Source organism: Setaria viridis, chromosome 2, assembly GCF_005286985.2.
Source record: "Setaria viridis chromosome 2, Setaria_viridis_v4.0, whole genome shotgun sequence".
NCBI lineage: Eukaryota > Viridiplantae > Streptophyta > Magnoliopsida > Poales > Poaceae > Setaria > Setaria viridis.
In genome coordinates this window covers 4,310,826-4,375,343 of record NC_048264.2, presented here as the reverse complement: position 1 = coordinate 4,375,343, position 64,518 = coordinate 4,310,826, and the positions used below count along the sequence as shown (strand labels likewise).

Genomic DNA, 64,518 nt, shown 5'->3' with positions numbered 1-64,518 from the left:
TTGAACTGAGCTAAAGAGTGAGCAAAATGCTGGAATGGCGTTGGGCGGGGGCTCACATGGAGGACGGCGAGTAGGATGACTTGGGCAGCTTCCCGCGCTCCACCTGCAGCCACGACTGCGGGTTGAAGCCGTAGCCATGGATGTGCTGCTCGTCGCACGGCGACTCCGAGAGGAAGCTGCTCCTCATAGAGCACAGGAGGGAGAAGACCTCCCAAATCTCCACACTCTCAGATTTTCACACAAACCACAGATAAAAATCGCGAGGTAAATGGCATAACCACACCAACCGCGAAGCTCGCGGGGGGGAAGCCAAGGACCTACGAATCAGAATCCACACTGATCCCAGCTAATTGGGGAAGAAGGTGACTGGAAAAAAGATTGGAATTTGATTCCTTTAGCAGCTCCACCCGACCACCAACCGATCCCGACCACGGGAGCCGGAACAAATCCGGCGAGAACGGGCCAAAACGGCCCGGCGAAATCGCGCCGGGGACGGCCCCGTCAGACCGAATCTTGACCGGGGAAAAGAAATGCTGCCCCGGGTGCGCCCGCCGGACCGAATTCGACGGATCAGATCAAGAACGGGGCAATGGCTGGCTGGAACAAGGAGCGGGGAGCGTGGGACCCGCGGCTAGTGGGCTGCGGGCGAGCTCGGGTTCGGATCCCTGCGGGAGCAGCTTCGCGGAGAGAATGGAGAGGGAGGGGAGACGAAGAGGGAGGAGGAAGAGGAGGGGAGGAGAGGAAAGGAGAATTTTTATTTTTATATTTTTTTTCCTAGTGGATGTGGAGAGGAATAAATAAAGTATAGGGTATTGGGCTTTAGCCTGGTAGAGAAATATTTTAATTTTTGTAGGGTGTTTCTTTTCTGGGGAAAAATTAAAAAAAAAGATGTGTGCGCCCTGCACATGAATCTATGCAGAGAATGTGGGGGTGCAAGACCAATCCTCCCTGGCAGTAGCTTGTGATGAGAAAGAAGAAGGCACATCCCTATCGAATTTCCAACAGGGAATGTGTATCGAAATATCTTTATGCCAGGATGTGGATATTTTGCAAAAGGGATTGCAATTTGTTCAAGAAAACTAACACCATATTTCTACACTACATATACATCACGGATGTTTAATCCCGTGTAGGACGAACGAGTTCGAAGAGACTCTTGTAAGAATTTCAAATTTACGGTTTTATGGATATTCCATGCAAGGTTTGTCCAATTTTTGTGCTTTTTTTTAATTTTTGGACTATTTGTAAAGTTTGGTGTTTGTTGGATCCAAAAATAGTATATTTCATTTAATTCTCTTCCTCTAATGATTCATTGCACGCGTTGGCAAGTTGGTTAATCCCAACTACTGCTAGTGTAGAGAGGAAACTGCAATAATAACCACCTGTAAACCGTACTCCCCCAGCCATACCGTTCATGCAATCATATGTTTTTTTTTATGTCCGCTGACACCTACTATAGATAGCATGCATGTTGCTATTGTTGGTTACAAAACATAGCGTGTTGTTTACTTGTCCTAATCACAACCAAATAAAAAAAGAATCTGTTGCATTGATAGTGAAAGGGGCGCTTAACCAACCCACCTTACATAACGATATTGTGCGTACCTAAGAGACAAACTATACGTCCGATGCAATTTGCGGAGCACTCTTGTTTTCTTTCGCAAAACTGCTAAAATTTTTCAAGCTGCCATAACCCCAAAAAAAAAATGCTCACAAAGTAGCTTCAATTTTGGGGGAAAATTTACCACTATTCGGAGAATAACAGTACTAGCTCTGAGAACGCAGAGCTTTTGAATTTCATGTGAAACAAAATCAATTTTCGTTTATGCATAGCTACGTGCTGGCAACAAGCACCCAAATGATGGAGCGTTCTTTTCGTCATCTACTCATGCATGAATTTTTAGTTGAGGCGGGTGGGCGACCAAGCAGATTGGATTCATGGGGTCACGAGGATCAGCACGCGCGAGTGTGTAGTGGCAGTTTTCTCAAGGCGAGAGCAGGGATTTGGTTGGTTGGGAAACAAAGACAAAGTGCAACTAACTAACAAAAGTCCCAAGATCAATGAAGACACGGCTAGAGGCTTGAGCATTGGGCAAAGGTTGTTGAGCGCCATAATGCCTTTTCACGTACCGTTGCGTGCGGCCGGTTTTGAAAAGAACTGGCGTGCGAATGAAACGAATTCAAATAGCCGGATAGGAGCATGCTCCGGAGCAAAAAGACCTCAGCTCAGCAATTGCATATTTGGAACAAGGTAGGGCACATTGTATGGATATCTTTTTATATCTTGTTTCTTGAACTTTCGGAAATAAAATTTTAAGAACAAGCCCCCAACGGCACAGCATGGGCTGTCACGTACTCACGTGGCCTACTTCTTTAGCCATGATCGTGAGAGTATAGCTGGGGAGATTCAAAAATTTTTAATTCATTGCTAAAACTTAAAGGTAAAGATGTGTTTGGATCTACGGAATAATTTTTTTTTCAGGTCACATCGGATGTTTGAATATCAATTAGAAGGACTAAACGTGAACTAATTATAAAACAAATTGCATAAGCCGTGGCCAATTCGCGAGACAAATCTATTAAGCCTAATTAATTCATGATTAGCACATATTTACTGTAGCATCACGTGGTCAAATCATGGACTAATTAGGCTTGATAGATTCGTCTTGCGAATTAGCCTTCATTTATGCAATTAGTTTTATAATTAATCTATATTTAATACTTCTAATTAGTATCTAAATATTCGATATAATAGGGACTAAACGACATGCTCTAAGTTTGAACAACCAAGGAAAAAAAACAGGAAGAATCCGTAAGCATGTGTTTGATCAAGCAGAGGAGAGGAGGAAAGCGGGGGGGAAAAAGCACGGTCAGAAAAGCGTAAAGGAACAGGGGTGTGAGCGGTGTGTGATTCTGCACCATGGGCCCTGGTACGTGGTAGTGTTCCTGTGTCAAGAACTCAAGATCATTCGCCCAGGATAGTCAAGGGGAGGAAGCAAGTACTCGAGAGGACTGGAGCAGAGGGAGTCCTTTTTTTTGCTGCTCGAGGCCATGGTTGTTCCATGGATGCCGGCGAGAGGCCGACCATCGTCGGACCCAGGTGACACGGAGGCTGTAGAAAAATGAGGTTCGCCTCGCGATTGCGTCGCACGCGCACGACGGGTGCTCCTAGCGTACTGTACGTCTGTAGGAGTACGTGCCAGCGTCGTCGAAACATACGTCTTTTTTTTTCCAGTCGAAATAAAGTCGGAACACTAACTACGAGGCATTTGTCAGGAACATGGGCTTCGTAGTTAGCTGGGCTGCATGACTTTTTGAAGATTTCGGAACTAAACACGTTTAGTAATCTTCTGGATCCACGTTTAGTACTTCTACACTAAACACGACTGCATGCGAATGGAAATGGATTATTAGAGGTGATAATCGGTGCAAGCAGTATTTTCAGCCACGTACAACTTAGGCATCTCCAACAAATTCGTTTGTCACGGTAAGAAAATCCGACGCGGACCAGATCGCAAAAGTTTCTTTACTCACAACATCTCTGCCAGAATACTTGCTATTTTGTTGTTACTAAAAAAATTAAATACAGAGTTAGGCCTGTTTGTTTGAGGTTTCCAGCAGCTTTTCACCCTAAGAAGCCAAAAACTCGACCAGTTTCTAAGTTGAGCTTTCCTAAAGCCAAAAAGCTACAGAAATTATAATTACATGGGAAGCTCAGAAGCAATGAAATGTGAGCTTTCTGCAGCTTTCTACATCAAGGTTGCGAAAATTACCCACCTGCTATCGTTTATGTTGCGAACCAGTCATTTTTCTTTCCTCAGCTCCATCTCCATCTCGTCCTGCCCCGTCCCACCTCGTGGCCACCCCGGCGCCGCCTCCTGCTCCAGTGCCTCAGCCTCTCCTCCGAGCCGCCGCCGCCGCTGCAGCCCCCTTCGCTTCGCTCACCGTCCCCTCCGGCGTCTCCCCTGGCCTCGCCTCCGCCCACCGCTGAGGAGCCCAGATCCGACGGGCTCGAGAAGCCGCCGCAAGGGAGCTCCTCCACTCCAAATCTTCCCCGCCGGCGCAGCACCCCTCCTTCCCGCCAAATCTCGCTTGCCGTCAAATCCGACCGGTATCCAAGGTGAAGAAAAGCCTAGCATGTGGACCTCACAAACACACATTTCATCCTACCATTCCAAAAGCTAGGTTGCCAAACGGTGTTAGCTTTTCCAAAGCTAGCTTTCAAAAAACCACCCTTCTAAAAAGCAAAAGTCGAAAGTTAGCTTTCTAACAAGTTTGGAAAGTTAAAGCTCAAACGAACAGAAACTTAATGGTGAAGGAAGTAGGCCTATCTACTATCACCACCACACAAACTTATCAGTCGAAAGTTAACTTTCTAAAAAGTTTGAAAAGTTAAAGCTCAAATGAACAGAACCTTAATAGTAAAGGAAATAGGTCTATATATTATCACCACCACATAAACTTACGGCGACATATTTTTTTCCATGCAACGTTATGATGCCGCCTTCATCGGTTTCGGCTCCAACTTTGACAAAATTTAGCAAAAGCTTGTTCGATGGGGTAGTCGATTCTCGATTGACAACCAAAAGTGCTTTAACTTTTTTTTTCCGGCGAGGTAAGAGGAGAAACGTGCTTTCGGATTTCGAGCCTTCTTTTCCTGTCTGGTTCTGCACCAATGGGCCATATGGGCCTTCTTTCGTCCCGTCCGAGCAACTTCCTAGGCTAAAATTTGGGAAGTTAGTAATAAAATTATGATTCAAATAGAGTTGCTATTTAGCGTTTCATCCCACCAACTTGCCAAACTTGCCTCGCTAAAATGTAGGTTCCACATACAGTAATGGTCAGAATGGATAGTGCAAAATAAAAATGCTATTATAGTGCGAAATGGAGAGACGGTTGGAGTGGATGGGAGTGTATATTGTTAGAGAGAAAACTTGTGATTTAAAGAGTGGGAAATGGATTGTCTGTTAGAACGAGCTAATATGGAGAATTATTTTAGCAACTTGGCTATATAGAAACATAGAGAGAAAAACGGATAGTCGGTTGGGACGGACCCGAACGAACTTTTCTTTAAAAAAGAAAGAAAAACAAAAGACTGACCGGCCGGGCCCCCGAACGCCGCGCGCGTGCTTGACGGGCCTCTCTTCGGTTGTTTTTGTTTTTGTGCGCTCTTGCTCTCTTCGTTTGTTTTTGTGCGCGCGCGCGGCCGCGCTTGACTGGACCCGGTCCACGAGCTCGTCGCGCGAACCGCTCTCCAGCCTGGCGCATCCCCCGCTCGCCGCCACCCGGGCCCCACCGCGCAATCCCCGCAACTAACCTCGAAGCCAGGGCATCCGCCGCGTGGGCCCAAGGGAACGCCACGACGCCACCCGTCAGGCTGTCACGAGAGGCCACGCAGCAACGCAGCGCAACAAGTCCCACGCGTCCGATCACACCCGCAGCTCGACCCGCTCCGCGCCCCGACCTTCGCTGACATGTGGGGCCAACTGTCCCGGACCCACCGGTCATTGTTGGTGAACCACAGGACCTCGTGGTATAAGATGACCCCATTCGCCTTCCCAACGGACCCAAGGCCCAACTCGGCTTCGTGTTCTTCCCCAACCCACCACTAGGGAGCGCCGTCCTCGCCTCCGGCTCTCCGCCTCTCCCCTCGCATACTCTCCTCCTCGCAGCGCCACCCGCGAAACCCTAGCCCCGTCTCCACCCAGAGGGAGGGAGAGTGAGAGAGAGGCCTTCGTCGTCGTCGGCTGCGGAGCCAGGATGTCGTCGGCGTTCGGGTACCAGAAGGGCGGCGACCTCGAGGCGGGGACCTCGGGCGCCCCGGGGCCGCGGGCGCTGTACCCGGGCATGCAGGAGAGCCCCGAGATGCGCTGGGCGCTCATCCGCAAGATCTACGTCATCCTCTCGCTCCAGCTGCTCCTCACCGCCGCCGTCGCCGCGGTCGTCGTCAAGGTCCGCGCCATACCGCACTTCTTCACCACCACTCACGCCGGGCTCGGTCTCTACATCTTCCTTATCATCCTCCCCTTCATCGGTGAGCCCACCCTCTCCCCCCATTCCCTCTCAACTTTTTCTCTCTCCGTTTTTCTTTTGGGTTCTCTTCCTCGGAGGATTTTTTCGATCGGATATTCGGATTGGTGGGGAAAGTAGGGTTTCCAAGGGTGTTCCCGTGAGCCTGCCGAATGCGTTCCGCAAAATGTGCGGTGCGTATGGGTTGCGGTTGCGATGAGATGAGGAATACGCGTGAGATTGAAATATCTGAGTCGCAACGTTGTGTGTGGTGAGGTTTCTCGCACTGCTGATTATTTTTCCTCATTTTTGGGGATTTTTTGATCGGGTTGTTGCGAGAGGGTTCCGCTCACAACTGATTTTTCCCTTAATTTTGGGGTTTTTTTGATCGGGGTACTTGCCATAGATTAATTGTTTCTTTGGTTTCTGTTTGTTAATATATTCTGCTCACTTGCTCAGACGCGTTACCTTCTAAGTTGCATTTTGAATCGGATGCCAAATTCCTAGGGGACTAGATGCTTATCGTAGCAGTGAAGTGTTGCCAGTTTTTAAATAATTAGATATAGTTTCAAGGGCTTCTGTGAAATCACGGGACTTTGCGTCCTCTCGTGCGTGCACGTATGGATGCCCTCGCGTGGCCGCAAGGGTAATTTGGTGGGTGTGTGGGTGGGTGAGCTGACAAGCATTAGCCATGCTGTGCTTTGCAGAAAGGTCACTTAAAAACCAAGTTAATCATGTGTTACCAGGAATTGGGATTGGATTTGATGTAATAATACTTCTGAAGATTACATGTTGCTGAAAATGGTTTTTCGTTTTGCTGTGCAGTGCTGTGCCCGCTTTACTACTACCACGAGAGGCACCCGGTCAACCTGATTCTGCTTGGCCTCTTCACCCTTGCTATCAGCTTCGCTGTGGGCATGACATGCGCCTTCACCAGTGGTAACTTTCTCACCCTCATTTGTCCAACTGCTCTTACTATCAGCTCCCACCATTGCTTTTGTGTGCCTACCTGCATAATTTAGCAATATCTTTTCCTCTACCAGTATTTGAATTAGCAATTTCACCTGTCAGCGTAAATACAACATGGTTGTGGAATGGTATTTACGCTGACAGTAAAGGGGCGTACCCAGTGCGAAAGCACCCACACAAGGTGGGGACGCTTTCGCACTGGGTACGCCCCTTTACTTGTCAGCATATATACCATTCCACAACCATGTTGTTTTTTTGTTTTTGTTTGTATTATTTTTTGGTGAGGTTACAGAGAAGTTTCAAGGAACTTGTCCTGGAAGCCCATGTGAGGCATTTGCCCACTCTTTGTATAGAGCCTAGTTTTAGGTTTGGTGGCATATATGATGTGCTTATCTGAGTCCAATGCTTTATGCCTGTCACATATCCGCGTAAACATTTCTGGCAATGACACAACTACTTTTGAATTGCCTACAGCTAGTTTTAGCTTGGTTATGCACAGCAACTGGCGCATAGTATGCAATAACAGAGCTGGTTTTGGCAAGAACTTTACTTTGTTAGTGTATTACAGAAATTTCAAGGAACATGTGCTGGCAACCCATGTGATGAGGCATTTGCCCAGTCCTTGTGCATATGGCCAAGTCGTAGGTGTTAGTGGCTTTATGATATGCTTGTCTGAGTCAGAAGCAATTGAAATATGACCCTCATGTGGACTTTTTCAATTTTGTTCTTGTAAAGCATTTAGATTGACGCATCTGTTTCTTTTTCTCCCTATTGTTTCTTTTTTCTTACCCAATGTGAAGTTGACCTTTGACCAGGTTGTGCATTTTTTAAACTTGCAATACATTAATAATCGTTACTCTTCAAGTTTTCCTTAAAACATTGGTTGAAACATGGAACTCGAGAAGTTATTTACTATTTGTTTCTGGTTCTTTTTTCTTTCCTTTTAATTGTTGCATGGTTTTACGATATAGTAATAGTTTCAATAAGGCAGTTATTTGTCAATGAAAATAAGCTACCGCTTAGTCACAGTTTCTGTGAGATTACAGTTTGCAAATCAATACATGTCACATAGATTTTTATAGAGTAATGAATTGTTATAGGCTGTGCACTGAGAGTTGCTTCATATAAAAGCTACTTTTGGTCATCTTCAGCTGGGTTAAGCTCATTTGATTCAAGTGATGCTTATGCATATAAAAGCTACTTTCGGTAACACCCAACTTTATGATCTGTCTATGGTGTGCACTGGCAACAACAGTTGGTGCATGATGTGGTTGATTGGCTTTTGGTCTTGTGCATCTCTGATTTTTGTGGCCAATAATTAGGATGTTGAATTATGTACTTGCCTTTTCTGTTTCTGAATTTAACATGTATTCCCTCCGTCCCAAATTACTATTCGTTTTAGCTTTTCTAGATATATAGTTCTTGATATGCACCTAGATATATATTATGTCTAGATACGTAGCAAAAGTTATGTATATGTATCTAGAAAAAGCCAAAACGTATAGTAATTTGGGACAGAGGGAGTATGTATTATTAGGTATTGAAACTACATAAGAGTTATTTTGGTGAAGATGAAGATATGCACAAAGAATGTCAAATTGAAGTAAACTTTTAGTTCTTTTATTTACTTTGTAATTTAGGAAATGCTTGTAATATATCTCTGTTCTGCTGTTGGTTCTGGTTATGTCCTTTTCCCTTTGAGATGCACCTGTCATGTTATCAAATATAAGTCCTCCTGAGTCAATTCATAATTAGTCTTTTAACCCTTTCTGTGCTCTGCTCCTAGTTCTGATCTATGGATTGCTAATATAATCTGATGTGTGAACAGGCAAGGTCATTCTGGAGTCTGCAATTCTGACAACAGTGGTTGTCCTTAGCCTAACTGCTTACACTTTCTGGGCTGTGAGGAGGGGCAAAGACTTCAGCTTCCTGGGTCCTTTCCTGTTCGCCTCCCTCATAGTGCTGCTTGTGTTCGCATTCATCCAGGTGAGAGATCTGTCCTTGCAGCATCATTGCATTCTCTGTCATGTGATACAGTGATAGTACGTACCTGGGATCTTCTCCATCTGACAATCGACGCTGACGGTGACCTTGCTGTTGCCTAATGCAGATCCTGTTCCCACTGGGCAAGCTCTCTCAGATGATCTACGGCGGGCTGGCCTCACTCATCTTCAGCGGGTACATCGTCTACGACACGGACAACATCATCAAGCGCTTCACGTACGACCAGTACGTCTGGGCCGCCGTCTCCCTCTACCTGGACGTCATCAACCTCTTCCTGTCCCTGATGACCCTCTTCAGGGCAGCCGACTAGGCGCGCCGCTCTCTTGTCCTACCTCGTACCTACGCTTCGGGTCTGTCCCGTGTGAATACCGTACGTTGGTACCTGAATGCTCACCGGTTAACCTCCTTTGCCCAGAATTCCGGTCCCTAGAATTGTATAGCTGCGTTGCCGGACTACTAGTATGGTCGTGTTCGTCGCCGAGTCGTGTCGGTATCATGCTATCATCTGCGTAGAGATCACAGATACATTGTAATGGTCGAATCTGTGCGTGGAGACGTGGTGATGGATTTGGGTTGCTTATGACATGGTGGTTGGTTTAACATTGGAGGAGTTTGGATGGATGTCTGCTTTATGTCTTCGCTTGCTGTTTCTTTTTTAAATCATTTCTCTATCGAACATGACGTATGCATCTTTTTTCACGGCAGACACGAGCGTTCGGCCGCGTGCCCCCGTACGTGATCGATGCTTGTTCGATCGAGAGCAGCCCTCGATCGATGCTTGTTCTTAGTTCCTACGTACATTTCGGTGACCGTGATGCCACTCGTGTCGACACGACAGTGCTGGTGCCCATGGTGCTCCTCCGAAAACGGCACCCCGTCAGCATCGTCCTCCTCGCCCTCTTCACCGTTTCCATGAGCCTCGCCGTCGGCTTGGGCTGCCTCTCCAGGAAAGGTGACAGCCCTCTAGACACAAGAAAAACCTCAGCCTTCCTACACGTTACACTACTAGACCTGAAATTTGCAAAATTCCTAGTACATTGCTGTGCATTCTAAAAATCTTCCAAGGTTCCCATTTCTCCATCGACTGAGAAATCTTCACCGCGAAACAGCTATCGCATTGTTTTACAACATAGTAGATAAGCTGCACGGTTCAGACTGACTGAACGTCACAATCTACATACTGCACAACATGCAACAATTCAACCATAGGAAGAATAATACTACATGCCATCATTTTATGATTGAAGTCTGTGACGTCAATCATTCGGGTGTGGAAGACCATACCAAGCAGCCTCCAGAATATCACGAGAAGACAGTGTGCGATAGAGGACAGAGCAAAAGGAATAAACAGTAACTCTACTATAGCCAGGACAATTATTGAAGAACGCAGCATGGTCCAGCTGTTCAGGCAGCAGAAGAGATGAATAATTGAGGAGTCTCCCGAAACCTTTGCTCGGGCTATAAAAGGAGAAGCAGGGTGAAGCATTCAGCACACCAACATCAGATCTGCAAAAGCCACAACTAGCAAAGAACACCACCACCAGTAGAAGACCTCCACTCACACTCCACTACTCCATGAAGATCACCACCACCTCAGAAGTGCTCTCAGGATCGAAATATCCATCATTAGTAGTAGCATCCCACTACCGTTGTATTACTCCACCACCTTTCTAATATTAGAATAAAGGGAAGCTGTTGAAGCTCATCCCGCGGTTTGTTAGGTAATCCCTAAGGCTTGTGCTAAGTGCTTGGGGTTTCCCGAAAGGGAAAACCGTACGTAAGTTTGTCCTGTGGAAATGGATTAAGCTATCCTGTAATATCCCTGCCTTCCTTTAAGCTCGTTCATATGGGGCAATGTCTCTACTCTAGGGACCCTAGAGAAGAAATCTCTGCGTGTGTCATTCTCGTGTTAGCCCTAGTAGCGGTGTTTGAGAAGAACCATGTGTGCGCAGAGAAGTGTTCCCTTCGGGTGGAACTGCCTGGGGAGACGGTAGAGCCTCAGTCCTGTGTGCGCGTGGTTGGGGATGGTGGCCTGGTTCTAAAGCAAGCTAGCAATGCATGCGGTGAGTATCGAGCAGGAGTAACACAAAGTATAGTAGCACGACCGGCTGAATTTTTTGGTCTCGCTAACATGCAAAGATCCTCCGAATCAATATAATTAAGCTATATACCTAATCATGCACCTACGCATATCGTGAAAGCGACCCATAATTGTTGAATAGTTACTCAATAGTGATGAATAGTTACGCAATAGTGAGCGAATAGTTCCACCAATAAGTACTCATCCTGAGGTGCTCCACCCACTCGCGGTGAGTGCTCGAGCACTGTTCATACACGTATTTTGAATAGTGAGCTGAATTTGAATAGTGCATCGCAATTTGAATAGTAACCAATGATTTTGAATAGTGCAGTGATAGTAACTCGAAATTCAAATTCTAAAATTAGAAATTCCGAAGTTCACGTGTCATTTTCTAAGTACTGACCGCGAGCTTCGGAATTTCTAATTTTAGAATTTGAATTTCGAGTTACTATTCACTATACTATTCAAAAACGCTGGTTACTATCCAAATTATGAGGCACTATTTAAATTCAGCTCACTATTCAAAATATGGGTATGAACAGTGCTCGAGCACTCACCTCGAGTGGGTGGAGCACCTCAGGATGAGTACTTATTGGTGGAACTATTCAGCACTATTGAGTGACTATTCAATAATCATGGGTCGCTTTCATGATATGCGCGGGTGCGTGATTAAGTATATAGCTTAATTATATTGATTCGCAAGATCTTTGCAGGTTGGCGAGACCAAAAATTCAACCGGTCCTGCTGCTATGCTTTGTATCACTCCTACTCAGTACTCAACACATGCATAGCTAGCTCGCTTCAGAACCAGACCAGCCCGATCTTCACCCTCACAATCCCCAGCCACGCGCACACACGACTCAGGCTCTACCGTCTCCCCAGGCAGTTCCACCCAAAGAGAACGCTTTTCTGCGCACACAGGGTTCTCCTCAAACGCTGCTACCAAGGCTAACACGAGAACGACGCACGTAGAGGTTCTCCTCTAGGGTCCCTAGCGTAGAGACATTGCCCCGTACGAACGAACTTAAAGGAAGGCAGGGATATTACCAGGACAGCTTAATCCATTTCCACGGAACAAGCTTACATACAGCTGTCCCTTTCAGGAAATCCCAAGAACTTAGCACAAACCTTAGGGATTACCTTACAAACCGTCGGATGAGCTTCAACGGCTTCCCTTCATTCTAATATTACAGAGGTGGTGGAGTAATACAACAGTAGTGGGGTGTTACTACTGATGGTGGATATTCCTCAGAGCACTTCTGAGGTGGTGGTGGTCTTCATGGAGTAGTGGAGTGTGAGTGGAGGTCTTCTGCTGCTGGTGGTGTTCTTCGCTGGTTGTGGCTTTTGCTGATCTGATGCTGTTGTGTTGATTGATGCTAAATGCTTCACCCAACGCTAAATGCTTCACCCAACTTCTTTTATAGCCTGAGAAGAGGCTTCGGGAAACTCCTCAATTGTTCATCTCTTCTGCTGCTTGGACAGCTGGACGGTGCTACTTTCTTCAATAATTGTCCTGGCTACAATAGAGTTACTGTTTATTCTTTTTGCTCTATCCTCTATCGCGCATTGTCTTCTCGTGATATTCTGGAGACTACTTAGTATGGTCTTCCACACCCGAATGATTGACGTCACAGACTTCAATCACAAAATCATGGCATGTAATATTATTCAGTCCAACAACTTGTAAAATGCTTAATCTAGTACAATAACTTATCAGGTAAGTGTAGATTCGTCCAACAACTTGTTAAATGATCAATTTAGTGCAATAACTTAGCAAATTGATGCACCTACAGTCCAAACATTACAACGAGGATGTAATAAGCAAAGTAGATGGACATGTGAATTTTATTCCAATCAATAATTCTTATTTTTTCTATCAATAAAAGTCGTTGATCATGATCTGTCTGTTGCTTCTTAACTGTGTACATAACTTATTTGTCCATGAGTTAAAATTCAATAAATTTTAGAACGCTATTGGTATTATTGAAATAATAAAGTCCACAAGAAAGCATGTGACCTTAGGTTTCTTCCGCATTTCTTTTCATGTATTCAACAAACGTAGAGAAGCATGTATATTTCTAGTTTCGCTCAGTTTTACTTTCTAAACAAGTACATGCGCCAAACTTCTAAAAGGTATTGTTAGTATGCATTAATATATTAATTTTTTAGCTGAACAAAAAATTGCATATAATCAAAATGTAAAATATGAAATTAAATATTTCTAATTAAAATTAATTCATTGTATAAAAAATAATTAATACAAAGACATAATATTAATTTCGTAAACACCAAAAAGGTTCTAGTCCCGGCTAAATACATCACCCTTACAACACGAATATCAATGATCAAATAATGTTCAATAACTTAATCTTACGTAAATATTCTCTAGCCCAACATTAGCAAATATATTGCTTGTTACAGCATTTTGTACTACGGATGCACCAATTACCAATTTAATGCATTAATTTGAACATTTTACAAGTTCTTGAACCAATCCACATCCACATGCAAATTATTGTACTAGATGGAGCCTTTTATAAGTTCAATATCGAAAAACCAATCTGCACCCACATGTCTATTGTACTAGGTTGAGCATTTTACAAATTGTTGGATCCGCACCTACTTGATAAGTTGTATGGTGAACGCAATTTACTCTAGGTATCTTTTACAACACAGCGTTTGAGCCATGCTTGATGAGACACTCAGGGCCTGCTCGAAACATGAAAGCAAACTAAACTGTCAAGTCATGGCTAACATCAGGGGGGATAACATGCAATGCATTAGCGAGACCAGGGTTACATTCTCAAGTGATCCAATTTGGTTTTGCATCCTGCAAAACAATGTTCCGGATCAAGAAACAGAGCAACGCTGGCAAATGGCAACCCAGATGGAGGGCTAACTCCAGGCACTTTTCTCCCATAGTTTCATGGTTCTTCAGAGAATCACCCAACATTCGGAACTTAGCAGCTGATCCAAAGAAAAGATTTCAGACATGAACCAATCCGCAGTGTCCACTCACCTTATGTGATGGCACAGTGAATCCTGTGTACGTGCATCAAGCGGAAAGGGAATTAACCTAGAAAGGTATCACAATACCCAAGTGTTAAAAGTTGAAACAACCAAAAGACGTACCAATCGTGCGTACTCATCAAGTAACAACAGGATCGCCTAGTAAGCAACTCGCCAACTTGTCAGACCACTGAAAGCGTGCCCATCCTTAAGCAAACGACTGCCTGAATGTATTGAAGGAAAACAATTCATAAGGCAATGAAGAGCTGTTTGCTACAAAATTTATAAAAAGGGCGGCCAGCAAAATGTATGCACCATGTTTGTCGACATCGAACAGCCTCTTGACGAACAGCCCTTTTCTTATCATCGAGAGCCTTGATTGCTGCTTGTAGAACCTGCATAAATGTGTCATTCTGATATGAGCTTTTTCCCCAGACAACCTGGTTTCTCATGCAACAACAGTCAGCTATATTAATTAGGACACCCTCAATCCCTTAACTTCCAGCTGAATTCTGCCCTAAACCTAACATGAACTTATCATGAGATATATCGCATCTCATTTATCCCTTGCAAGGAAAGTGAACAGTGGAAGCATAAAGCCTGATCATCATCTCAATTAGAGTCTATGAGTGATAACATGGTATGGTTTCAAGATTTGGGCAACCTTATAGTTACTCTATGGCCATATTACATATATTTTACCAATAAAAGAAATAGATAAATAGAAAACTAACCTTTCGCCGCATAGGGAAAACTTTTGAGTGAGGAAAAGTAGAAAAGGCTACTAAACATTGTAAAGCTGTCTCCCGAACAACCTAAGGGAAAAGGTTATGGAACATATTAGTTCACAAACATAACAGAAGGACAATTAGGACAAATGGATAAATACAATACTAACCATCATATGAGGATAGGAAACAAGTTGGGTAAGAACACTGATGGTGATGTGGACATTGTCCAGAATGCACTCTTTGCCTGGTTAGGAAAAAACGAAGTTAACAAACTTGATCAAATACGTTGCAATAGATCAGTATCAAAATAAACGCTGACTGGATTTGAATCTGCAGAAGAAAATAACAAAACGGGGAACTTGAAGGACTGCATAAAAAGAACACACGGCAATTATGCATCTGGATGGCATAACTTATTGTGTTAATACCTACAAACTAAGAAACATGGTACAAATGTAGAGATAAAGCAATATAAATGATCTCACCCTTTTCATCCATCAACATTCCAGACAGGACAAGTAACAAATTGTACACTAAATCCTTGTCCTGGATATCCACACTTAATTTAGCTAAGCTATCAACCATCACGAGTAAAATCTGCAAGATGGGAATAAAAGAATTGGCCAATTAGTAAGCTTTGACCCAATAAAGACTGATTACATGGGTATGAGCATCATATTCAAAAAGTTGTAACCTGATGTGCTTCAGTTATAACTGCTGGTACTGGAGCATTGGAAATGATATGCCCAAAAGCTCGGTACAGTGCCAATCTACAATAATCGGCAATTTTTTTCTATCATTTAAGAGATTTTAGAATTGGACAAGGACAAAACGATCCACAGGCAGTTGCTAAATCATAAACTTGAACATAAAAATAAGGCCCACCAAGCAATATCAACCAACATTAATTAAACATACATTTCTTTTAGCATATTATCTCATGACGAGACATAGCTCATAAGGATAAGCACAAATTTTCAAATCATGCAAACAGATGATTTAGGTTATAAAGTTACATTACTAAAAATAACAAGTCACCATTTCATGATATGCATGGCATAATGAATTCCTTCGCTTCTCAGGGCATTCAATCCATTTCAGGTTGTCACCACCAATTTTGTTATTAAACTAACACATCGATCAGCATTAGAAATGGTGCCAGTGCACTTCTTTCACTAACATTCTAACAGCAAGAAAGAATAAAAAACCCCTTTGGCATTTTACATAGTAAACTGGAACAAACCACAACTGTATGCATGCAAGCTCGTCATCTTTCCTGGAACAAAAAAGCTTATGGTTTTCCAACTGAAATGGCAGAATATAAATATTGACATGTCCTCAAACTTACATGAATATCAGGAAGAAGAAAACATAATATATAGGCAATTATGCACTGGAGCAGGATAATGTTTGAGAAGTGTGCGACTGGAAAATCATATAGTGATGGTACAAGGATTTACAGGAATAAAATAATAGTGATGGCGATACTTACTTTGTTGTCATTGACGTTGCTTCCTTGATTTTAGAGAGGAAGATCGGCATCATGATTGAGAAGAAACGCTGCTTATACAATGGCTTTATTCTTGCATGAAATTTTTTATTTAGGCAGACTTCTGAATCACTCATCATTACATGGAATGCACCAGCTGCGGATGTTGCAATAGAAGTATTTGATGAATCATTGACATAAGATTCTTCCTCGTGGGATCGAATAGTAGCCAAAGTCTCATCTGAGCATAGACACTTAAGCAGAAACATCGAAATGTCCTTCACCTTCTCATCTCCTCTCATAAGTAATCCTTTGCCAATCCAGGCTAAGCCAGACAAGATATCAATCTTAGAAAGTACATTTCCAGACGACACGTCTAAGAAATTAGCATCATTTGAGGTGTCAACAGAAGAGTGGGATATCTTTGAGTGGTTGCTGGCTAATACAGTTGAGAAACACCTCTCAAGAATACCATCAAGTATTTTATCCAGTTGATTCTCGTGTGAGAACTCTGGATTGTGTAGATACTTATTGAAAACAGAAGCTAATGCATAAGCAGCTGGCAGTTTCCCATTCAGTAGAAAGACTGTAAAGAGGTTGATCATCACTACCATATCAGGTGCAGGTGTTTGAGGCCGAAGGCCAACTATAACCGATGAAAGCATGCCAACCAGAGCTGTTTCTTGAACAGTGTGTGAAGGAACTAACTCATCTGCAGACAAAAGATGATATGTCATTGATTTCAACGGCAGTGGGATCACTGATGATACCATGCTATATGCTTTCTGAACAATCCGTGTTTGTTGCTCCTCTGTACAGACTCCAACTAAAAGCTTCATTCCTGCCATTAGTGAGTCAAGGAGGCCCTGAAAGATATGGAAAGAGATTATTTTGCAATTGTTACATGTAAATACTTTATTTACACAAGATGTATCATCAAAGCAACAGGTACTATTAAGCAACTTATAATTAACATATTTGCTAGATTTGATAGAGCTCACCTGTGAAGCAATTCTATCTAACATAGTTAAGTCCTTAATCTCATCCAAAAGATGCATCGCAAAGCTCAATGCAAGTTCATTGATACCACCAGAAGTAAACAACCTGCCATAAATGAGATTATTACTGAGGGAGAATGGCTCACTAACCCAACATATATCATGCAAAAAAACAACAACCTCCAGTCATATTTATATGACATTTCAGACAGCTTGGCAGAAATTAAGGTAAACAGGTGCTTTTTTTTTCTCGAACAACGCAGGAGAGCTGCGTGTCATTTCATTAAGAAGAAGAAAGAGCAAAGGGTCCGGCCATAGACGGGCCCAAATACAACCTCAAAACCCCCTTTGATCCTAGTAACTAGCTAGCTAATCAAAGGTGCATGCATGCAGCGGTTAACAAAGGGGCTTCGGAAATGATCCATGCAACCTTTTTTCTTTTTTTTTCCTCAAACATGCAGGATACCTGTGTATCTTTGTATTAAAAGGAGAAACAAGGATCTTACAGAAAGTACAAAAAACCCAACCCTAGGAAGAACATACTTTTTCTTAATTAACATGGCACCAGGCACACCATGAGGAAAAAAAACACAAACACGACCACTAACACTAAACTAACTCAGCCACATTGCCCTCAAGATCTTAGCACCAGATAGACACTACAGATGAGCACCCTCAGAAATGTGTCGAAGAACCATCAGAAAACCTCAGTTTGGCACCATTAAAAGCATCAAGTGTTGTTGCATTCAGGCAAGACATCAAGTGTTGTTGCACTATCTCCAAAAGCCCCAGCATCATGTAAACATGACTGCAGGAGCAATTAGGCTCATCCATGTTTGAGAAACCTATCACAGAATATAATAGCCTGTCGCACCTATTTAATAGTCACGTTTCTGGAGCATTTTTTTATCTACATTCACAGAATACGATAGCCCAGGCAGGAGTTTTTAGATCTCAGATTTCTCTTAACATAGAATTACACAATAAAAACAAAGTTGTCGTACCAAGGAAGGACCTGACCGGAGTAGCACTCAAATAAATGGGCTACATGTTCAGTGCATTCCATTCCTCCATTAGTCTGCACCATCAATAAAACTTTTTTCAGTTGCTTACAAGTTATAAGAATGAAAGTTACATGAAGTAAGAAGCCAGCAGGGGAAGCAAACCTCAGACCTTAGAAATATTGGTGACAACAGCTCCTTCAAGTGATCTAGCAACCCTTAACATATAGTTGAACCCAGCAGTTCCAATTTCATAACTTGCTTCAAGTCTTAGGCTGAGAGGCATTGGGCCATCATAAGATTCAACCAAAGAAACAATCTTGTCAACAACTGTTCGGCAGTAAATCACTTCCTTTTGAGAAGCATGGAACTCCCCAATAGATGAACCAATGCTAGTCAAGGCTTTTAATGACAATCTCCATAAATCAACATTTTCAAATTTGCTTATAATTACTGAAGTAAGCATAGCCAGAATATCCTCATAAGCATTTGCTGTTAAAGGTGAGCACTGTTCCGGGAATGTTGCTAGTGTTAACAAGCCCTTCACTGCAAACCATTTATAAGTAACTGAATTAGAATAGAGAACTTAATTATCAGTGGCAAAAGTACAACATTGACACAAAATAGGTAAACTGGAAAAGCGCAGAAAGTTGGACACCCTGAGTATTTAGTGTTTGTGAATTTGCAAGTTTGGCAATATTAAGTATATGCATGGATAAACATAGTTTTGAGAAATGTGATGATGCCAAACAGGAGCACATTTCACAAAATGTGGCCTGTGGTAAATTTATAATTAAGGCATAACCATACCAGCACATGAGACATATTCTTGTCTGAACATTGACTGCATAGATTCCGAATCAATAGTTAAAAATGATCCAAGGAAATGGATTAGCCGATCCAACTTTTTCTCTAAGATAAGCCACCAGGACTCCTTCGCTAATTTAATAGAAGAACAATCAGCATATGATACAAAAGCCACTTCTCTACAGGATGTAAGCATTTGAACAGATAAATAGAGCGCCCCATAGTTGTCAGCTGCAGAAGATGATCCATTGCAAGTATTCAACTGCCGAGATTCATAGTCAGTTGATGTTCCCAAAATATCTACCAACTGTGTAAAATGCTCTTGAAGGACTCTGGCACACAAATATGTAGATGATTCAGAAAGAATAGAAATGACACTTCCGAGTGCATGCAGTTGGGCCAGATCTTCCAATGAACTCAATATGGACTTTTCTTCACTTGATATAGAATGGATCTTATTCACAATATCCTCGTCCAACAAGATCAAATTGATGAAAAGATCTTTATCTGAAGAATCAATACACATAATAGCAGTCTTCAAACATTTCAAAGCCTCTAAGACCATTTGATTCTTATTCTTCTCTGCATCCTTTGGAGATCCTGATGTTAATAAAAATTCCTCTGGAGAAGAGCTAAAAATCACTTCTTTCAACTTAAACCACACAGCCGATGCATGTCTAACCATTCTATCAGTTCCATAGAAGCGAATGCAATTGTCCAGATATTTTAAAGATTCAATCTGTAAAGAAAATTAGAGTTAAGTTTTGAGCAGAACCTTCACAATGGTAAATGGCTGAAGGAGCAATGCAGTAAGTTAAGCTGCTTACCTTTGCTAAGGGAAGAGAGGAAGAAAGCTTATCGAGAAGCAAAGGGATGGCAAATGGCTCAAAATAGGGGGTGGAACAAAAGGCATGCTGCAAGGATTTAAACATATTGTTAGCCAAGAAAATGCTAATCATTCCTCACCTACAAAGATGACAGGCAGAGATCTAGTACGAGAAAGATTTTAGTAGTGCTAAGATATATCCTTTGATAAAAAAATGGAAATCTTCCTGAAATCATAAATCAGGTAAAATATTATATTCATACCATTAATGCTCTGGAAAGGTCATCCCTTGTAGCATTTAAATCATCGCCCACTCCCTGCATACATACATGACACATATAGTCATGATCCTACTTTGGAAAATGGAAGGTCAAGAACTAATGAACAACAGAATAATAGAGCAAATAAAATGGTTTGAACATCAAATAGGTCCATTAACATACATGTGTGAAGTAGACAGGAAAATACTTGCTTAAAATCTCAAAAAACTCGCTTGCAAATTGCGCTGCCAAACCAGATGGATCTGGAAATAGCTTCATGACAACTTCCACTACATGAAAAGAAAGCTTCAAGCATTCTGGGTCCTTCTCTTCATCAATTGCTTCACAGATCCAGTACAGCTGTTCACCATCCTACACGTATCAATTAAATTTGTGACTATATTAAACACATCTCTACATAAATCTAAAGAATGGGAAACATAAACATAAAAACAAACTAACAGTGAAATAGAAACTAAATATCCATGTCAGAGTCTCAGATGTAATGATACCCTGTCTTCTCCCAGAAAAATTAGCACTTCCGAAAAAAAAGGTTTATAGTTACTTGCCTAGTTGCCTTTTTTCCCATTCCCATGGTACACTTCACAAGTACCCCTATTAACTATACCGTCTCAGCTTACTTTGCTACCTTGTTTCTTAATCCCAGTAGGTGTTGTCAAATTTAAACCAAAACAGAACTATATTACATTTAAGAACTATAATCATACTGATATATTGATATGAATGATTTAGTAAAAAAACCCAGCATTGGGAACAAATAAGGGGTACATGTGCTTGCTATTGAAAATGCAAATATAAAGAGATAGTCATAACATTGAAAAAAAACAATTTGCTCTGTTTCTTCTAAACTAGCCATTACGAACTAAAAAAAAGACACCAGATCTTGTGGAACTAAAAAACAAAGAGACCATATCACTAACTCATGTAGTTCTATAACATTGTGACAAAAAATTAAAGGAAAATTTTCACTCCTAAAACATCTAACAGAAGAGAACAGAGATTGTAGCATAGAGAGAGCAATACTAGCTAGAAAGCTGTCGGACAGATAGAATTGATAAATATATATATTTTCCAGTAATGATAGCAACTATGTTTTGACATTATGATAGTGACTCTGTCGTTCAGATATTGAGTAATCACCACACCATTGTTTTGACGACTTCCGGGTACCGATCCAGTATGCAGCTCAGAATTTGGAAGCACAGCTGGAGCCAAACATAAAGATGGAAAAGATATCAGTATATCAGATTAAGATCTAAACTTATATAAGCATCTTTGTACTGATGAATCAAATCAACCTTGCGGTCAGCAGCTGCAAGTGATTGCACTTGAACATTCTGTAAGAAAGACTCAACGATTCTTTTGACATCGGCAATTACGATACAACCAACACCTTGCTTTCTGTGCAATAGTGCCAGGCAACCAACAAGTGCTCCCCGTATTGCTTGCCAATCTGACTGATATGCAAAAAGGAAAAAAAATGAAGTTACAACAATACTCAGCAGCCATCTGAGTAAACTGCATCCCACTGAGATGCAAAACCTTGCTTGTGTAGAAAAGAGATTTATTGTCAGTGTAACCATTGACACTTGACAACACGCAAGAGAAACCACAATTTTCAAAACCATAATTTTGACAGTTTTGCTATACGTAACTCGTACCTTAGAAACTAAATAAAGTGTCAGGTTTAGGCAGTGATGACATTTCTAGCCATTGCAGTTTTTTTTCCTAAAAGGCTTGGTAAACATTTCTAGCATGGCCTAACTTGCTCGGGAGAAAAAAAAAAGCTTTGTTGTTGAAGGTAAGCATCCCAGATAAAGAAAAATAATTTTGTCTACTTAAAAGAAGGCCTCTTGCCATCATCTATATTAAAAAACATTTCACTTTCCATATTCTCCTTGTTTGCAGCTGTTGGATTTCACCTCTAGCTACCCCACCTTGCTTGGGACAAAGAGGCTTGATTGTTATTGTTATATTACAAAAGAATGCCTTGGTCTGATAAGAACTTGGATAAGTCTAAAGCCATTAGCTTCCCCAGTTTGGTTTCCTTATCACCCAGGTATTGATCTCGCTCCATGTTTGCAATAAGAAAGTTACATAAACAGAAGGTAATATTTACTAAATAAAATCAGGTAAGAATAACAATACGTGAAACTATTTTCAAGCAATTGTGATCATACATAAAGTGTACTTCAGAACCATGATTCAGAGTTCTTTCTTTTCACCCCTTTAATACTTAAAGCTCTAGGACAGTATTTTAAGAGGAAACAATAATGATCCACATAATCAAAGTATCAAAACTTACCAATCTTGATATAAAAAACTCTGACAAAGTTGTGATGGTATTGACGTCTAACCATTTAACCGAAATTCGAGACAATATCTCCCCGAGGAGCAGTATTCCTGTAGAATAAAAACTTACAAGTAAATAACTAGCAAACAATATGCATCTGCCACTAGAAGGTTATTGATATTAAGTTCAAATCTATCAGGAACAGATGCCCCAAGAAAGAGAATTTGGCAGGTTGTGTTGAACAGAATATAAAATAATGAAGTTTACATTTTTTTTTCAAAACTGCAATCTATTAATCCAATAAAGTGGCGCACACTTGTTGTTGCCATTTTCAGTTTCTTCTGGCAATCAGAGCGTAAGCATACATGCCCCTGCGTGTTTTGTGTTGTTTAAATAGATTGAATTTGTTCAGATAGATTAAGTGCAGCAATTTGAAAAAAAAGGAACATGATTTGACTTATTTATCTTCTTTAAAAATTAACAGGAGTGACTCTAGCACCTTAAATCTAGGCAATTAAGCATAGACAATACCTCCTACGGTCCCACCAAACTCATACAGAAGGTTAATCGTTTGATTGTTTCTCGAGAAAGCATGATTAAATATATTATGGAAGATAACCACAACAGAGAAAAGAGATAAAAGATAACCACAACAGAGGAAAGAGATAAAAGGACCTCTTGATCTCACAATGTGGTCTGTTGTCGTCAAATACATCTCCATCTTGGACACCTGAACAAATCATCAACGAGAAAAACCATGAAGTCAACCTCCTTTCCCCAGTCATGGTGGATCACACTACGAAATGATACTATCTTGGAGATTGAGGCATACCAAATCGAAGAGGGTCAGCTTGTCCTTGTTCACCAGGGCCGCAAGCGCATCCACACTGGCAGACTGTTATGAAAACATTAGGGTCCACACAAAATCAGTTACTAGTCTAACAAAAGGTGCCATGGTCTCATTGCATTACTGTTCCAGCATTAGCTTCCACATGAAAGTAGCATGAAAATTGACACTAGACAAACAAAAGGCATATTTTTTTCCAGATGAATATTCAACTCACGCACATATCATAACAAACTGCAGCAGGATTACACAGAATTTCAGACTGAAAATTTTTTCTATCAAGCTGCTCACATAGTCCGAAAGTTTCGTCCAGTAGCCAAAATAACCTCGCATTACAGCTAACGCAACCGAATTTCTGAGAACAATAAGCTAACTGAACCAAAGCTTCAAGCTCAGAGAATCCAATTGTGCAGAGAAGGGAAGTGCAGGGGAGAGGAGGGGTGAGACCGTACGTGTTGCGCGGCGGGCCGGGAGACGTCGACGTAGGCCTCTACGTGGGGAACCCACTCTCCGGGAAGGACCCTCGCCATCGCCGCCGCCAGGTACGATATAGCAGCGCGGGGGCTTAGCTCCCGTACCAGGGTTTATCTAGGGTTCTGCAGCTCTGGTGCCGCGTGAACAGGGAGGGCCTTGGAGGACCAGAGGGGAGGAGGTTTTCTTCGAGAGAGCGCCTAGGCGGGGGAGGTTCGTCGGCGGCGGCGGAGGCGACTGGAGGAGGGAGGGGGAGGTGCGGGCGCGAGTGGGGCGGACCGGCGGAGCGGAGGCGGAGGCTGGTGGGTTTTTCCCCCCGACACGGTCGGCACGTGCGTATGCCGTTCAAAGAGAATTCCGTTACTACCCCTGCAATGTCGAAAATGAAGTTTGTTCTCCTCCTATTGGAGTATCCCTAATAGGAGACTGTTGAATGAATGGAAAATTTCTGTTGCAATTATCGGCTAAATGTGAAAAGAACGATGAAGAGTCTAGACTATTGTCTATCGTTTAGCATTTTCGCTTCCATATTCTTTTATCTGTTTTCCTTACCATTCTCATGTTAATTGTACTCCAAAACATGGGAAAACTTCAATAAACTTGTGTCTTCCATATATTTTGTTTCCACTCTCATCCCTATATACACTAATAGAAATATGAGCATTCGTCCTTAACGTTAAGTACCGGACGGTTTTTCGTCCGGTACTAACACGCGAAATTAGTACCGAGTAGAAATTTTCGATCCTCGGAGACCTTTTACAGTACCAGGCAATAACACAAACCGGTACTAATGCTGAGCAATAAAACCAGTATCTCGTGATATTTAGTACCGGGCGGTGTTATTGCCCGGTAATGAAGGCCTCTTTACGGGTTACTTCAAAAGGAAAGCATATCTAACTCCATCGCAAATGCTTTCTTTATTTTTTTGGACGCAAAGCCGTTTAGTGCCGGCAAGGGGGTTCTAAGTCAGCCAGAGGTCAAAACGTTTATTTTGAAAGATTTACGAAGGTTATTTCAGCTTTTTAAATACCATCATATCCAAATATTCTTCTACGATTTTCTTCTCCAATAAAGTTAGTTAACTTGGGGTATTTGGGAAAAGGAGGCTAAATTTTAACCCCCGTCACATCGAATGTTTGGACACTAATTAGAAGTATTAAACTTAGACTAATTATAAAACTAATTATACAACCCCTAGGCTAAATCGCGAGACGAATCTATTAAGCCTAATTAGTCCATGATTTGACAATGTGGTGCTACAGTAACCATTCACTAATGATGGATTAATTAGGCTTAATAGATTCGTCTCTCGATTTAGCCTAGGGATTCTGCAATTAGTTTTATAATTAGCTTATGTTTAGTCCTTCTAATTAGTATCCGAACATTCGATGTGACAGGGCTAAAGTTTAGCACCCTCCTCCCAAGCACCCCTTACCTGCTATTAACAATGAATCAATCAAATCATGATACATGACGTATTACACCAAGTCACCAAGGGATCCGGCCGTTCTTCCAAAGGTAAATTACATGAACAACACACGAGCACCGGTAGAAACACCATCCAACAATTTACAGAGAACTAAGTGGTTGTCTCTTGGGCTGAATTCCACAGCTTTAGGCCAGTCAGGAGGTATACACTGGTGATCCACATCTTCACGATCACGCATACGAGCTTGGCTGAAAGCAATGTGTCTCGTACTTGGAGCTCTACGAAGCAACAGCCTAGCAAAGCCTATCTCGTTGTCCCTTCCCCTGAAATTGTACATCTCTACTTCCTTCAAGCTGCTGTGCTCAAAGCCGGAATCATCCCACACGACACCATTACGAGATTCAAGAAATGGTAAATAGCGCACCTGAAATAATGGAAAAAGGGTTAAACATGCATGCATGCACATATATGAGCTAATAATTCATTTCATTCCCTCCAAATGACAAGTAATATGTATACTAGTATTCTGATGAAACAAGATAATAATACAGAAAATGCATGGAAAAAAATCGAGAATGCGTAGGAGAGCATGAAGAAACTAACAGTCTTACATTAGTTTGTAGGGTCGCCAAACAAGGCGCGGCAGCTACAAACATGGCCATCCAAAGAAGATCATCCGAAGGCTTCGTATCGATGCTTAAAGTTAGGGCCCTGAGCTTAGAGAAAATGGCAGGCGTTCCCGGCCTGACGACCAACTGCGCGCAACAAGATTCAAACTGGTTAGTTAGCGGTGAAACAACACAGCACATGAACTTAATAACCACACCAAGATTCCAAGATAATGTTCTTCGATGAGACACCTTGGGGACTTGGTACCGCAGGTGAAGGCTCCTAACACGAGGAAACCGAGCAGAGATGTTCCGTAGGTTTTTCGCATGACGTTCATCAGGACGGCCACCGTAAACAACAAACTGCAGAGACACATGCTCAAGGCACGGCGAGGACCGACGCGTGGACGCCGGGAGGACCTCGCCGGCGCCCCAGAACTCGAGCCTCCGCAGAGCCGGCGCCTCGATCACCAGCGCGCCGGACGGAGGAGGGGGCCAGAGCCACACCAGCTCCTCGAGCCTCGGATGCCGCACGACCCTGATGTCGACCATGTCGATCAGGTACAGGCTCCTCAGGTTCTTGCAGCTCCTGAGGACAGCCGTCGTGTCCTCCAGGCTCATGTGCATCGCGACGAGGACGAGCTTCGTGAGAGCGGAGAATCCTTGGAAGCTTTCGCTGACGGAGAGCCGGCAGTTGTTCAGGCGTAAACTGGCCAGCGGCGATGCCGATGATGAGCGTGTAATGTCACCATCGTCGGAGAACGGCCATGAAGGGAACTCGTACTTCGTCAGCCTTGTATCTCCGACGACCGCCACGTCGATGCCCTTCACGCCCTGCTCGGACGCAGCGGCTATGGCGCCGTCGACGGCGCCGGCGCACTCGGCGCTGCCTGAGAACACGACGGAAAGTCCTCTCAGAGCTTCGTTGTCGTCGGCGGCGCTTCTCTTCTTGATAATCTCCGAGAACCATCGCAGGGAGGGAACGAAGTGGTTGACCTTGTTCGCCTTGAGATACTCCTCCCGCATCGGCCCGAGGCGGACCCAGGAGGCGTCGTCGGGCAGGGAGACCTCGCTGAGGCGGAGGGATCGCAGGGACTTCCACAGGTGCCTCCATCGCCGGGAGAGGAGGCTCGTGCTCACCGCCGTCTTGGCGTCCAGCCCATGGAGGATGGCGACCAGGATCTCGTCCGGTAGGGCGCTGATCCAGTCGCGGCCGCCGTGATCTCGCTTATTGGAGCGCTGCCGTTTATGAGATCTCCCCGCCTCATGAACGTGGCTAGGCGGCGCTGCGGATTTGCGCGTCGACCTCGCCATCGCGACCCAACAAGATCGGGTAGGTTCGCTTGCGCTTATAAGCCGGCTTAAAAGTTGAAACAGCTGATTTGTTGTGAGAGGAAAATACTATTTGGTGGCTGATAAGCCGACTGAATAAGCTGAAGCGTTGATCTATTCACCGGGACGACGCAACAAGATTCACAACTTTTTTATTTGAGAAACCACTAGAGAGACCTGAGATTTTGCGGGGTGGGCCGTGCCGACAAAGAGCCCACTTTCTTCATGCCCAAAATCCAGTGTCTAGGCCCGCCCATTAACTCTCAATCATGGTATGGCCCATAAAGCAATTCGTAGCCCATGACATTATGCCACGGGCCAGCCCACTCGAAGCCACAGGCGACAGGATATCTGACGGGTCTTTAACGTCACCGGGCCCGCATGTAAGTGAGCAGTTAATTCCTGGCGGTCGATTCCGATCCTCACCGCTGGAGGCCTCGGGGTTGTGACAATCTTCTCCTCGCCGTTTTTCTTCCTGAAACGCAAATCTCCGGCCACCTCTGTCCCGTCGTCTTCCGCGCCGCCGCCCCAATCTCCGGCCACCTCGCCTGCGGAAGGTTCGATCCCCTCCGCAATCTTCTCTCCTTTCCCCTTCCGCTTCCAATTTTGAGATTTCTTTATTGCTATCGTCAGATATCTCCAGGCCTCTAGGGTACGCGCTTGCCACCGCCGTCGCGCCGGCCCTGCCTCCTCCGGCCCATCCTCCTCGCCGCGGATGCAGAACACCAAGACGATGTCGACGTGGAATTCCGGGAGTGAGCAAGGCATGGGTGTCTTCCACATCTGCGGGTACAGCCAGCACATCAACACAGCAGCCGGCGAGAAAAAGAAAATCCTCGTATCCAGCACGTTCCGGGCTGGCGGCCACCACTGGGCCATTTTCTTCCGCCCTGATGGATTCAGCGACAAATCCGTAGCTGGAATCGTGATCGCGTCCAAACACGTCAAGTTGAGGGCGTCCTACGAGCTGCGGTTGGTCGACCAGAGCACTGGGCTGTTGGTCTCGGTGCACAAGGAAGCACCGAGGGAGTTCCAAAGAGACAAAGATTTTCATAGCGCGATTAGTTTCTTTCGGGCAAAACGCAGCATCTTCGAATCGCCTACTTGCCTTCGGGATGATTGCCTCACAATGGAATGCACCGTCACTGTCATCAAGGAGCCATGGAGGACAGGAACCAAAACTATTCCCAAAATTCAGGTGCCGCAGTCTGATATGGCAGGGCATTATGCCAAGCTGTTGGAAGAGAAGGTGGGGGTGGATGTTACTTTCAGTGTAGGAGGAGAGGAATTCGCAGCGCACAAGGTTGTCCTCGCCACGCGCTCACCTGTCTTCAAAGCACAGCTCTATGGGCCTTTGAGGGAGGCAGGAGCAGTGCCCATAACCATCGAGGATATGCAGCCTGATGTTTTCAGGGAGCTGCTTCATTTCATCTACACCGACTCTTTGCCCCCTTTGGATTATCTTAAGGCAGATGCTCGTACCGATATGATCCGCCACCTGCTTGTGGCTGCGGACCGGTATGGCATGGAGAGGCTAACTCTGATGTGTCAAAGTATTCTTTGTGAGAATCTCTGTGTGCAGACCGTGGCAACCACATTTGCTTTAGCTGATCAGCATCAATGTGACATGCTTAAGGATGCTTGCTTGGAATTTATCACCTGTTCAATTGCTAGGGATGCTGTGCAGAGAACCCAAGGTTACAGGAATCTGAAAAGAACTTGCCCACCTGATGTAATTGAAGTGTTCGAGAAGGCATGTAGGTTTCGTAAAGCATGAGCACATCATCATCTTAAGTTGACTTCTTTGGTAGCTTGACAGCTTTTTTGCTTGATCAGCTCATCCTAAGTTGAATATATTTGGACAAACAACTTACTGTCGAGTGAATGTATGCGTGGACTATAAGTCTATAATTCATAGTAAGTTGTATTACTAGCATGCTAGTTTTTGCTCGTCCTAAGGTGCCAGTGGTCAGTATGGTGCAATTGGTCCTAAGGTACTACTGATGGAGGAGAACTGAATTCGTCTGAGTACCATCCAAGAAATGCAACCTTATCTTCAAGGCCCTGCTAATTACAAAACCGATCTATTTCTTGCTTTGATATGAAGTCAAATGATTTGGAACATACTTGTGGCTGCAGACCGATATGCCTTGGATTGACAAAAGCTGGTGTGCCAAATCATACTTCGTGAGGATCTGGATGTGCAAATTGGGGCGTGTATGTTGGCTTTAGCCTATCAACCTCATTGCAATATGCTTAAGGATGTTTGCGTTGAGTTTATTTCATCTTTAATAATGGATGATTTAGTGGCATCCCAAGGGTTTGCACTGAGAGAAAAACCTAAGATATCTACTTACTTTATGTGAACAGCACTCTAGTTTCCACCAAGGTCAGCTCTGAAGGTAAAAGTGGTTAGTTTTGCCTGAGTTAGTGTACTCGTGATTTCGTGAACAGCTTGCTGAATCTATCTGCTCAATGGCTGAAGACATGAATTGGCTCCTATTCTACAAGCTTGTGTTTGTGTTCCCATTAAATTACATATATCGTGTCATTTACAAAAAAAAAAAACCTAACCAGCTGAGCTCACATGGTTAGTGCACTAACATGATAAACGCACCATTCCAATATCCATGGTGAAGGCCAACTGTGATGGCAACCCTAGTCATGCTACATGCAAGGTGAAGGCCAAAACATATTTTAAAAAAAGAAACTTGTTTTTTTATATATATTTTTAGAATACCATCACATCCAAACATCATTAGACGATTTTCCAAGTACATAAAGGTGGGAACACTATAATAATATCACTAATAAACTTAGTTCTCATTTGCAATAAAGTCATATACTACATGCCACATTGCATCTGGAGGTGTAGCACAATGGAATCAGATGTGCCCTTCAAATTACATGAATGACACGTGCACACTAGAAGAAACACCACCATCCACTGATTTAGAGAGAACTAACTAATAGTCTCTAGGGCTGAATTCTTCAGCTCTAGGCCAGTTCAGGGGGGTATGAACTGGCGATCCACAGCTTCACGCAGAGGAGCTTGGCTGAAAGCAATGTGTCTCATGTTTGGAGCTCTATGAAGCAGTAGTCTAGCAAAGCCTATCTCATTGTCTCTTCCCTTGAAATTATACATCTCCACTTCCTTCAAACTGCTGTGCTCAAAATTGGAATCATCCCACACGGCACCAGTATGAGATTCAAAACATGATAAATAGCGCACCTGGGATGGAAAATGTCAAAACATGTACACGGGTCAACTCATTCCTTCCAAGAAAAATGCGCGAAAAAAGTAGTTTGTAGCGTCACCAGGCGTTCTCAGTCTGACAAACTGCAAAAATTCAAACTGGTTAGCAGTGGAACAACACATTAGAGCATACCAAGACAATGTCACCCGGCTCACCTTGGGGACTTGATACAATGATACCGCAGGTGTGCAAGCTCTTAACATGAGGAAATCAAGTAGAGATGATCTGTAACTTTGCAGCATGACAGTCAGGCTGGTTACCATAAACACATTGCAGAGAAACATGTTGAAGACATGGCAAGGACTGAAACGTAGATGTTGGGAGAAGAACTTCTCCACAGTAATCCAGCGTTCGCAAAGCCGGCGTATCAATCTTGAATGTGCCACATGGAGAAGTCCAAAGCCATACTAAGCTTCTGTTTGGTTCAATTTGCTTATTTTTAAGCAAGTGTCACATCAATGTTTAGATACTAGTTAGGAGTATTAAACGTAGACTATTTACAAAATCCATTACATAAGTGGAGGCTAAACGGCGAGACGAATCTATTAAGCCTAATTAGTCCATGATTTGACAATGTGTTGCTACAGTAAACATTTGCTAATGATGGATTAATTAGGCTTAATAGGTTCGTCTCGCTGTTTAGCCTCCACTTATGTAATGGGTTTTGTAAATAGCCTACGTTTAATACTTCTAATTAGTATCTAAATATTGATGTGACACTTGCTTAAAAATAAGCAAAGGAACCAAACGCCCTATAATTCCTCAAGCTTTGGAAGCTGCAGAACTATAGTATCATTAATGTCAATCAGTTGTAAACTTTGCAGGTTTGTGCAGTTCCTGAGGAGAAGAACCTGTGTATCCTTCAGACTCATGTCCATCGCGACTAGAACGAACTTCGTGAGAGAAGAGAATCCTCTGAAGCTGATGGGGGACAGAAAGCTTGCAATGATCCAGGCATAAAGTGACCAGTGATGAACATCTATCACTAGAGAACAACCATGAAGGGAACTCGTACTCTGTATGTCCGACAATTGCCACGTCAATGTCCATAACACTCCGCTCAGCTGCAGAAGCTATGGCACAGTTGACAACATCAGTGCACTCCGCACTGCCCGAGAACACTAGAGACAGTTTTTCTCAAAGTTGTTTCCCCTCTCTTATAATCTCTGTGAACGATCGCAGAGATTGAACAAAGTGGTTGACCTTGTTTGGTGTCCAACTTGTGAAGGATGGTGACCAGAATCTCATTAGGCAAACTACTAATCCAATCGCAATGATCTTGCTCCTTGGAAAACTGCAATTTATAGGATGGCTGTCCCATCAAAACCAAGAATTTATATAAAATATTATCATGTATAAGATTTTCTTCCTAGATAAAAATGCAGTGTGGACGCGTTCACCTTTAGGAATTATTCTAGATAAGCGCTTAGCTCAGTAAGCATGACAAATATCATAGAAACACAAACAACAGGCGGTGAACACTCTTAGGCTGCTATTTGTGTGATGAAGTTGTAGATCCAAAATGAATTATAGAAGAAAAAGGAGGCACACTGATCAGTCTCCGTTAAGCATTGCAGTGGCCTTTCAAAAGTTCCAATCTACATATAGTTTTGGATAAAGCTGTTACTTTGAAGCATCTTTTTTCCCCCCAGTTTGTGACTGCAAAAATTCCACTAGGGTTGGCAAAAATCCACATCAGAAGGGTTTGTTCCATAGAGCGTATAAGTGAAGATGCTATTGATTCAGAGGAAAAGAAGCTACCTTGTCCATGACGACGTCCAAATCGGCTCCTGATTTTTCCGTGGATCTATGCGTCTCAAGTTCTCAACAGAGATCCATTGGTTTCACCTTCCGTCGGGTCGGAGTAAGAAAGGGTCGGATCCGGTGACGTATTGGGAATTTAGGGAGTCCGAATCCAAACCTGCCTAGATCCCCTGGCCACCGGGTACCGGCATTGAGTTTATGTCCTCTTCAATTATGGATGATTCAGGGGTTGTTTGATACGAGATGCTAAATTTTAGCAGGGTCACATCAGATGTTCGGATGCTAATTAGGAGGACTAAACACGAGCTAATTACAAAACTAATTGCACAGATGGAGTCTACTTCGCGAGACGAATCTATTAAGGCTAATTAATTCATCATTAGCAAATGGTTACTGTAGCACCACATTGTTAAATCATGGACTAATTAGGCTTAATAGATTCATCTTCCGAATTAGACTCCATCTGTGCAATTAGTTTTGTAATTAGACTATGTTTACTATTTCTAATTATTATCAACATCCGATGTGACAGGTGCTAAAGTTTAGCGAGGTGCATCCAAACGGCCCCTTAGTGGCATGCCTTGAGGGATTTAGTTGTTCACTTTATATGAACAGCACTCTAGCTTCCCCCCCAAGGTCAGCCCTGAAGGTAATAGTGGTTAGTCTTGCCTTTGAGTTAAGTGTATTCGTGAACAGCTTGCTGAATCTCTCTGTTCAGTTCAGTGGCTGAAGACATGATTTGGCTCGGTGTTCCCACTAAAATTACATGTAATGTGTCATTTACAGAAGTTTTCTTTTTAGTTCCCATTAACTCTTTGCAAGAAAACAGTATCAACTACAAGTACAGCATGTGATTGAGGAATATATATCACAGAGAAGAGCATGCAGGAAACACTTCATTAGTTTGAAGCATGAAGGAAAAAAATTTCACTCGGTAGTTTGTCAGTTTGAAGCATCTTTCTTTGTTTCATCTGTGACGGCAAAAATTTTCGCTAGAACTGGCAAATGTTCCTGACTATGGATTTCTAGTAATAAACCACACAAAAATGGTTCATTTTCAGGGAAGATCCCCATAGTCATTCAAAGGAAAAGAGGCTATTCAGAACCAGAGGTAGGCCATACAGAACAGAGCATATGGAGACACCTGTCGGGCAATCCGAGCAAAACCTGTTTCCTTGATATAAACTCTGACAGTTCAGCCCCACTCGACCCCGACGAAATCGAACTATCTAAGTGGGAGGCATAAAAAACCTTCAACCTTTCGTCCCCAAATCCGCAGGGTGCGTTGCCTCCTCCTTTGATCTCTCAAAAAGCCTCAACCTTTTCCGGGTTTCTTGATTGATCTTTGTCTTCCTCGCCGCGATCTTGATTTGGTTGCTCACGGGAACGCAGGCGGCGTAGGATGGCCGCCGCCGCCGCCGGATCACTGCGGCAAGGCGTCTCCGTCCGCGTCGGTGGCGGGGACCGCGAGGAGGCGGTGCCGGACTGGGCGTCGCTGCTCGTCGACCTGACACAGCTCATCGCGGCGCGGGTGCTCGCCACGGGGGAATTCGTGGACTACATCCGCTTCCGCGCGGTCTGCTCCCGCTGGCGCGCCGCCGCCGCCTCCCCGCGCGGCCGCTCCCTGCTGGACCCGCGCTTCCACCCGCGCCGCTGGATGCTCTTCCCGGAGGGCTTCGGCCGGTTCCCGGGCCACCGCGCGGACGGCGGCCACGCCCGCTTCTTCGACTTCTCCACCCACGGCGCCGGCGCCTTCGTCCGCGTCCCCCTCCTGGAGCTCAAGAACCACCGCGTCCTCGACTCCCCCGACGGCCTCCTCCTCCTGCAGCGCGACGGGGACACCGCCGCCCGCCTCCTCCACCCCTTCACCCACGACGTCGCCGACTTCCCGGACATCGACTGCCTCCCCCACCAGCTGCACGAACTGGAGTTCGAGCTCACCGTCGACCCCGTGTATAATTTCACGAGCTGGCTGCAAAATACCGCGCGATACTTGTATCAAGCCCGCAAGCTTTGTGCTGCCGTCAATGTCACGGCCACGGGGGCCGTCACGGTGATGCTAGCGCTTCATAGCATCGGGCGTGTGGCATTCGCCTTGTCTGGTGATAATAGTTGGACTATCAGCAGCTGGAAGATGAACCAACTGGACAGGGCCCTGTCGTACAAGGTGAATTGGGAAGATGGGCTAACACATGTCTTGTTGATTGATCCACCGTCACCGGTGGTACAGTGCGAGGGTGAGGAATCGTCCGTGCCAGAGCTGCATCCTCCAAAGACAATTGCGACATGTTCAAGCGATGAAATCCACCAGCCTTCTTTGGTTGAATTGGATTCAGAGATCATGCTTGTCGGCTACAATGACAGCTCCTTTTCGCGCATAGTGGTTCTTAAGCTTGCTGATCTTGTGTTGGGTAGGACTGTGCCTGTGACGAGCATCGGTGATCATTGTCCTCTTTGTTGGTGCCCGAAGCCTGTGCGTCTCATCCTGTTGGCTGCCTTCCATCGGTGAGAATTCTGTTGTGCGCTTCCATGCCGGAGAGGACTATCTTGCGCAATACCATCTCAGCAGTGGCACTTGGTCAGTAGCCAGCGATGGGCACCTCATGCTGAGCCCCCCGCAACGTCCATGTGGCCTCATACATCACGGGCGTAGTGCTGGCTGCACAGCTGCAGCGCTGCTGCTGCTGCAGCCCGCGTTCATCACAGCGAGTGGCTGACGCGCTGGGCTGGGCTGCTGCTGTACAGCCAGCACTACCGAACAGGCTGGATCTTTACCTATTGCTATCGGCAATTCTGGTGAGCATCTTCATTTCTTTTGACATATTATCTTTGTTCTCGTTTAGGCATAGTATACTGCCTGTTGAGGAACCAGTGCAACTCGTGTAATTGTAACTAGAAACAAAGAAATCCATAGGGCAAGCAAATCCTAGTAATAAGGTAGCTAACGGGGGCAACACGAATCACCTCCCCAGTCCCCAGGTAGGAAGACAGATGAGATGACTAGGTCAGGAGCAGGAAGCAATGGAATTGGTAAGACTTACCTCCTCCCCGTGGGAATCGAATCGGTCGGAGAGAAAAGAGGCCCAGCGCAGCGCAGGAGCAGCACGGGCGATCTGATCCGATCCGATAAGTCGCTAGGCCGAGGGGAGCTAAAGGAATCTAGCTGCGCTGCGCGTGAGCAGAGGGAGGGAGGAAGGCGTCATGGAATTTCAGTTACCGGCGGGCGGGGCGGTGGAGTGGAAGCCGACGGGAGGAGGCGAGAAGCTTCGACGGGGACGGGAGAGAAGGAAGACGCCATTAATTAATTAATTAATCATCAATCTATTCGCATCACGCACGATGTGTTGTATTCGTCTGGATCCCACGCTCGTTGGGCTTGTTTTGTCTTGTTGAAATGGGCCTAAAACGAAATGGGCCACCTGGATAGATAAATGGGCTCTTGAGGTGAGGAGGACTGGAGGCTGAGTTACCTTGCCCTCGAGTCTACTAGTTATAAACGCATCTCAAAAGAAAAAAAAACACCTGAGTTTAGTGCTGGGCCTTTTCTCCTCCAGTTTGCTGGCCCAAAACTTCACTATCTCAGCCTTATATAGGCCCATATCGCTCCACTGAGAGGAGAGAGGGTCGTCTTCCCCGAGGAGGCAGGTAGAGCGGCCTCCCTGCCTTGGCTTACTACAAGGTCCTCACCTGTCGCGACCGAATGCGCGGCTCGAGACCGAATGCGTGGCGCGAAAATTGCTCTTCAGTCAGACGCGAGACCGAATGCGTTGCGCGAAAATTGCTCTTCAGTTAGACAGGTGTGACACCCGGCCCAATTTGGTTGGCCTAGTGTGGTCCATGAGCGCAGGTGCGCATGTTTAGTATCACCTTGCTAGTTGAGCAAGGGTGGAGTCAACTTATAAACCTTTGTCAACCAGGCATAGCACCTTCGAGTTAACCCTTTTACACGAAGCGAGGATGAAAGTGTAAGTAGGGTGCTATGTGTACGCGTGCCCGCCCCTCGGAAGGGCTGGACGGTGCGGCTTTGGAGGACGGGGTGTTACAAGTGGTATCAGAGCCGTGTCGACTATAGGACATTAGCCTAGTTAGAAAATGATCGAATTTAAGGATTATAATACTTTAGTAGCCATGTTTTCTCTATTCTTGCTATCTTCTTGCTACTCCCCACCCATTGATGATTTATCTCATCCTTGTTGCTTAAAATTCTATTACTTCTACCTTACCTTGCTCTAAAATCTTAGGTTTGTTTAGAGACTCGTTTTATACTATCATTAGATGGCTATAGAGAGGAAGATATCCCGCAAGAGTGTTTTCGAACCAATCTCACATGCTCATCAGCCTTAGGAGCATGAAACAATGGAACAAACTGAAGAGCTTGTGCAGCTAGATGAACCCAGGAGGAAGGATGAGATCCTAAAAACAAAGCTAAGAGCTAAGAGGAGTTAAGAACCTACCAAAGGAGTTCACAGGAGCTTGGATGAATAAGAGTGTCCAGCCAATCTTCTGTCTTGCAAGATTGTTCGCTATGACTCTCCTAAACCTAGGACCAGTGTGCCCTTTGATCCGTAAGACAACTTAGGAGGTCTTCTTATCAGCGGTGAAACGTTAGAATCGAATCATTTGATCAGTCTTGCTCAGTGTGCTTGTTATGCTTGTCATTGTGTTAACTTGTTTGAGTTGGTTCTTTGTAATGATTGTGATGTGTTGTGGAGTGATGACCACAATGACATCAATTTTAGTAATAGAGTTGTTAGATGGGGTTTTATCTTGTCTCAATCGAACTAAATCAAGCACAAACTTTTATCTATCCATCCATCTATCTATCATCCAAACCTAGAGCTGCTCAAAAATCTGTTCTCATCACCGTTCGACACAGCTGCATTGTTTGACTTAAATCTGGATTTACAGAACTCTGATTGACATGAATCCCATCAGGTTAGCGCCAGAATTTCATAGGTTAACTTCTGGAAAGGTTTTGTGGTTTTTGGATCCACAGACAGAAAGGAACTTGTTAGTGGAATAATCAGAGTTTGTCGTAATCTGGATTAATATCACCCTACCTACTTGATTCATCTATATCTACAAACATCTGAGTCTCATTTCTTTTCTCCTTCTTTTTCATCAGATGGTGAATACCAGGTCTGGATCTGGAGTTGATCAACTAGCACAACCTCGTCAGCGAAGGAGCAATTCTAACCCTAATCCTCAGCAGAACAAAGCGCCATCGGGAGGGATGGAGCAGATCCTTGCCGCCCACACTCAGCTGTTGCAGAACCTGGCCAACTCGGTGACTAGTTTGCAAGCTCAAGTGAACCAGACACCACCAGTGCCACTTGTGCATCCTAGGGACAAGCACAAGGAGTCCATGAGCCATCGACCTCCTACCTACTCTCACTCAATGGATCCATTACAAGCTGATGATTGGCTCAGGAATGTAGAGAAGAAGCTCGAGATCACACAGTGTAATGACAGGGAGAAGGTTCTGTATGCTTCAGGAAGATTGGAAGGACCCGCTGCAGATTGGTGGGATTCCTACATAGGTGCCCATGAAGACTCATCTACCATCACTTGGCAGGAGTTCGAGACCAACTTCAGCGCACACCACATTCCTGCTAGTGTGATTAAGCTTAAGAAGCAGGAGTTTCTCAGTCTCAAATAGGAAGGGATGTCTGTGAATGAGTATCGAGATAAGTTCATCCAGCTATCCTACTATGCACCAGAAAAGGTCGCTACTGATGAGAAGAAGCAAGATCATTTTCTGGAAGGTTTAGATGGACATATTCAGTTTCAGCTAGTGGCTCACACTTTCCCTAACTTTCAGCAACTGGTGGATAAGGCACTTCTGGTGGAGGGTAAGCATCGCGAGCTCCAAGAGAAGAAGAGAAAGTTCAACTCCCAAATACAATCCAGCAGCAATAGTCATCCTCATCTTATTCAACAACCTTGGCCACAAGATTGTCTGGTTGATCAATATAGAAACTCTGGGCAGTATCCTCTTGAACCACCCGAGTTTCAGGAGCCCCATCCTAATTTCCAAACCTCAGGACCAGCAACCCCAGTGACTTCCCAAATGATATCAGGTGACCCAAGAACTCCAACTAAGAAGACTTGTTTCTGTTGTAAGAAAGAAGGTCATTTGATTGGACAATGCCCAAAGAAACTCCTACAACTACTTGGTAAGAATAACCAAAAGAAAGCTCAAGTGCAAACTCTCTTAAGCAATGACAATCAGGTCCTATTTCAGGAAATTGGCTACAGTCAAACTACGAGAAAGGCAATGTGAACCATATAACTATTGATAGTGCTCAAAGTGCTACAGATGTGGTGCTTGGAACATTCCTAGTTAACTCTACTCCAACAGTAGCTCTCATTGATTCCGGTGCATCACATGCTTTTGTTAGTAAACAGTATGTTGCAAATAAAGGGTTAGTCATAGTCCCTTTGAGACAACCCATGCTAGTGGATTCCCCTGGGAAATTCATGAAAGCGAAGCACATATGCCCAAGAGCCAACATAAATATAATGGGGTAGATTTTCTAGCCGATCTTGTAGTGTTGGAAACAACCAACATCAATGTCACCCTAGGAATTGGGTGGCTGAGCACTTTTGATGGAAATGTTCAATGTGCTCAAGGGAAAAAAATCGAGTATGTGTCTACACCACCATCAGCAACACATTGTGTGATTAATCAGGTGAAGGTTACTCCCTTCGAAGAAATTAGAGTGTTGTGTGAGTTTCTAGATGTGTTCCCAGATGAGTTACCAGGCATGCCACCAGATCGAGAAGTGGAGTTTGTTATTAATCTTATCCCTGGTACTGCACCTATTTCCCAACGTCAATACAGAATGTCTGTTGAGCAATTAAGAGAATTAAAGCAACAGATAGAGGAATTATTGGCAAAACAGTTTATTCGTCCTAGTTCGTCACCATGGGGAGCCCCGGTTATCTTTGTGCCCAAGAAGGATGGCACGAAGAGGATGTGTGTGGACTACAGGTCACTTAACGAGGTAACCATAAAAACAAGTACCCATTGCCCCGCATCGAAGATCTATTTGATCACATGAGAGGAGCTAAGGTATTCTCCACGGTTGACTTGCGATCGGGTTATCATCAACTGAAGATCAGGCCATCGGACATGCCCAAGACTGCCTTCACTACCAGATACGGACTGTATGAGTATACAGTTATGTCGTTGGGCTGACAAATGCTCCAGCCTATTTCATGTATCTGATGAACAAGGTGTTTATGGAGTACCTGGATAAGTTTGTGTTGGTATTTATTGATGATATCTTGATCTACTCCAAGAATGAGGAAGAACATGAGGAACATCTGAGGTTAGTGCTTCAGAAGTTGAGGGAACATCAACTATACGCCAAGTTCAGTAAGTGTGATTTCTGGTTAAAGGAGGTTTCTTTCCTTGGTCATATCATCGCCAATGGTGGAATTGCAGTGGATCCAAGCAAAGTTAGGGATGTTTTGAAGTGGAATCCACCGCAGATAGTCATAGAGGTCAGGAGTTTCCTCAGACTTGCAGGATACTACCGCAGGTTCATTGAGGGGTTCTCTAAAATAGCAAAACCTCTTACTTCACTATTAGAGAAAGGAAGGGAATTCAAATGGACTAAAGCCTATCGAGTCAGCTTTGAAGAGTTGAAGAAGAGATTGACTACAGCCCCAGTGCTAGTAATGCCTGACCTACAGAAGAACTTTGATATCTATTGTGATGTCTCTTGACAAGGCCTAGGCTGTGTTCTCATGCAGGAGGGACATGTTATAGCCTATGCATCCCGACAGTTGAGGAAACATGAGCAGAATTATCCTACTCATGATTTGGAGTTAGCAGCAGTTGTACATGCCTTGAAGATTTGGAGGCATTATGTCCTTGGAACTAAATGTCGAGTCTACACCGATCACAAGAGTCTGAAATACATCTTCACCCAGAAGGACCTTAATCTGAGACAACATCGTTGGTTGGAGCTGATCAAGGACTACGATATGGAAATTCACTACCATCCGGGGAAAGCAAATTTGGTTGCAGATGCCTTGAGTCGGAAGGGTCATGCTAATCTGGCCTTAGCATTTCAGTTGCCTGAAGAGTTGATGAGGGAATTTGAGAAGCTTAACTTGAGTATAGTTGCTCATACCAAAGAAGTAACTATGGAAGTGGAGTCGACTCTAGAACAAGAGATACAAAAAGGATAGCTTGAGGATGCAAAAATCAAGGATATTAAGAAGTTGGTGAAGGAAGGAAAAGCCTCGGATTTCACTGAGGATGCTCAGGGAACTTTATGGATTGGGGGGAGGATTTGTGTACCAGATGTGGGAAATCTTCGGGAGACGATCCTGAAAGAAGCTCATGATTCAACTTATTCCATTCAACCCGGGAGTACCAAGATGTATCAGGTTTGAAGCAGAGATATTGGTGGCCTGGAATGAAGAGAGATGTAGCTGCCCATGTAGCACTTTGCGACACATGCCAAAGGGTCAAAGCTGAACACCAGAGGCCAGCTGGATTGCTTCAGCCGTTAAAGGTGCCTGAATGGAAATGGGAGGAAATTAGTATGGATTTTATAGTCGGATTGCCCCGTACCCAAGATGGTTATGATTCAATTTGGGTGATCGTGGACAGATTGATGAAGGTAGCACATTTCATACCTGTGAAGACTACTCATTCAGGGGCAAGATTGGCCGAGTTGTATATGTCAAGAATTGTGTGTTTGCACGGTGTGCCTAAGAAGATAGTGTCCGACAGAGGTACTCAGTTCACATCTCGCTTCTGGTAGAAGTTACATGAATCTCTAGGTACAAAGTTAAATTTTAGCTCAGCTTATCATCCTCAGACAGATGGACAGACTGAGAGAACACATCAGATATTGGAATATATGTTGAGAGCATGTGCACTAAAGCATGGAGGTAGTTGGGATAAGAGTTTGCCCTACGCAAAGTTTCCCTATAATAACAGCTATCAAGCCAGTCTCAGGATGTCGCCGTTTGAAGCTTTGTATGATAGAAAGTGCAGAACACCCCTTTACTGGAGTGAGACGGGAGAGAGTTAGCTATTTGGACCAGAAATTATATAGGAAGCAAAAAGACAAGTCCAGATCATCCGAGAGAACTTGAGTACTGCACAATCTGGACAGAAGAGTTATGCTGATACTAGGAGAAGGGAATTGACCTTGAGGCAGGCGACTATGTGTATCTGAAAGTATCGCCCATCAGGGGCATGCGTAGATTCAAGATTAAAGGGAAGTTATCACCTTGCTTCATCGGACCTTTCAAGATTCTTAAAAAAGTGGGACATGTAGCTTATCGATTGGAGTTACCTAATCAGCTCTTAGATGTGCATAATGTGTTTCATGTCTTACAGCTAAAGAAGTGTCTTAGAGTTCCGGAAGAACAGTTGCCTATGGAGGATTTGGATGTTCAGGATGACCTCATCTACACAGAGTATCCCATCAAGATCTTGGACACCTTAACATGGGTTACTACGAATAGGTTGATTAAGATGTGCAAGGTACAGTGGAGTCACCATTCAGAGGATGAGGCAACTTGGGAAAAAGAGGATGAATTGAAAAAGGAATTTCCCTAGCTTTTTGCAGATCCATCCGAATCTCGAGGACGAGATTCATTTTAAGGGGGTAGGTTTGTAACACCCTAATTTTCAGCATTTTCAATTTAATAAAAATTAATTAGAATCTCTTTAGAAGTTGTTTGAGTTCATATAAGGCCTTAAGGTTTCTCTGTGAATTTATTAGGCATTAAAATATTTTTCTTCAATTAACTTAATGCAACATACGTTTAAGTGTGTTGCATTGCATGCTGGTTGCATTTCTTATTCTTTGAGTGTGAAAAAGGTTTAAAAATGCATTTAGGCGATGTTTAGTTTCCTCTGAGAATTTTCCAGATTTTTCTGGGATTTATTCTCATTTTCTTTCAGCTTAATCCAATTTTTGGAGGTTTCTATAAATCCTTTTCAAGGCTCCAAGTCTTTTAGTTGGGTTCCGTGTGTCCCAAATCATCTCCAAGAATTATCCTAAATTTTTTTGAAGATTTTGGAGTATTTTTCACGATTTAATTATGATTTTCAGGATTTTCTGGAATTATTTTTAGATCCGAAATTAATTCGAAGAAAGGAAATAAATCCCGACCTGCACCTGACCTATATATATACATCACCGTGTTCCTCTCGACACGAGGATTCCAGATCTGAAATCCTTTTCGCGAGTTTCCTTTCTGAGCTCCGTAGATCTGAAGTCAAAGTCCGGTTGCCCATGAAACTCTGGCGAGCGAATCCGGCGAATCCGTCCGTCTTCGGCTGAGGGTGAGGCACCATTGCGTTCATCTCATCGTCCTTGTTCTGTTTTGCCGGTCAATCGTGAGGTTCGGCGTCGATTTTGGCGAATCCATCATTCTTCTTTTTTTCCCTGTACGTTCGTTCCCGTCCGTTCCATCACCCAGACAGCCATGGCCGGCCACCTGCGCCCTGGCCGATGCATCCCCGGCCGCTCTGGGCTGCACCGCGAGCAAGCCTTGGCGCGCCCTGGGCACTGTTCCGCCACCAGTGGCCTGCCCGCGTTGCATCGCGACCAGCATGCGCACTGCCCGCCCGTGCCGCATTTCGCCTGCAGTGCGTCATCGCCGTCCTGCCCCGCGGGTGCCGCCGCCGGCAGCCACCGGCCGCCGCCGCTCGCCGGCGGCCGGTCGTGCCCACCGAATTGCCTGGTCGAGTAAAATATGGCATAGCAGATGCAACCGAGGAAGAAGGAGGTTTTGCGATTTAGCCCTCAGGAAAAAATATTTTCTGAAAGGAAGATTTGTGTCTTGTGGTTTTGCAAAAAGGCCCCTGGAAAAGTTAGATTTTCAAGTTTCAGTCCAGTCCCTGAGATTTTGCAAATCTAACCCTGTAAATTCTGTTATTTGCAAGCACTATTGCCTGAGTCTTGCAAATCTTCCTTTCTACCCCCTGTCGTCTATGGTTAATTGCGTCTAGGTCCCTGCCACCTTGTTTATCTCATAACTTCTTCGTTCTAACTCCGTTTTGAGTGATTCTTTCACTCACACGTTCATCTTAACGAGTAGATTAGTTTGGTATTACTTTTGAGTACTGTTTTTTATGATTGGTGTACTGTTTTTAATTAAATGCATTTGTTTGCTTGTATGTGCTCGTGTGACGCGTATAGAAGAAGCGTAGTTCGAGGAATGCAAAGAAGAGGAAGACGGAAGACTCTGAGCAGCAGCAAGGCTTTGAGGAAGGCAAGTATCCTTGGTCATTCCTGTTTATACCTAAATGACACGCATTGATTCACAATATTTATTTATCGCGAGCATTAATATGATGGGTTCCTATTAAGGACGATGCCTAGTTTCGTGTGATCATACCTTGGAGTCAGGTTGTTTAAATAATCTTGAGGGCAGATGATGCTTAGTTTGCTCAACTGGGTTGGTAAATAAACAACATGGTGAATTTATTTATTTACTCTATGTTCCTTTATGTTGATTTAATTACAATACCATATATGTTAATCGGAACGTGGAGCGACCATCCAGGAAAACAGTGCAACCACGAGAACTAAATGGCTCTGGTCTTGGCTAACTAATTAGAGGACTCTAGTGCTGGACTGGTGATAAGGGGGGCATGACTCGCGGAACCTCGTGCACTAGAACTCACTAGGGAAATCTTTGTAAAGGCCTCGTAGCGTTCCTATGCAATCACACCTCGGAAGTATGATATTGTGCCTACTTTTGCACAGTATGGTTGGGTCTAAAGTTCACCTGAACTTTTACACGACTTGTGGGTGAAGATGTACAACCTCTGCAGAGTGTAAAACTGTTATAACAGTCGTGCTCACGGTCAAGAGCGGCCTGGACCCTCACATGGTTAATTTACTTGAAGATGAAACAACCTGTGTTATTTATCATGTTCATGCTTATGGTATATCATTGCTCTATATTAATTGTGGGATGGTATAAACTTACATTTGATAGTGATTATGTCTTGAATAAAAACTTGACCAACTAAAAGTGCTAATCGCAGTTAACCTTGTCAGCCTTCCACCTTATAAAGCCTTGCATGTCATATATCTTCTCTCTTGCTGAGTACGGCATGTGCTCACGCTTGTGTTTTATATATTGCATCTACAACGTCCGGATTGCTGCTCAGACCTGGAGAACTTTGAAGATTACTTAAGTTTTTGGAGGAGTTCTAGGCGAGTCCACCAGTCAGCTGCATGTGGAGTTGTTGGAGATCCGCTGCCTATAATAGAGATTTCTATCTCAATTCTGGTTACATAATTTATGTAATTCTCTCTTTACACTATAACACTGTATTTGATATTTACTGAAGTCACCGTATGTGTGAAACTTGATCCTGGTACACATATGATTGTCATCTGGTTTTGCCTTTAAAACCGGGTGTGACAGAAGTGGTATCAGCGCATATGACACATAGTGCGTGTGAGCTCTGGATGGGATACACGACATGGCATATGGCGCCGGCACTGGACGTACGGTCGTGCGCTAAGAGGGAACGTTCCTGGACATTTGCCCATGTGTGGGTGAGTTGGACCGACCCTCGCGGTTGCGCGTACGGGTCAGTGTGCGGGCATATGGTGCATGACTTGTGTGGGCTCTGGATGGGACACACGGCATGGCATATGGCGCCGGCATTGGACGTACGGTACCGATGAGGACATCGGGTTCTTTGAGGAGGGGTGAATGTGACACCCGGCCCAATTTGGTTGGCCCAGTGTGGCCCATGAGTGCAGGTGCGCATGTTTAGTACCACCTTGCTAGTTGAGCAAGGGTGGAGTCAACTTATAAACCTTTGTCAACCAGCCATAGCACCTTCGGGTTAACCCTTTTACACGAAGCGAGAACGAAAGTGTAAGTAGGGTGCTATGTGTATGCGTGCCCGCCCCTCAGAAGGGCTGGACGGTGCGACTTTGGAGGACGGGGTGTTACAACGGGATGGAGGACGGCTGGAGCATTTCATGGAAGCATGCTGCCGACATGCAGAGACAGCGAACTGGGCAAGGTCGCCCTATAAATACCTCTTGCTGCTACAGTCACACTGTCGTGGGTGTAGCAGTGTCATGGCATGGTCCAAGTGGATCCGAGCAGCTGTAATGGACACTGCTCGGATCCACTTGGACCATGCCACGACAACGAGGAGTGAACAAGCGACAGTGTGATGGTACCGCTATATATCTACTAGCAAGCAAGTCTCGACGTACTCCTACAATATACGACCATGATGTACTAGTGGCAAGTCCACTACTGTAACTCTACAGAATACACCGCGATGAATAAATTGTTCACTCGGTCCAGTTCTATATCAAGCGTTGCCTTCATTTTACGTGGGTGCAGGAGAGAGCAGAAAAACTTTGAGCAGAAAAACTGTTTATTCGTTCTTCATGGATTCTGATCTTCTTTGCCTGTAGGAACAAAGGACTGATGTTTTGCTTCAAGACAGAACCCAAATGGAGGGCACTGCGGAGGTGGAGAAATGGGGTAAGTCTAGCTTTTGATTTGTTTAATTTGTATTGTAAGCAACTGTAGTGTCATTTGTTTACTAGGCTTCTTTTTGCTGATAAATTGGTGATATTAGCTTAGCGTGGTTGGCAGGGGCACAAAAGCTCTGAGCAGCACTGCATTAATCCTTAGACAGATGCAATATTGAAATATGTTGGTACGTGTTGCTATTGGAACCATATAATAACAAATTCAACTTGGTTCAGTTTAGCCATGTTCTGCTTGCTGGCTGCTGCTGTTTCTGTTTGCCCAGAATAACAGGATGGAGTAGCATTTCACAGTGCAATACATCTCATGGTAGTCAACTGAACCTGGAGTTGGTTCTGGATAATGTAGCTTCACAGAAGGCTATAACCTGTCCTCAATTGTATGGCTATAAAACTGAATCTTCCCAAGTAGTCGCTGATACAACATCCTCCTATTGCAAATATTCAAATACGAGAAATATGGCATCGCTATACATCTGGAAGGAAATAAAAGTACAGAATTGGTACAATAAGTGTTGACAAAAGCAACCGCATTTTGCTGCCATTACATGTCCCGTTGCATCACATATTATTTTCTGTAATTTACAGCTATTGCTGATGTTTTTAACCCCATTTGCTAGGCCTGAGGACTCTTTTCCTGCGAAGATCATACAGACAACTTAATTTGCATCAAGCAGAAGGAAGCAGGATTTCGAGCCTTTGTGTGCGTCTCTATGGTGAATCTACTCTCGTTTGCATCTTCATCTCCCGGTGGCTGCTACACAGCACAGCAATGTCGCGTTAACTGTATCCGTGAGGCTTGAGATATTTCACCATCTGCTTGATTTCCCTAGATTTCTCGTCGTTCCCTCCTGTCCTTCAAGCAAATGCTTTTGTCGTGCTGTGACTCCCTTGGTGACGATGATTGTGAAAGTGTGAATGATGATGAGTCATTGACGTTGCAGCTTTTCCTGATGCTGAAAACTTGTCTAGTTCTCCTGCCTGTTTCAATTGGAGCTCCTATCTATCCTGTGGAAGATAGATTGAGCTCCCATTCTAGCACGCTGTAGCACAGCCCACCAAAAGACTATTTAGTTGCAAAAATATTGGATAAAAAATGTTGTCAATATTTTTTAAATAAGTTGGACCAACATTTTTCAAAAAAATTGGATCAACATTTCTTGGAAAAAAGTTGAACCAACATTTAAAAAAAAAGTTGAATTAAACATTTCTTTAAAAAAAAGTTGAATCCAACATTTTTTTGAAAAAAAATTGCACCAACATTTTTCAGGAAAAGTTGATTCAACATTTTTTCAGCCTTCTTCTTTAGCTCATGCGGCCGGTAAGCCTGCGCGGGGGGCCACGGCGGCGTGGTGGCGGCGGGCCCATGCAAGGGGCGGCGGCGCAAGGCAGGGGAGTAAGGCTAGGGTTTAGATCTGATGCAAACCTCACGGCCCTCATTTGTTGTACGAATCTCAAACATGGGCAGCGGCAGCGGCGTAAAGGTAGGAAAGGGAGGAGGAGTGAGCTTAGGGTTTGGGTCTGATACAGATCTGACGATCCTTGTTCGTTGCACGAATCTTCAAAGGTAACTTCGATAAATTTTTCCGGAAGATGGACAGGATTCCTGTTTGAATACGCGCCTGGATTGTCAAGTTTGGTGAAAATTCCTCAGATGTCCAGATGGGCCCTCTTGTGCCGAGATCCGGACCTGGGGGTCCATCGTTTTGATGGGCCCGGCCTGCCAAGCACACAAACGCACGCGTCCAGCGCCCCAGCCCAAGCCCGCGAAACCAGACACCCATCAAGCCTGCCGGCCTTCCCGAATCCGATCCAGATCCTCCTCCACGGCTCCACCCGCCGCCGCCGCCGCAGCGCCGCCCCTCCTCGGCCTCGCCGCAGCGGCTGTCCTGCCCCACCTCTTCATTCGCCGGTAAGTATTCCTAGCTTGGCGCTGGGATGGATTGATCCCCTCGTTACGTGTACTTTTTTTTTTTTGCTCGCAGCACTCGTGCGATACTAGAGCGCATAGGGTTCCATGCTAGTCAGATGGGCGCGTGTGGTTTGTTGCTGCTGATTGGTGCCCCGCCGTGCCGGTCTGATCCCTCCTGGTTGCCCCATTTTATGCGATCTCCGCTGATAGGCGCCATGTTGATTCCAAGCCGCTGTCGGTTTGATTTCTGGTGTAATGGAGTGTCCATGTAGCAAGCAAATTGCTGATTCAACTGATCATCCACGCTGGTTGCAGCATCGTATAGCAGCTTCAGATCAGTGTCTGTATCTGTAGGAGGAGTAAGCTGTTGGCTGCAAAGAAACGATATTTGGTCTGTTTATTTCTATCTATCTTTGCTAAAGGGGAGTATTTGATGCTAATGTTGGTAGCTCTTTTAGAAACAAATAATTTCTCCTTCCTTATCTAGGTGCTGAATATGATTGGTATCGGCAGGAATGGCTTCTGTCAGCCCAAAGTCTAAACCACCAAATTTATTCCATGATATTCATTTTAGCAACATCAAAAAATATTTTGACATATGTGCATGTGCATCTTTTGAATAGAAATATCACAGAAAAATGCAATGTTGTGGACTTTCAAGCCACCAAGTAAACATAGCGACCTTGCAGTAGTTGTATTTCTCATTTATGCACACAGGTTTTGCAGTATATCACGTCAATTACAATGGCATATCTGGTGGGGTTGGAAGCAACACTGTGTGTTTAAGTTATAACCTGTCCTAGTTACCAGGATGTTGCTGCCTCTTGCTATGTCGATCCGTGCATAGGAAGTAATCTGTTAGTTTTTCAATGATGTTTAGCGGCCTGCATATGTAAAGAAGAAGATCTTTTGAAGTGACAGAAGTTTGGATTGCAGGAATGGGCCTGTGGACGTTGCTGGAGGGTTTTTTGCTTCTCGCAAATGCGTTGGCAATACTGAACGAAGATCGTTTTCTTGCTCCCAGGGGATGGAGCATGTCTGAGGTGTCAGGAAATGGGCAAACAAAGTCGTTGAAGGGCCAGATCGTGGGTCTTATCTACGCTACGCAATTTCTGAGGATGCCCTTGATAGCCCTTAATGTTCTTATCATTGTTGTGAAGTTGGTGTCAGGCTGAGCCTCAATGTCTGGTTTTGGCTGTTGGGCTGGATCGATATTAGTTCCAGTGTTATGTATTTATGTAAAAGTTAATTACGCTCAAAGTTGCTGGAAATATGTTCATGTTGACTCTAATGTGGATTTCTGTTATTGTTCTGGTAAAACTAATTCTGGTCAGAAAATAGTTTTGTCAACACTTATACTGTCAAAGTGTGTGTTGTGTGCCAGTATGATCAATTTGTTTGAAATGTGTCTTATGCACTATGTGAGGTTATCTTTCCTTTGTTCCTCATATTTGTTGCTTGACCGAGTTTTATGGTTGCCTCTCGCTTTTAATTTATTTAATTTCTATTGTAAGAAACCTATTTAATTTCTATTGTAAGAAACCTATTTAATTTCTATTGTAAGAAACCGTAATGTCATTTCTTTGCAAAGCTGCTGTATTGCTGATAAATTGGTGATATTAGCTTAGCTTAGCTTGTCAGAGGCAGAAAAGCTCCCTTTTTTATTTGAACAGTGATTCGATCCCAAGATGTTTCGTTGTTCCCTTCTGTCATTCAGGCAAATGCTTTTGTCGAACTGTTGCTCTCTTGATGAAGATGATGATCACTGCGATTGTTGTCTGATTGTCTGATTTGTCTGATTGTCTGATTATGCCTTCCGCGATTGTTTTTTCTCAACACACAGGAAGTCTGGAACATGTGTTTTACATTCATGGTCTTTGCGAAACTGATGACTACCAGCATCCTTCTGGAGAATTTGTTGTCGCTTTAGGGGAAAAAACCCACATCAGTGGCATTAACTGATTGATCGAAAGCTCTGGTGCATTAGGTTAGGTTCCAGCAACCAGCAATCTAACAGACTAGTGTGTGCTGTATCACAAGTGGCAGAATTACTTGAACTTTCTCCTTGTTTGTTTGTCTTTAGACAGGAGCACAACCATAGGAAGGCATCAACTGACTAAAAGTGATAGCTTTTTATTTAGAGTAGTATTTATGTACAGTTTTAGTCCTTATATTACTCTAAATGGATGTTTCATGTTAATATGCACACAATATACATTGATAGTCCTTATTTTTCACATCTGAATGTTCCCTGTTCAAAATATTCAGAACAAACAATACTATGCAGAAAAAAGGTGACTGAGATTTTTAGCATGGTCCTGTGTATTCCTATTGGGACTCATATTTGTTAAATTTTTTGTTTGATTATTCAGCATGAATAGAATACTGAATGATGTACTCTATGGATCGTTGGGTGTCATTTGTGTTACCGGCTCCCGGCTCGCCGCAATTGGAAAAGCTTTATCCTGCATCATTTGTCTTCACGTGAAATTGACAAGGGCGCATGCATTCTCCTGTGAAGCTGCTCACACTTATCATGATAGCAGACTAGCCTGCATTTTCCTGAAAGCTTGCAAGTAGGGTGGTGTTGCCGTGCCTTTTTATTTTGATCCAAATCGACAACGCAGGCAGAAAGTGATTGACTAGACGAGTAGCAGATACATGCGCACGCGGAACAAGAAACCAGGCGCGGGGCTCGGGTGGTGGGTTGGTGGCGTGCGAGACTGTGAAGTTCGGCTTTGCAGCTTGTCTAGAGCGAGGGTGGCCACGTGCGAGGCACGTCACTGTAGCTCAGCTTGCACGAGGGAAGGGTGCATGCTAGTGCGGCACTCGGAATGGCGTGGCTGAGTGACATGTAGTCCACGTCAAATATGCAAATCAGCTGAGACGGGTCAAAATCATGTCACGTAGGCAAAATCAGGTGGAAATCCGGTTTAGGGGGTAAATTAGGCCGGTATCAATAGGAGGGAGTAAATTAAGCTTATTTTGGCTAGGGGTAGGATGGACAAACTGAATAGGTGAGGGGTAAAATGGATTTTTTTTCTTTTTTTTTTCCGGATGGTTTGTGTGAGGTTTTTTTTTTTGAGATAGGGTCCGAGGCTTTGATTGGGGGGATAAGATTCCCCTAGGTCCAACGCATCAATGGGCCCGGCCTGCATTAGGCACCCGCCTCTCCCCCAAATCCTCCAAGGCCCAAGCCCGCGAAACATGACTCCACAAGGGCCCAACCCAACCAACGGCGCCAGCCCCAGAGCCCCTTCCTCCTCCTCCACTTTCCGCCGGACCCTCCACGCGCCGCCGTCGCGCCGCCCCTCCCTCGGCCTCGCCGCGGGCGGCCGTCGCGCTCCACCTCTTCTTTCATCGGTACGTGATCCCATCTCGGTTGCTAGGATGAATCGACCCTCACGTTCCGAGACCTGGTTTTTTGCTTGCCGCACTTATGCGCTGCTGAATACTGATGATGGCATGTTGTACTAGAGCTAGCATACATAGGGTTTTCTACTGTGCTTGTGCTCATGTAGATCTGGTGGGTTTGATCCTATACGTATCTGAGGTGCCCTTGTCGACATGCTCGTCCGCGCATAGATGGCGCGCGCGTGGTTTGTTGCTGCTGAGACCTGATAGGCGCCCTGCTAGTGACCCCTCGTAGAATCTGAATTCCAAGTATGCCCCTTGTATGTGATTTCTGCTGATAGGCGCCGTGACGATTCCAAGCCGCTGTTGATTTGATTTCTGGTGGAATGGAGTACAACTGCGTATCAGTCTGAGTTGTTGTTTTGGCTGTTCATTCACATTGATAGCAGCATTGTATATTACTAGTTGTATATCAACATGTATCTATGAGAGAAGCGAACTTTTGATCCATTGTTTAAGGAAGTGCTGCACGCCATACCAACGTTGCAGTAGTCATATTTTCATTTTCTGATAGTACGATTAGTATTGTCAGTCCAGGGCATATGGTTAGAATAGCATACTAACATCTTGGCACTCCACATATTTTTACTCAAACTGTATTATGGATTGCAATCCGACCTTCCTGTGGCGAAGCAAGAAATATCCTTATGGTGGGCAGAGCTTGTCACTCTGAATACAGTTGGATGGTTAGGAGCGGGTGCAATTCTAAGAATTCTTCAGTATACTAATTTCAAAGTTGAAAACTGACCCAAGCATTTTTAACAGTACTGATCACCTAATATTGTTGAAGCAATATGTAGTATCAATGTTTTCATGCCTTGCAGATCATTTCTTTGTTATGCCACTGGAATTTCATATCTTTTTTTATTTTCTATTTTAGGGTCACTTCTGTCAGTAGGACATAAGATGGACATCTCCAAAATATAGAAAGAAGATAAGTTTAGTGGTAGCAAGCAGCAATGATGATACTTGGAGTGGCCCTCCGGGCACTTATGTAGGATATCTTGGTGGTTTTATTTAAGGAAAAAAAAGGCATGCTTTTGTTGAGTCAAACACAGTCGGGCTGACAGCATCAGCAGAAGATAAAAAGAACCTAATGGTAGAGTGGCAAAAACGAAATGGGCAAAACCTTGTCCTATTGATATCAATGTAAACAATAAAATTGTATCGACAAATTGCTTTGCATGGAGATGTCCTATTCCACTATCAATATGTTTTCCTTTCTGCTTTTCTTGTAACTTGACAAACTATGGTATTGCCTTACATAAATAATGTATCAACCATTCCACTACAGTTTCTCAGGTTTGCATCCTACAGCCATGGCAAAGCACCACCCCGATCTCATCATGTGCCGGAAGCAGCCCGGCATCGCCATCGGGCGGCTGTGCGAGAAGTGCGACGGCAAGTGCGTCATCTGCGACTCGTACGTGCGGCCGTGCACGCTGGTCCGCGTCTGCGACGAGTGCAACTATGGGTCATTCCAGGGGCGGTGTGTTATCTGCGGTGGTGTGGGCATCTCGGACGCCTACTACTGCAAGGAGTGCACCCAGCAGGAGAAGGACCGGGATGGTTGCCCCAAGATCGTCAACCTCGGTAGCGCCAAGACTGATCTGTTCTACGAGCGCAAGAAGTATGGGTTCAAGAAGAGGTGATGGAGAAGATGGTGCTGTCAGGTTCGTTTGGCCTCTTGTTGAGTTGTGTCCATCGATACCGGGAGTAGGATTTAGTGCCCCAAGATCGTCAACCTCGGTAGCGCCAAGACTGATCTGTCCTACGAGCGCAAGAAGTATGGGTTCAAGAAGAGGTGATGGAGAAGATGGTGCTGTCAGGTTCGCTTGGCCTCTTGTTGAGTTGTGTCCGTCGATACCGGGAGTAGGATTTAGTGGTAGTAGCTTTGCTTTCGCAAAATGTTAATGGTGGTGATGGATGGTGGCTTGAAATGTGAACTGAAATGTGCTTTTTCTGCCCCATAATTTGCATCTGATTTCTGGTAACTGATGTATGGCTGTCATATGGGAAACAAAAGATTACCTTATGAATTGCAGTTGAGCATGCCTGATTTGCTTGACACGGTGCTAATGCTGGGAGTAACCCGATTAGTGAATGAGAATATGGCTCAGAATGTACCATGTTTATATGTTCAGAACTGTAGCAAGGAGAAGTAAGTTTGGCAGTCAGGAATGGCACATTATCACCTTTTAGAAATTAGGAAATCACCATTATTGAAATAGACACCTGACCAATGATTCCCTCATCAACTCCTCTGGTGCAGGAAATGGGGAGTCAGTGATTCATCCTAGTTTCTCAAATGTACAAGGCAAATCCGGAGGGACAACTGAAAGATTTGTGACAAGTTTTCTTGGATAGCAACTTCTAGGATTTAGTTCAAATTTGTTACAGATATATTCAAGTTGAGTTTGGTTTTGTTTATTCTGACATGTCATAGTGTTAGTCATCCTGTAAGAGAGGCAGCACATCTTATTGCAAAATGTTCAGAATGATGTTGGTCCAGTTTGGCACTGCAAAAGGTTTTAGAGGTAATCCAATCCAAATGAACTTTGTTGGACAACTAAAGTGTTGCTCCCATTTTCTACCCAAAAAAAAGTTTATCTTTGCTGTGATGAACACACAAGTTTTTTGATTTGGTGCTTGTTTCCTACGTGGCAGCCAAAATATGCTTTTAACAAAGAGAGATAATGAGATATCAAGTAACAAAAATACTAAAAACCCCTGGCCTTCCAAGTCACCACCAACCCAAAAAAAAAGTCACCACCAACCCAAACCTCTGACGATCAACCATCGCCGCCTCCACCACCAACTCCCCATCGCCTCGCCTCCTCCTCCCCACACTCCTCACCCTCCGAGCTCCAGCGCCTCCCACCACCACACACCCACCCACACGCGCCGCCTCCCATGGCCGCCACCGCCATCTCCGTCCGCCTCCACCCGGCGGCCGCGCGCCACGTCACCGCGGCGCGCCGCGCCCGCCTCGGGGCCGTCCGCGCGCAGTCCGCGCCGGCGGCGGCGGCGCTGACGCAGGACGACCTGAAGCGGCTGGCGGCGGTGCGCGCGGTGGAGCAGGTGCAGAGCGGGATGGTGCTGGGTCTCGGGACGGGGTCCACGGCCGCCTTCGCCGTCGCCGAGATCGGCGCGCTCCTCGCCTCTGGCAAGCTCGAGAAGATCGTCGGCGTGCCCACCTCCAAGCGCACCTTTGAGCAGGCGCAGTCGCTCGGCATCCCGCTCTCCACGCTCGACGACCACCCGCTCATCGACCTCGCCATCGACGGCGCCGACGAGGTCCGCCCCGCCTTGTCTCATTCTTGCTTTTTTGTTCGTAGTAGATAAATTAGATATAAATAAATAAATAAAAGGGAGAGAGCTATACAAGGCCAAGAGAGGACAGAAAGAGACAGGCAGAAAGAACATCTGCTTCTTTGTCGTTGTGTTCTTGTGTATGTATAAGTCAATCAAATCATTCGACGGTTCCTTGGAAATTTTTGCACAAAAGAAATCATCTGCTTGCAATTGGTAGTAGCACAAAATAAATCATCTGACCTGAAAAATTTGGACATGGAAGGTTTGTCTTTTGCACATACTTTGTCCTGTTGCTGTTACCGCATGAAAGAGCCCGTCTGTTATGTCATCTTGCTACTGGCCAAGTGCTGCTATTCATGGAGGAAAACGGCGCCTTTTGTCTTTATGTAGGTACCTTTCCCCTCGGTGAAAAGATAAAGTTATGATTCTTGGTACCTTTGGGAGAGGTCGAAAATAAAAGGGCTTCTATTTTGGCTCTTGAACTTATTAGTCAACTGATCAGGTCTCATTTTAGATGTCATAGAATTGGCATTTTAGCCTCTCTGTTAGTTTAGTGATTACACACTCCTAGAAGAAGAGCTACTTACCCCTCCAAGGAGAAAGTGGGTGTTTAGTCAAGTGCCATTTCCTTGAAAAGTATTTTCGTTTGAACTACAGCCCATACCATCAAATGAAATATCATCGATGCAAACATGGCCTTATGGTGAATATGGTCCCAACTTTATGTAACTCTTTCTCCAAATACTCTGTACTGATATTTGGGCCTTCTGTTCCTGCTGTATTCAAAACTGCTACTTTTTAACTAATTAAATTCAATTGGTACTAAAACAGGTTGACCCAGACCTTAACCTTGTGAAAGGGCGGGGTGGTGCGCTTCTCCGTGAGAAGATGGTTGAGGCTGCATCAGACAAGTTTATTGTTGTTGTTGACGAGACAAAACTAGTTGATGGATTAGGAGGAAGTGGTCTAGCCATGCCAGTGGAAGTTGTGCAGTTCTGCTGGAAGTATAACCTAGTAAGGTTGCAGGAACTGTTTAAGGAGGAAGGAGTCGAGGCAAAGCTAAGATTGGAAGGTGACAAACCTTATGTTACTGACAACTCAAACTACATTGTCGACTTATACTTCAAGACACCAATCAAGGACGCATTGGCAGCGGGGGAGGCAATTGCAGCTTTGGAAGGAGTTGTTGACCATGGGTTGTTCTTGAACATGGCGAGTTCGGTGATCATTGCTGGATCAGACGGTGTCAGTGTCAAAACAAAGTGAGTTTTGGGTTACTTGTTATTTTGGTGTTGAACTTACGATTTTTCGTTGTATAAGCTATTGGTGTAAAAGCACTCAATAAGATGCTTCAATAAATGTTTCCCCAATGTTCTACTGGTTCACGTCCCTGCATTTAGGATGTATTCTTGAAGATCGTCTGTTGTAGTATTGTGGGGCAAAAGCCATTTCACTGCTCTCCTGCAATCATATTCCAAATAGGGACATGTCAGACAAATCATCGTTGACACCCTTTGCATTACTAAATTCTGAATAAATTTGGGTCCTTTATGTAGATCTGCAAAATCACAGTATGGCCCAAACTAGCATTCTAATTGATTATGAAATGACCATTTGACACAATGTTTCTTTTAACAACTGGAAAATTGAAATGCTGTCATCAAGGAAACAAATCAAAATAAGATGCTAATCTTGCCACTTGAAATGCTGAACTTGGTATATAAAGTGAGCATGAATGTTGCACGAGATATTTAAGGAATAATTTTATGCATATTGCAAACTTGCCCAAAATATTTTGATGCAGAGAAGAAATGTTTGTGTATGTTAGCTGATGAAACTAGAGCTGAACATGCTGTATATGTGACACTTAAGCAAATTAATTCTGGTGTTTTCATATTATGTTGGCTGGAACAGAAACTCAACATGAGTCTCCTGGTCTTTTTGTGCAACCTGAGTTGTGAAAGGATCAATAGTCATGCTTGATTGCAACAATCCAATGTTAAATGCTTCTCAGTATCAGTAGAACTTGGATGCACCTGGCTAACAACAATTATCTTCATATGGCCATAAATTTTCTCATCCTATTGAATTGTTTGAGAACTGACAAGATTGGAGAATGACAAGGGCACAGAGAAAGAAGTCAGAGTTGTAGCAAGGATATTCCGATGTTTCTGATGTGATTAGCAGCAGAACAAGCAACAAAAAACAGGCAAATGAACATTGAGCCCAGGAAACATAGGCAGGCAGGCTATTATATGGCATGCTCTCCACTCTCACACCAGCAGTAGCTTATAGTAAAAGGACAAGCTCAGAGCTTTGGTGTAGTTGTGAAAAGCTGTATGATTTAAATATGAAGAAATATTACTTGGTTATCTATGGGTCGTGGAGAGGAGCAACGGGCAACTCTGACTCAGTTTTTTTATTAGAAGGTATATACATTAAGGACAGAACTGAAGAATCATAAATCCTTTTCATGGTATCAGGGGAAAAATTACAAAAAACAATGACAATGAACAATGTCACGCCATACCATAGAGATGGCTCTCGAGATGTCAACTTGCTGACCACACAGTTTGGGGAATCAGGATACAATGTCACATGAATCTAAGGTATTGTTCATCTAACTAATAAATTTGTCTAATATGTTATTACAGGTCAATAGAAAGAGTGCTGTCGAATGTATGTGGTGTTCCATAAAGACCAGTTCAGGGTAAAACACACAGATCACAAAACTGAAACTGTACAGGATAGCCTGAAGCTTGTTAAGGTACAATGTTATCGCAGGTTTAATCTTGCACTCACAGGCCTCTGGTTATAGTCCAACTTCTTTCAAACTCCTGGACAACCATATGGCTGTCTCTCTTGGCGACGCCTTACCGGGTCCAAAAGGCTTGAGCAAGATCCCGAGCTCCTCAAATCTCTCTTGCTGTAGCAGCTGTGCACTGAACTCAAGCAGGCCCTCAAGAGCCTCAGCTCTCTGCTGGTAAGACCTTGTGTCGAACCTCCTCTGCCTCCAATCTGATGAGCTTCTGGGTGAATTGTCAGCACCAAGAAGGTCGATGTCAGGCGAGTCAGAGTAGTTTTCGCTGTCGCTTCGAAGCACTTGGAAAGTGCACTTGTCCTTGGTGATGGATTGATCAATGATAGATGGCAACACAAGCTTTGTGATGTGATGTAATGGGTTTTCAGAGGATGCCAGTGGGAATTCAGCAATTCTGTCGATTCGAGGAGAGTTTACTGAAACATCAGGAGATTTCAATCTGGTGAGAATGTTGGTGGCCTGCCGCTTTTCAGGAGTTTTGATCATACGCAGGGGCAGTGATTCTCGCCGTGTAGCTTGACCCATTTGGTCTGTTGAAGACCCTGACTGTGGAGGCTGCTGGTATCGAAAGTCAAATCAACAGAAGGTCAGGATTCAAATGTTAGATGAATAATATTTTCCTCATCTGTGCAAAATACATCAAAGTTGACTAGCTGTTACTAAAAAAATCCTGCTGGTATCAATAGTCAAAACAACAGAAGGTCAGAATTCAAATCTTAGGTGAATAATATTTTGTACACCTACGAAAAATACTCTTATTAAAATAAATTCTTCAGGCATGCACCTAAGAGGCAGATAGAAGTAACCTTACAGCAAAATATAGTTTTAGGTCAGTTTTGTTTGAGAAACTAATGTTTGCTTTATTATGCATTTTCTGAATTGTTGGTTTGTGCCTTAAAGGTGTCTACTGGCTAGGGACTGGTAATATCAACAATCTGCGGTGAAAATCTGAATGGATGTTAAGGCTACCCACAACATGTTTAACATTTCAAATTGTCAGATATGTCATACCTCCTTGTGAGCAGTTCTGGCATGAAATGTCTTTGAAGGCTGTAATCGTCTTCTCGGTGTCGATGATGACCTTCTTGGAGTAGGAGCAGGAGGTCTTGTAGCTTTTGAATACTTCTCATGTTTCACTTCATCAACAACATTCTTGGTAACTTGGATTGACAATCCCTCCATTTGTTCACTTAGCAATTCTGGACAATCCTTCCCAGTTCTGGTAGAACTAGGAGGATCATGTGCATCAGTGCTTTGGTCAAGTTTTACAGCCCTTGCTAGTTTAAATGAATGGCTCTTGCTGTATTTAAGTTTGCTATTGTCTTCAGTGTCGGAAAGCGCAGTCTTATTTGTGTTGTGTTTGGTAGGAAGCTTAGCTGAGAACAAATTGTGAGGAAGAGTCGACTTCAATTGGAGTTTGAACATGTAGTGCTGAAGGTGAGGATGCTTAAGCAGTTCTGAAGCCTGAAACAAAGGAAACGGGATGCATAGATAAGTTCAGACTTCAGGGTGAGTTGCAAGTTGCTGTGATAGGGGTGGTGGTGAACCAACACATACACTTGGTCTGTGATCTGGACTTTTGCGCAACATGCTTTTGACGAGTCCCCTACTGTATTATCAGAAATAAATATTTATGAACAATTCGTACTAAAGCCAAAAAGGTATTATATCCTGGATTATCAACTGTATGTAAGTTGTATAGAGCAAGGACTTACAATGCACCAGAGTACATAGTTGGTAGAGGAGCTACAACAGACTTGTTAATCTTGTTTATCAGTGCTTGCATATCCTGTAAGAATCAAAAATCACCAATCACGATACAGCTTAAGGTAAATTCAGTTTTCATCGAGCATGAGATGCTACTCACAAATGCTTTAAATGCAGGCTTCAAAGCAGCCATCTCATAGATGCAGCAGCCTTGGGAATGGACATTGGAGGAGTTTAGCCAAGGCCACAGAAACTCAATGTTCAGAAGAATAGATCCAACTGAATATTGTTGTATAGAACCTTACCGAGGGACCATATATCAGACTTGGAACCATATGGAATGTCAGCAAGAAGTTCAGGGCACATGTAACTTGGAGTTCCCACAACCTTCAGAAGCAGCACATAACCAGGATGAGAAGTAACATCGACAGAGAAACGTGTCAAACGCCTGATAGTTGAGCAAGAAAACTCACTGAACAAGCTAAATCGTCAGAAGTCAATACTTTAGCAAGACCAAAATCACCTGTTTCAGATCACATGTTCAGAACAGAAGGGTATTATATTGCCATCATTTATACGAAGAATTTTATAATACGTGGTAATTTCCAAAAAATACTTGACAATAGGATTCTTACCAAGCCGTATGTTTTGTTCCTTTGTGAGAAATATATTTGAGCACTGAAACAGTTACAAGGTACATGATGAGTATAATTCGAGCAGCATGGGTCCATTTCAAGGATAACATAAAGGTTATGAATCTAACAACCTTGACATCGCGATGAAGGATATGATTCACATGTAAGTAATCAAGTGCCATCAGGAGCTGCACAAGCCACATACACAGCCTCTGCATCCATAAAAAAATGAACACAACAAAAGCTGCAAATTTCAGTAAGCAGAATGTGTGGATATAGAACAAGCTACGTCATAGAATTCAGATTATTTACGACCTCTTCTGAGAAATGGTCGCTCTTAGCCTTCTTAATGGCTTCTGACCTGCACAAACCGGGAAAAAAAAGAAAATGGTCAGAATTATAATACATATTCCAGTTAAAGTTCAGAGATAAACTTCCACAATCAGACATACATGTCCCCTCCCTCGCAGTAACCGATGACAATACACACGTAGCAACCCTGATAACAACAAAAATCGTTCCTTTTCAAGCAATTGTGAACATATACATCCTTCATCAGGACCATTGTTACATCAAGGAAAGGAACAAGACCGAAGATTGCCCTTAGGATGCTGCCACTGTCCACAGCAAGGGCAGGGGACCATGCTCACCTTCTCTACCCAAGCCTCTTTGTACTCCACAATGTAAGGGTTCCTTACTTTTGCAATGAGCTCCATCTGTATGAAAATTCAACAAGCTGGTGAAAGCTTTTACATGATTAAGGTAGGTTTACGCACGTATTATCAGCGCAAGATCATAAAAAACAGAACAAATTCTGTTTTGGAGAGCAGTGAAGCATGCCCTACAACGAAACAAAGACTTGTACTCAAACTCTCTCCCTTTCAGAAAATTTGTCATCATTTGTGCTCAGAGTCAAATTCAAATTGTTCGTCAGAAATGGGACCACAAAAAACGTTGCTAGACCATGAAGAATGCTTCAAGAAGGTACCATGTCCAATTCAGCATCAAAATTCAAACCTCCTTTTTCCCAATGAAGCTAATGGTATAGTTAACCAATTTCAAATTATGATGCCACAGGGCACAATGGGAGGGGAGTGTAAGCATACCTCCTGGTGTGCTGATCGGCGGCACCGGTCGGTCTGGCGGGCGAGGCGGATCTTCTTCAAGACATACCTGAAATGAAATGAGCCAGTTTCAGAGGAGTGACACCATTGAAGGCACAGCACAGTGTCACCATCTTCCTCGGCAGCCTCACCTCTTCTTCTCAACTTTGTGCCTCACCAGGAGCGCAGAGCCGAATGAACCCTTCCCAATTTGCTCCAACACCTCGTATTGCTCCATTTTTGTGTGGTGCACCTGATTCAGAAATCACCTGCAGAGCAGAGGGTGTTTTAGAGGCGAAATCGCAAGAATTCTGTCGATGGAGTTAACTGTTCAAGGAATGGAAATGATGTATCAGACGTTGATGTCCTAAGCAAATTCAGAACCGCTTCAAATTTGCGAAGTACGGTTTTGAACAGTGACTCAAGGACCTATGGATTTCCCAATCCAAAGCAAATATGGAGAGAGCATTAGGAAAAGAAAATTCGAAGGGAAACAAAGCATGAATTGATCACATGGAGGGCTGAAATTGCAATCGACCAACTTGACGAGAATCGAATCTGTTCTTGACAAATGCGAACAAACATTGACGCTTAAAGTGGAGGAAAGAGAATGGGTTCCTTACCTCGTCGGCTAGCTAACGGATGATGAAGGGCGCCCGGTTCCTGTTCTTCGTCCTCACTGCTCGGCTCCCATTTTTAGAGCGAGAAAGTATGGCTGATGGAGTGCACGGGAGAAAGAAAGAGAGAGGGTTGACATGCCGACAACGAAATGGAGGGCTGGCTGTGCTTGCGAGAGGCTTTCAAAGTTTTCAAAGTGCAGATAGAGAAAAGTGGTGGGAGCCAAGCACACACACTCTAGAGAGAGAGAGAGAGAGAGAGAGAGAGAGAGAGATTGACTAAAAAAAATGCTTGGATTAGTGCTCCGTGATCATTCTTTATGTGCTGATTCGTATCGCCGCCCCGTGATAGCGGAATTCATACGCGTTTCATTGTACAGGCCGGCCATAAAGGCTTAGCAAGAAATTCTTCCACGAACTTGATCGTCCCTGTGCAGAATTTTGTGTGCGTCGAAATATGCCGGGATTTGGTGGCTGGATCGTACTGATTCTCGATCTCGTGACACCAACCGAATAACTAATCAGGGGAATTAACGGTTAATACTACAGCTTGCATGCCGTACATCACCTAATTAGCAGTACCAGAGCAAACGTTAAATGGCCAACAGCATCCTTCTCTTATGGCATATGGGGAATTTTAATTTCTTGTTGCCCTGTTTGGATTTTGGAACAAGGGATTTCACCTGCATGTCGTAGGAATTCGACGGTTCCCGGTAATATGAAAATGTTGCATTTCAAACAAGTTGGTTTGATTGTTCTGAATTTTGAACACTCGACGATAATAAATTATTTTTTTACCATATGTTATGATCTCCTTTGTCACCCTATAAGATCTGAACTTAAAGCTTTTCAAAAAAAAAAACTGAACTTATAATTCAACTTGTACATGGAGGAATAAAGAGACAAATCTCATTATGGGATGCGTCGAACAAATTTAAAGGGTTTGAAGAGTAAATCAAGGCGATGTTCCACTCTTAAAAGGACAAATAAAGTGGATTGTTGGGGTGTGGTAAAATAGACTTTTTTTTCCTATATAAAAAGGTTTGGTCAAGTTTACAAAGAGTCTGATGCCCTCTAAATCAAGATCATAACACGAAAGAAAGATAAAGTCATTATCTTATGATTTTGCTTGATGCCCTCCACTTTAATTTTCCTTCTCTTTATTGAATGGACGAATGGATGAGCAGCGCCTGCTGTGGTTAGTTGGTTTAATACATCCATTACATTAGAGGCTTTCGTTAGCTTGAAAGATGCCACACACGTCGCTTGGCTTGGTAGGGTACGTGATCCAGCTTTTCTTCTCCTGGTCCCCAACCAAACTATTTTTTTTCTTTCACTTATTTAATCGAAATGTTTCTTTCATCTCATATTAAAAAAAAAGAATTTCTTTTCATTCAGACCAAGAGAATTCTGGCATTCCAATTGGCACAATCTCCACCCCCAGACCACACGCGTCCGTGAAGGACACACGTGTGCAAGCATTTCTGAACATTGCAGTCTCTATGAAGATTCTCAGGCGCAGGGTTTTTTTCTTCTTCTTCTTTTTTGATCTGGAACTCTGAACTAGTAATACAATTGAATATCTGATCCTCTTTATTTTTAGGCAAAGATATGATTTAAGCACTAATGACTTGGAGCTATGAATCCGTGTGGTAGACTGGATTTCCTTGAAAGCTGCGCTCATTGAGCTAATCATCAGCATCACAGCTGATGGATTCATGCATGATTACTTTTGTGATGAGTAGGGGCCGGGATGGTTTCTGTTAGGGCGACAAGGCCATCCTACCAGCCTCTCTTTCCTGCCGTCTGTTTCCGGAATAGCTTTGCATACATAACAAAAGGAAGATGCAGATCATACCGTATTTAGTGATATGACACTGGCCTGTGTTTGCTAGTGGATGATGCATGGATGGAGAGCGATGAACAGCAAGAAGAGTGCATGACTCGTCATCATCTGTGTGTGTGTCTCTCTCTATAGTTAATGTTTGTTAGGTAACAGAGCATGTTGATCGCACTTGTTTTTTCCCCTGTACAATTCCTCCATTTCAAAGGAAGACATGGAGTCCAAATGGATATAAATGGATGCGAAAATTCATGAGGAATGTGGGTTAAAGTACTGCAAAAAAAGTTGCTATAGGGACCGAGCACTTGCTTGGTAGATCAGGGTGCTGGACCCCGGATGCTTACCCCTTCTTAGGTGAACGCCAGAGAGCTTCTGACATACAAGAACAACAACAAAGTCTTTTAGTCCTAAATAAGTTGAGGTAGACTAGAGATAAAAACCCAACATGACCCATCAACAAAAAGGGTGAGCTTCTGACGTAATTAAGCAGAAACGTTAAAAACAAGAGTTGCAAATGTGTAGTAGATTTGAAAGTGCTATCAGAAGTGAGTGCTCATCTATGTGCAGACATTAGTATGAGTCTAAAGATTCATACCAATCTTGCGTATTCGATAAATAAAAAAAAAGATTCATACCAATGATGCATAAACAATGACAAAATAAAAAAACAGATGTTAATGTCAATATGAAATGACTCAGGTAGGTTACTATTTATCGTTTAATAACGCAGCATCTGAAAAAACGAGTCCAAATAAGTACATCACCTAGCAGTACAGGTAACATGAAACGGAGGCAAAATACCAGGTGGGTCTTTGTAACAAAACATTTTATCTAGGCTAATTTTTATGTGCAGGTTATGCAATTTTTTCATACGAAAACGAAGATGATAAGCACTATGTTGTAGCCATGCTGGGCTAAGGTGGGTCATGTTTATGAAGCCTGATAAACAAACAGTTCATTGTAACATTGTTTGTTTTGCTAACAAAGAACATTTTCCTCCTCTCTCTTGAGGAGCCCATGACGGCTTTAGGCGCATAGCTGAATGGCCGATGCGTAGCCCATTGGCCATATGGATCAATTGGACCAGTTTGGGCCTACGTACCTTTATATTTCAGGCCCAGATTATCTCCATACACTGCCACTGTCTGTCTTTGTTTTCTTCCCCCTTTTCTTCTTCTGAAGAAATTACTTACTCTAGGAAAGCCAAGAGCCCAACAAATATGCAGGTGTTTTACATGAATTTATGAATTCTTGAACATTTTTCACATCCATATGAATTGCAGTTTCTGTGGCTTGAACTTTATAGGTCAGTTGGGTTTTTTCAAGTAGAAGCCTGCCCATGTGACACATTTGTGTGCTTCAAAGAAGCTTGGTTTGGAGCCAAACAAATGGCAGTATGGCACCTTCAAAGCTGCAGGCCTGGCCTGCT

General features: G+C 43.8%; 9 protein-coding genes, 1 long non-coding RNA gene and 1 other non-coding gene across 13 annotated transcripts in view; 7 read left to right on the top strand and 4 right to left on the bottom strand.

The window, feature by feature from the left end:
- LOC117843571 (ETO1-like protein 1) overlaps positions 1-772 on the bottom strand; it is a 5,066-nt gene extending 4,294 nt beyond the window's left edge. Inside the window, exon 1 of the mRNA XM_034724216.2 lies at positions 57-772. Within this exon, the coding sequence (XP_034580107.1) occupies positions 57-187 (131 nt within the window). The 5' untranslated portion in view covers positions 188-772. The remainder of the gene's footprint in view (positions 1-56) is intronic.
- A 4,794-nt stretch (positions 773-5,566) lies between these two features.
- On the top strand, positions 5,567-9,614 carry LOC117845929 (protein LIFEGUARD 2). Its single transcript, XM_034727006.2, has 4 exons — positions 5,567-6,034; positions 6,835-6,948; positions 8,807-8,964; positions 9,089-9,614. Exons 1-4 carry the CDS (start codon positions 5,761-5,763, stop codon positions 9,290-9,292), a joined length of 750 nt encoding a protein of 249 aa, XP_034582897.1. The 5' UTR covers positions 5,567-5,760; the 3' UTR covers positions 9,293-9,614.
- A 3,960-nt stretch (positions 9,615-13,574) lies between these two features.
- Positions 13,575-24,124, bottom strand: LOC117844533 (MMS19 nucleotide excision repair protein homolog). The gene is made up of 21 exons (XM_034725229.2): positions 23,797-24,124; positions 23,330-23,392; positions 23,173-23,227; positions 22,510-22,607; positions 21,503-21,661; positions 21,350-21,409; positions 20,367-20,555; positions 20,187-20,240; positions 19,925-20,011; positions 19,101-19,836; positions 18,463-18,836; positions 18,294-18,367; positions 17,293-17,395; positions 16,295-17,157; positions 15,497-15,572; positions 15,288-15,399; positions 14,970-15,046; positions 14,806-14,886; positions 14,387-14,466; positions 14,195-14,295; positions 13,575-14,104 (listed from the first exon to the last, which is right to left on the bottom strand). Exons 1-20 carry the CDS (start codon positions 23,872-23,874, stop codon positions 14,280-14,282), a joined length of 3,435 nt encoding a protein of 1,144 aa, XP_034581120.1. The 5' UTR covers positions 23,875-24,124; the 3' UTR covers positions 13,575-14,104; positions 14,195-14,279.
- A 1,214-nt stretch (positions 24,125-25,338) lies between these two features.
- LOC140221791 (uncharacterized) lies at positions 25,339-27,171 on the bottom strand. The gene is made up of 2 exons (XM_072291759.1): positions 26,105-27,171; positions 25,339-25,668 (listed from the first exon to the last, which is right to left on the bottom strand). Exons 1-2 carry the CDS (start codon positions 27,164-27,166, stop codon positions 25,339-25,341), a joined length of 1,392 nt encoding a protein of 463 aa, XP_072147860.1. The 5' UTR covers positions 27,167-27,171.
- A 409-nt stretch (positions 27,172-27,580) lies between these two features.
- Positions 27,581-29,694, top strand: LOC117842041 (BTB/POZ and MATH domain-containing protein 2). Its single transcript, XM_034722380.2, has 2 exons — positions 27,581-27,741; positions 27,818-29,694. Exon 2 carries the CDS (start codon positions 27,900-27,902, stop codon positions 28,959-28,961), a length of 1,062 nt encoding a protein of 353 aa, XP_034578271.1. The 5' UTR covers positions 27,581-27,741; positions 27,818-27,899; the 3' UTR covers positions 28,962-29,694.
- A 3,739-nt stretch (positions 29,695-33,433) lies between these two features.
- Positions 33,434-45,220, top strand: LOC117842841 (uncharacterized). Its single transcript, XR_011897528.1, has 2 exons — positions 33,434-35,001; positions 43,386-45,220. It is a non-coding gene; the product is annotated as an uncharacterized protein (transcript).
- Positions 45,221-47,475: 2,255 nt separating this feature from the next.
- LOC140221848 (protein transport protein yos1-like) lies at positions 47,476-49,000 on the top strand. The gene is made up of 2 exons (XM_072291820.1): positions 47,476-47,634; positions 48,571-49,000. Exon 2 carries the CDS (start codon positions 48,573-48,575, stop codon positions 48,807-48,809), a length of 237 nt encoding a protein of 78 aa, XP_072147921.1. The 5' UTR covers positions 47,476-47,634; positions 48,571-48,572; the 3' UTR covers positions 48,810-49,000.
- A 1,841-nt stretch (positions 49,001-50,841) lies between these two features.
- On the top strand, positions 50,842-53,127 carry LOC117843524 (PHD finger-like domain-containing protein 5A). 2 transcript variants are annotated; one of them, XM_034724138.2, is made up of 2 exons: positions 50,842-50,997; positions 52,343-53,127. In XM_034724138.2, the coding sequence occupies exon 2, from the start codon at positions 52,368-52,370 to the stop codon at positions 52,698-52,700; it is 333 nt and encodes a 110-aa protein (XP_034580029.1). In that variant the 5' UTR covers positions 50,842-50,997; positions 52,343-52,367; the 3' UTR covers positions 52,701-53,127. The 2 variants fall into 2 exon arrangements, with proteins under 2 accessions (XP_034580029.1, XP_072148146.1); XM_072292045.1 differs by having other exon boundaries at positions 50,854-50,997; positions 51,929-53,127.
- Positions 53,128-53,816: 689 nt separating this feature from the next.
- LOC117843523 (probable ribose-5-phosphate isomerase 3, chloroplastic) lies at positions 53,817-55,748 on the top strand. Its single transcript, XM_034724135.2, has 2 exons — positions 53,817-54,345; positions 55,195-55,748. The coding sequence occupies exons 1-2, from the start codon at positions 53,962-53,964 to the stop codon at positions 55,627-55,629; spliced, it is 819 nt and encodes a 272-aa protein (XP_034580026.1). The 5' UTR covers positions 53,817-53,961; the 3' UTR covers positions 55,630-55,748.
- A 1,062-nt stretch (positions 55,749-56,810) lies between these two features.
- LOC117843521 (serine/threonine-protein kinase Nek3) lies at positions 56,811-60,892 on the bottom strand. 2 transcript variants are annotated; one of them, XM_072292043.1, is made up of 14 exons: positions 60,782-60,892; positions 60,633-60,699; positions 60,177-60,242; positions 59,979-60,025; positions 59,842-59,887; positions 59,658-59,738; positions 59,527-59,569; positions 59,365-59,414; positions 59,197-59,278; positions 59,052-59,101; positions 58,900-58,973; positions 58,742-58,793; positions 58,196-58,648; positions 56,811-57,742 (listed from the first exon to the last, which is right to left on the bottom strand). In XM_072292043.1, exons 1-14 carry the CDS (start codon positions 60,865-60,867, stop codon positions 57,176-57,178), a joined length of 1,764 nt encoding a protein of 587 aa, XP_072148144.1. In that variant the 5' UTR covers positions 60,868-60,892; the 3' UTR covers positions 56,811-57,175. The 2 variants fall into 2 exon arrangements, with proteins under 2 accessions (XP_072148144.1, XP_072148145.1); XM_072292044.1 differs by having other exon boundaries at positions 56,811-57,739.
- Positions 57,630-61,664, top strand: LOC140222031 (uncharacterized). Its single transcript, XR_011897527.1, has 3 exons — positions 57,630-57,770; positions 58,085-60,510; positions 60,604-61,664. It is a non-coding gene; the product is annotated as an uncharacterized lncRNA (long non-coding RNA).
- The last annotated feature ends 2,854 nt before the right edge of the window (positions 61,665-64,518 follow it).

Bases quoted from the DNA above. Each gene is read 5' to 3' on its own strand.
- LOC117845929 (XM_034727006.2), top strand. From the start codon at position 5,761: ATGTCGTCGGCGTTCGGGTACCAGAAGGGCGGCGACCTCGAGGCGGGG. The intron at 6,035-6,834 runs GTGAGCCCACCC...TTTGCTGTGCAG, and splicing joins TATCATCCTCCCCTTCATCG to TGCTGTGCCCGCTTTACTAC. The intron at 8,965-9,088 runs GTGAGAGATCTG...TGCCTAATGCAG, and splicing joins TTGTGTTCGCATTCATCCAG to ATCCTGTTCCCACTGGGCAA.
- LOC140221791 (XM_072291759.1), bottom strand. From the start codon at position 27,166: ATGGCGAGGTCGACGCGCAAATCCGCAGCGCCGCCTAGCCACGTTCAT. The intron at 25,669-26,104 runs GTGTCTCATCGA...CCATTATTTCAG, and splicing joins TGCGGTACCAAGTCCCCAAG to GTGCGCTATTTACCATTTCT.
- LOC117842041 (XM_034722380.2), top strand. From the start codon at position 27,900: ATGCAGAACACCAAGACGATGTCGACGTGGAATTCCGGGAGTGAGCAA.
- LOC117843523 (XM_034724135.2), top strand. From the start codon at position 53,962: ATGGCCGCCACCGCCATCTCCGTCCGCCTCCACCCGGCGGCCGCGCGC. The intron at 54,346-55,194 runs GTCCGCCCCGCC...GTACTAAAACAG, and splicing joins CCATCGACGGCGCCGACGAG to GTTGACCCAGACCTTAACCT.
- LOC117843524 (XM_072292045.1), top strand. From the start codon at position 52,320: ATGTATCAACCATTCCACTACAGTTTCTCAGGTTTGCATCCTACAGCC.
- LOC117844533 (XM_034725229.2), bottom strand. From the start codon at position 23,874: ATGGCGAGGGTCCTTCCCGGAGAGTGGGTTCCCCACGTAGAGGCCTAC. The intron at 15,047-15,287 runs GTGAGATCATTT...TTTCCTAACCAG, and splicing joins AATGTTGATGGATGAAAAGG to GCAAAGAGTGCATTCTGGAC. The intron at 14,887-14,969 runs GTTAGTATTGTA...CTTTTCCCTTAG, and splicing joins TTTCCTATCCTCATATGATG to GTTGTTCGGGAGACAGCTTT.
- LOC140221848 (XM_072291820.1), top strand. From the start codon at position 48,573: ATGGGCCTGTGGACGTTGCTGGAGGGTTTTTTGCTTCTCGCAAATGCG.
- LOC117843521 (XM_072292043.1), bottom strand. From the start codon at position 60,867: ATGGAGCAATACGAGGTGTTGGAGCAAATTGGGAAGGGTTCATTCGGC. The intron at 59,888-59,978 runs GTATGTCTGATT...CGGTTTGTGCAG, and splicing joins TACTGCGAGGGAGGGGACAT to GTCAGAAGCCATTAAGAAGG. The intron at 58,974-59,051 runs GTGAGTAGCATC...TGATTCTTACAG, and splicing joins AGCCTGCATTTAAAGCATTT to GATATGCAAGCACTGATAAA.